This window comes from Corylus avellana, chromosome ca4, assembly GCF_901000735.1.
Source record: "Corylus avellana chromosome ca4, CavTom2PMs-1.0".
NCBI classification, from domain to species: Eukaryota; Viridiplantae; Streptophyta; class Magnoliopsida; order Fagales; family Betulaceae; genus Corylus; species Corylus avellana.
This window is the reverse complement of record NC_081544.1, coordinates 22825427-22877352: the sequence shown is the minus strand read 5'-3', so window position 1 is coordinate 22877352 and position 51926 is coordinate 22825427. Positions and strand designations below refer to the sequence as shown.

Genomic DNA, 51926 nt, shown 5'->3' with positions numbered 1-51926 from the left:
TGTTAAAACACAACTTCGCAACAAAATGAAGGATGATTTTCTTGCAAATAGTTTAGTTGTCTATATTGAAAGGAAAATTGCTGAGAACTTCGATTTAGATTCGATATTTGATGATTTTGTACTTCTAAAAGACTATAAAGTATAGTTCTAGGCACCTTTTTTTTCTTTTTTTTTTTTGTATTTCTGTCTTTTTGATATAGTGTCGATATGTTACATTTCTAATATATCAATTTGAGCACATATTTATGAATTTTTATAGATATTTTTTGTAATGCATATATTGTGTGAATTACCAAATTTTTAGGGTAGAGAAAATTTTTAGGATGCAAAAAAAATTTTAGCGGCACCCCCAATATAAAATGGCTGGCTCCGCCACTGCAAGTAAAAACTAGAAATGTTCAAGTTCATTCGAGTAGAAGTTGATTTGGATATTATGCCCAGACTGGTTTGCCAGATTTGTGACATTTGTCAATTATATGTCTCAACCCCAACTCTTCCTTTATGTCAATTACGTGGTTGATTAAAACTTTCAATAGAATAAATCTCCCAAATATTAATAGTATATATAATTAAGACTCCTCCAATAAAGAAAATGTTTAAGTTCCTAATTATCATTAAAAATCAATATTCTTTAATTAAAGTCTGTGCTATTAAGACTTATCCAGAAAAAAAAAAAAAAAAAATGATAGGACACATTTATAGGGCACCTAAAGCAGGAAAATAAGCCACCTATATTGAATAAATTGAGAATTAAATGCTCAAAAGAAGAAAAGTCTTAAAAGAGGGGACAAGGATCCCTCCATTTCTTTTCTTAAACTGTTCTTCATTGATGAATAACTGATCAACCTGGAGCAGTTGCTCATTGATTACAATACCATAGATATAAACTGAATGGATCTATATTTTTTTCCAGCAATTTTCCTTTTGAGAAAAAGAAATATAAATAAGATTATGATCCCAACTTCTACCTGCCATGACCACGACCTCAGCCTTCCTATATAAATCACACCACACTTTATTTGCAACAGTCCTATTCAACCGTTCTTTTGTAAAACCGCTATCCGTCCGTCCATTATTTCAGTTAAATTTTGGGCCATGAAAACCCAAATCACTTGGCTAACAATCCTCCAAAGCGCCTTTAAACTCGTCCATTTGACTATGAGGCCGTGTAGCATCAAAATTCTTTTCCGTTAAAGTCACCAACACAGCCATGGAAACCCTCCATTTCAAATCTTGGCCGGCATACATGATATGTAGTTCCAGTTTCATACAGACAGTTGAATTTATTGTAGCTAAAGGTGGAATCCTCATGCCCTCACCAATTGTTTATAATGAACTAGTCAAAGGAGAACTCAAATATAGTTTATAATAAATTGAAATAGACCCATCGGAAACTGTTATTCACTTAATCTCTCATAATAAATGTATTAAACAACATGGGTTGAAACTTGAAAGATTATCCTGATGATGCCAATAATGTATTAACACATTTATGGAGAAGAGGAGAATTTTTGAATGAGGCTTTCCATCTTATGATCATTTATTAATTTGTTTTTTGTTTGTTTCTTTTTCATTTTGAATTATGTGACTTTCAAAAATTGAAGGTTGGAGAAGATACTGGGATAACATAGTACTAGCATCAATTTTTAATGGTTTAATCATATGAGTTGAATGTTATTGATTTTTAATACTATCTATCTTTTTAAAAACTTCTTAAGCAATTTTAGAAAGAAAAAAAAAAATTCAACGTGAAAATCAAGTAAAAACTCTAAAAGAAACAACTGCAAGAATAATCTTACAAAATTATGTTAATACATAGAAAGGAAGAACAAGAACAAACATTAACAACAAATAAACAGAAAGGCTAATAAGTAGTTTCAAACTCATGAAGTACTCCTAGTAAAAACAACTTAGATGACTATAATATTACAAAATACAAAGAAGGGAATATTTGGCTTATTGCAAACTCTCCTGTAATTTGCTTAATTATGGCTTCACCTCCCTACTAGAGATCCAGCTGAAAGAAACGGCGGGTGCTTTTTTTGCCCTTGCTAGAGCTCTTTCCTCTACCTTCTTAATCTTTGAGCTAATCCACATACATAGTCCTGGGCTGCTCGTCCCTCCCCTGAAAGTCCAATTAGTTTTTCAACGTTCCATTTAGCCACCAAATGTTCCAATATATTTCCATAGTCCCTGGCCGTGTACACACCAATCCGAGAGGCAACATTTGCAAAGTGATCAAAAAGATTTTCATCGTAACCGTCGTACATTAAGTGGGCTGGCATTAATATTTTCCTCCTCATCATGTCGGCAAAGGCTATGACAGTTTCATTTGGATCAAGCTCGAAAAGCTTCCCAATTATTTTGGTATAAGCAGTTTCATGGCGCTTCTCATCTGCGGCAATTGTGCCACATATTTGGGCAAGCTTTTCGTCCCCGTGCTTCATGGCAAGCTTGGCTGTATTTCCATGGGAGATAAATGTTGCTCTTTCTTGAAACGATGCGTAGATAGTAAAAAAGTAGGGATTTGTCCTAGTGCCAACATCCTAAGACAAAAATATAGGACATTAACTTGTTGATCATTATAACTTTAAAGTTCTTTATCATATATATATGTAGTCTACAGAATAATAATTCAAAATTGGATTTTTTTTTTTTTTAATCATAATAGTAGGAGGACCATTTTAAGAAATGTATTGAGGAGATAATCACCTTAGAGTTTTTAAATGAGGCTTTGATATAAAATGTAAAGAAGTGTTAATTTTACCTCAAAAGAATGGGTTTATTTAGTTGTATTATATTAATTACTCATATTTGTTGTTATTATTGGACGTGAAATTCCATATTACACATAAAAATTTCAACATAATATTATGGTCTCGTTATAAGCTAGGGACAAGACTTGTGAGCAAGTTAAAAAATGTAGGTTAAAGAATTGTTGCATATCTCACCATTCCTGATCCAATTAGATATTGTGTTGTCTTCTCGACTTGTTTCATATCCACTCGTCCGGAAAGATAGAGGTATTTGTTGAGAAGATCACCATGCCTGTTTTCTTCTGCACTCCATCCCCTTGCCCATGTTGCCCAAGGTGTGTTATCGCTACCCGTTTCATCGTGAAAAACTTCCGTGCCATTGATAAGTGCTTGGTAAGTTGGAAGGGCTTCTTCCGTGATCATATCGCCAACTAGGACAACAAAGTAGTCGTCCGGAATGTCCTTTGTTCTCTCCCTGAGTTCATTGACTTGCTCAACGAATCCATATGAGGTAGGATTTGGCAAAAAGTCTTGTGGTTGCCAAGATTTTTCAACAGATTTTAGGAGAGTTAAGATGTCACTCTTGACCCACTCCTCCATGGATTTGAAGATTTCAACCTTTTCTGGTAGCATGGGATAGACTGCGTTAACATTACCATGACCTAAAGACATTGCTTTCCCTCTAGAAAAAAAAAAAAAAAAAAAAATCTTATTAGTATTGTTAGGTCGTTGGTCGCAACTAAAATATATAGTTAACAACTCAAATGCACGATGAGAGATTTTAAAGAATGGACTCACTTAGAGTTGGAGTACAGAGTGGAAGTCATAGAAAACATGGGAGATCTCTTAGCACTTGCAGGTAGAAGAGCAACTGAAGGAATGGATTGAAAGGCAAAGTAGTTGAGCGTTACAGCCATGCTTCTAACCTTAATTTGCTTTGTTGCTAAAACAGTGAGCACTGAAAAATAAAAAATAAAAATAAAAAAAAGGCCTCTTAGCATTAAATTTAAATGAAATTAGACAAAAATGTATGCCTACAAATTTTTTTTTTTTTTTTTGACATGTCCACATAATATTGAGAGGGAAATGGGAAGAATGATTCAAACTAGTGACCTCCGCTTCATGATGCGTGGTTCTCAACCAATTAAGTTACCTCTTGAACACTACAAATTCATCTATCTCTAGAAGCAATTCAATTAAAAAAAAAAAAAAAATTACAAAGATGATGATAAGCAAAACTAGAATTGCATATCCATCTTTATCCCAAACTATATATATATATATATATAGAAAAATTTATTTATAAAATTTAATTTTGCAAATATTTTCTCAAAAAATCTAATCATTCAAAACATTATATTGCAAGAATGAAAGTGTTACATCAAAGCATAAGCTTTTCTTACAATCAAGTGTACCTTGACTCTCTTGCTTGTGGAACTCGTTGATGATTTATTAATTTGGAGACATGCTCCCGTTGAAGCCCTTTTATAGGCTCTTTGTGGAACTGCATGCATATTAATTAGACCATCTCAAAGCCGGTCAGTCAAGATGGGCACACATTTTCCTGTTAATTAATGTAGTTGGGTGATAGGTTACAACCTAGCTTAAAGGCAAAATGTGTCGGAGAATTTTTTTTTTTTTTTTAATTTAATTTATGACATGTATTTTTTATTTTTAAAAATATATGTAAAAATCATACACAGTTAAAAAATGCATGTGATAATTGAAAATATATGTTAAAACACATGCATTTGGGACACTTGTGGATTAGAAAAAAAAAAAAAAAAAGAATCTATTCAATTTGAAACAAAACTTTATGCATTTACTTTTCTGAGATTTATATAGCAATTTTTGGGATGTTGAAGACAAATTCTTTTAAACTAGCTAGGAATTTTTTTTAAAAAAAAAAAAAAAAAAAAAACTAGCTTAATTATATGAAATATTTATTAGCGATGGCCAAAGTTGCCTCTTTTATACACTTATTAGTGACGACATTATTTGGCTAGTGATAATAAAACAACGTCGTTTTAGCAAAAATAACGTGGAGGTCATTGGTGCTACGCGTGAAAATTCCGCAACAAAAACCAAATTTCCTCTTCTATTATGAGCCAATATAATAAGAAGAAGTATATACTAATTCATGAAAAAAAACCAAACAACCAATTGATGAAAAAGAAGCAACAAAATCTGGAAATACATTAAAAGATGGAGGGCTTCAAGGAAGGAAGTGAAGCAAAAAATGATAATCTATTAAGACCGATAATTAATATAATTAATTACACATACAAACATCATTAAAAAGATGAAATTATTCTTCGCGTTCTTGATATGGTAAAGACAAAAGAGATATTTTTGTGAGCTGCCTAGCTTTCCCATATCTCACACGTACGCAAGAGATCTCCTTGGTCAGTACATCCCAGATTCTCAGCATAAAAGATTGACTAAATTGGTCATAACCGGCCACTTCATTAATTAATTAGTCCCCCAAATCCAAGCCCCAACTATATTGTGGACTAGCGGTATACGTTGTTTTCTTAATTTAATCCTTCCAAGGTCTATTCCAGAAAAATTAGAATAGAAAATCAAAATGTCATCTGAAATATAAAATACTACAAACTCGTAATTAGCAAATTGTAGCTCAACAATGCATAAAAAAAATTAATACAAAAATTTAACATAATTCTTTCTCACCTCTTTAGAAATATTTAAAATTAGATAGATAAAAAAAAAAAAAAAAAAAAAAAAAGGATATGAGTACTTTTAGAAAAGTAAATAATTAAAAAACAAAAACATAAATGTCTCTTTAATTTTGCTGACTTAGTTCAGGGAAAAAATGGTTTATGGTTCGTAATATTTATTGGTTAATGGCTTAATGGCTCAATACAGCAGTTGAGTTTGATTCCTGATTCAAAAGGTGGCCAGATCATTTATTTGGATCATTTTACCCTTCTCTTATAAGCAACTGATTCCTCTGCAGTTCATAAGGTCTGAATCGGGCGTTGTGAAAATCATACAACTATACAAGGACCTTCTCTTTATTGCTTACGGGGAACGTGATCATCTCAAGTTTATTTGAACTAAATAATATCTAGTTATTTATATTATAGAGATATTTTTATCTTTTTACATTTTGAAGGGACAAAAATACTCTTCGAATCTAGTTCAAATGAACTGGAGAGCATCATAATTTTACATCTCTTGAGAAGCCTGAATATCAAATGAAGCTTCATATGCATCAATGCATTGTACTCACCCTTTACGCCAAGTAGTATGCCATATTATTCACACTGGTTGAAAGGAATGTGTTATATTTAGATTAAATTTATGTTTTGAATTTGATTTTTTCTTTTTCTTTTTCTTTTTTTTTTTTTTTTTTGTATTAATGTATTTTGGATTAATTTATGACAAAATGATTAGTAAGTGTAATATGAATAATAATGTCCAACTATAGATAATGTCTCTTTATATTTTCTAAAAGTAGGAATTACAACTTTAAGGCTCAAAATGTTCATTACCACATATGCGGATAGTGGATAATAATTGTATGTAATAATCACGCAAATGTAAATAGTAATCTGACATGTATAAATGTTGTTCTAGTCTAATCAAATTTGTAATAGACTCCTACGTATGGTGTAACAATCGGATTTCATATTGAAAAGTTAGGTAACTCACATAAAGTGGGTGACTTATAAAGACACCTATAAATGCTAAGTGATACACACTTAGTAGGTAAAGATTCGTGCAGCGCAAATTAAAGATGGCTCTTAAGGCTAGTTGGTAAGATGCTAAGAAACTAGACACCTACCTATATAAATTAAAAAAACACCAATTTCTTGAACGTAGGTTTTTGTTGGCTAATTAATATCAGTGAATTCTTGAGAAGAGTTATGGAGTTGTCTATGCAAGTACTCGAGTTTTATTTATGTCCTAACATTGTACAATTTTGTTTATAAGGGGTAGTTCAATCGGCTGGAGACTATGTCTCATGAAGCATAAGTCACTAGATCGAATCATCATTCCCATTTCCCTCCTTTTTTGTGGACATGTCAAAAAAAAAAGTACAATTTTATGATTAATGCATACAAAATTTCTTATATATATATATATATATATATATATATATATATATATATATATATATATAAGTGTTATGCTTCTCCACCGAGGCAATCATATTAAGCATCTTGGTGTAAATTGTAGATATTTTTAAGAAATATGTAGAGTGAACAGAATGTATCGAAAGTGGAGGAAGAAAAGACAGGATTTTTCGAGTAGTTTAGGATTAGAGGCCTACCACAACCACAAATAATTGCCCATATGGCTACATTTTTTTTCATCTTCAATTTCTTTAGAATTCAAATGACTAGGGTTGTTAAACAAACAGAGAGCTTGCGAACAAGCTCGAACTCAACTCGGGCTCGATTAATTTAATAAATGAGCAAATCGTGAACTCAAAATTATACTTGATTATTAAACAATATGTAATCATATAAACTCAGTTCGACTCGGTTAATGATTGTGAATATGGATCGTATAAGCGCGATCCGACTAGTTAGCTTGTTCGTGTGTGTGTGTATATATATATATAGGTTACTTGAATATGTGTATATTATAAATATGTAAGGATAAATAGTAATATTCTATATAAATTTAAGATTGGTATACACAATACAAAAAAATACATAAAAGAAATATATGCACAATATAATCAATTATTCTTAAATTGGTTGGTTTTTTTTTTTTTAATTTATGATGAACTTATACTAAGATGGCAGAAGTATATCACTAAATTAGACTATAGTAAAACTAATATAATCTTACATGTATAAATGTTGTTCGTCTAATCAAATTCGTAATAGACTCCTACGTATGATGTAATAATCATGTTAAAGTAATGATTAAGTGATTAAATTTACCTCTTCTTATAAGCGTAAGCTTGTGGGATAACTGGTGGTTTAACATGGTATTAGTGCAGAGGTCCTGAGATCGAACATTAACTTCATCGATTCACCTCATTTAAATTAAATATTCCACGTGTTAGACCTCACCTATTAAAAGGGAGTTTTAGCCCACACGTGAGGGGGAGTATTAAAGTAATAATTAAGTGATTTAAATTTACCTCTTCCTATAAGCTTAAGCTTTTGGGATAACTGGTAGTTTAACAAATCTGATTTCATATTGAAAAGTTAGGTAACTCACATAAAGCGGGTGGCTTATAAAGACACTTATAAATGCTAAGTCATACACACTTAGTAGGTGAAGATTCATGCGGCGCAAATTAAAGATAGCTCTTAAGGCTAGTTGATAAGGTACTAAGAGACTAGACACCTACATATATTTATAAAAAAAAACACCAATTTCTTGAACACAGGCTTTTGTTGGCTAATTAATATCAGTAAATTCTTGAGAAGAGCTATGGAATTTTGTATACAAGTACTCGAGTTTTATTTATGTCTTAACATAGTACAATTTTGTTCTTAAGGGGTAGCTTAATCGTTTGGAGATCATGCCTCATGAAGCAGAAATCACTAAATCGAATCATCCTCCCTCATTTTCCTCCCCTTGTGTGAACATATAAAAAAAATTTTAAAAAAAAAAGGTACTACTTTATCATTAATGCATACAAAATTTCTTTTTGTTAATATATATTTTTTAACAAAAATATATATTAACAAATCTGATTTCATATTGAAAAGTTAGGTAACTCACATAAAGTGGGTGGCTTATAAAGACACTTATAAATGCTAAGTCATACACACTTAGTAGGTGAAGATTCATGCGGCGCAAATTAAAGATAGCTCTTAAGGCTAGTTGATAAGGTACTAAGAGACTAGACACCTACATATATTTATAAAAAAAAAACACCAATTTCTTGAACACAGGCTTTTGTTGGCTAATTAATATCAGTAAATTCTTGAGAAGAGCTATGGAATTTTGTATACAAGTACTCGAGTTTTATTTATGTCTTAACATAGTACAATTTTGTTCTTAAGGGGTAGCTTAATCGTTTGGAGATCATGCCTCATGAAGCAGAAATCACTAAATCGAATCATCCTCCCTCATTTTCCTCCCCTTGTGTGAACATATAAAAATTAAAAATTAAAAAATAAAATAAAATAAAATAAGGTACTACTTTATCATTAATGCATACAAAATTTCTTTTTGTTAATATATATTTTTTAAAAAAAAGTGTTATGCTCCTCCACTGAGGCAATCATATTAAGCATCTTGGTGTAAATTGTAGAAATTTTTGAGAAATATGTAAAGTGAACAGAATGTATCGAAAGTGGAGGAATAAAAGACACGAGGATTTTTTGAGTAGTTTGGGATTAGAGGCCTACCTCAACCACTAAGAATTTCCCATATGGCTACATTGTTTTCATCTTCAATGTCTTTAGAATTCAAATGACTAGGGTTGTTAAACAAACAGAGAGCTTGCGAACAAGCTCGAACTCAACTCAGATGAACTCGACTCGGCCTCGATTCGTTTAATAAATGAGCTCATCGTGAAATCAAAATTATACTTGATTATTAAACAATATGTACGCATATAAACTCAGCTCAACTTGGTTAATGTTTGTGTATATAGATCATATAAGCGCGACCCAACTAATTAGCTTGTTCGTGTGTGTGTGTGTATATATATATATATATGTCTGTGTGTGTGTGTGTGTGTGTGTGTGTTTTATTAGTTACAAAGTAACAAGTATGTTATATAAGTTACTTGAATATGTGTATATTATAAATATGTATGCATAAATAGTAATATTCTATATAAATATAAGATTGGTATATATATACTATATGTAGTGGCAGAGTCAGGATTTTGATTTAGAAATGTCAAGATTTTTTTCATTAGATTTCTTTCCTCTTTCCCCTTAAAAATTAATTTCCTTACCCCTCCAGCTTTTATAAAAAATAAATAATAATAAAAATAAAAATTGCCCCTTCATACTAAAGTTTCTAGTTCAGGCCTTAGTACTATCCACCAAAGTAAATATATTGATAAGACAAATATCAAACTGAAATGATAGTCTTATATTCTAATATAAACTAGCTTAGAGACTGCGCTATGTGCCGGGGTTTTTATTTTATTTTTATTTTTATAATTTACTCAAAAAGTCTTTAAAATATTATGAACAACAAATTTTATTTTCTTCTTTTAATTAACTAATTAGCTACCAAAAATGACAAACGTTCATATGATCTTTTTTTTTTTTTTTTTGAGAAAAACATAACATTTCATTCAATAATACCACGAACATAAAGCTCTTACATCACAGAGTAAAGCTCTAAAGCAACCATAGCATAAAGCTACAAGATTACCAGGTTTAGTACAAGATTCAAGACAAATCCGCTAACCCATGACTAAAATCAGATTAATACTAAATCTATGACATACAGACTCAACCAAATGCATGGATAGCAATTATTCCTCGACCCTGAGAGCGGAAAGATTTTCATGCCGAAACTCTTCCTCCTCGACCCGAAGGCCAGGATAATGATCACATCCACAACCCAAAGGTCTGGACCAAAACTAATTAACTCGAAGGCGACATAGATCGAGTGAGAAAGGAAAGAGCCTTATTACAAGCCGAACAAAACAGGGAAATTAAACAATATAGGGAAAAAAAAAAACACACACACACACACACCAAAACACAAATATATCTTAAATAAGCAACAAAACAGGGAAATAAAACAAGAAAAGAAACAGCACACTCCAATCACACACATGCCGAGAACCGAAAACCGAAGGGGCGTTGGAAGCTCATTGCGGTGGGGACGCGTCGAAAGGCCCAACAGTGGATGGTGGGCGGGGAATAGGCGCAAAGAAGACGGACAAAGCAGGACCTGAAAATAACTACAAACAAGAAGAAGAAAAAAAACGGAAAAAACAAGAAGGAACCACCAAAACAGAGAAAAAACAAGGAAAATGAGCACAAAGTGGGAAGACGGTAACCGGAAGGGAGCCGGACCCGTGCAGGCCAGAAACCTCCGCGTAAAGGGTGTGGGAGCTCGACGTGGTGGGGACGGAAGAAGGAAAACCCTAATAGCGGGCAGCGAAGCGGCGACATAGGTCGGCGGCAACCACAGACAAAATCCGAGGGGGTTTGAAGGAAAGCCCCCCACAAGCAGAACCCACAAAGAGCCAAAACAAGGCTAAGGAGCCCACTGCAGAAAATGAAGGTGCGGGAAGAAAAGCGGCAGGGAAGGGGCAAAAACAGAGAAAACAGAGGGGGAAAGGAGTGGAATGGAAGGGGAAGAGAGGAGGCACCGGGGCTAGGGCATCAGGTAAATAACTAGCACCGAAGCGAGGAGGACGAGGGGAGGAGGGAGGCAGCCAAACGGCCAACCCTCCTCCCCTGTGTGACTGAAGGGTTTCGCTTTTCTCTCTAACGGCTAGAGAGAAAAGAGACGAAACCCTCGGGCAAAAGTTTCCGGTCTATAACCTTCATAATATCATTTTAAATCATAGTTTTATTCAATAGCATAAACTCACATATCCAATAAATTTAAAAATTCATAAATTTTAGTTCTTATAAACTGAAACGTGTTAAATATTTATTCCCATATATATATAGTTTAAAACGAAATATAAATGAAAAAATTCAAATGAAAACCTAGATTAATCAATTATAGAAAATGATTGATTAATCATTATATTCCAACAATGATACCACTTCTCCTACACACTACAAAAAATCAAGGGTTTTGTGACGTGGCAACTGTTTATTAGTTTTTGCTACGTCACAAAATTATAACATGTTAAAATAATACACGTTACCATTATTATTGGTAACGTGTTATTTTTACCACGTCACCATATGGTGACATGGCAAAAATGCCACGTTACCATAAGATGACGTGCTAACTAGACACGTCATCTTATGGTAACGTGTCATTTAACACGTTACCATTTTTGCAACGTGTTTAAATGCCACGTTACCATATGGTGACGTGGCATTTTAACAAGTTATAAATCGCTTAAAATTTGTAATAAATTAAAAAATAAGATTTTTCATAAATTTGATGATGTAAAATTTTTTCAGGCACTCTTTGCATTAATTGCTAGATGAGAAGTATATTTTTTATACAAGAGTACACTTGTATAAAAAATAATTTTGTTGACATTAATATTGGGGCATTAGTTCATTCTATTAATGTCAACAAAATTATTTTGTTGACATTAATTCATTCTATTATGGTAAACTTTTGTGGTAAACTTTTGTTGACACTACACAATCTATTATGGTAAACTTTTGTCTTTCAGGATTTGAACTTTCTCCTCATAAACAATTGTTTTGAGAAATTTTTCTATTACACTGACAAAAATAAAGAAAGTTTTTTAAAATATATGAGCATGTTGATATCTGATTACAGTTGTATTTACTAATTTTGTAAAGAAAAGAATGTTAATAGTTTAATTTTTCATTTAAAAAAGAAAGAGATAAAAAAACAGTTGCAGGAATACTGGAGCACCCAAAAACAAAAATGAACAACAAAAATCAATTAAATTTACAAAAGAAAATGTGTAACTTATATTAAATAAAATTAAGAAAATTCAAATGAAAAATAATATATAAATTAGAATAGAAATTAACGACAAAAAAAAAAGGAAAACAGAAACACATGAAATGAAGAAAAAAAAAACGTAAACAAATGAAAAATACTAATAGAATAAAAAAGAACTATCTTTTTGGTATATTTTTCCCAATTCCAATGAAATCCACAAATATAAGAAAAGGTCTTGGCAAATAGATTTTTTTTTTTTTTTCCAACCATCCTTCACATATATAAAAGTAAAAGAAACTAATTTTAAGACATACAGGAACAAATTACTCAATGAACAACAATAATTATCAACCAAAAATAACAATAAGAAACTCTCTCACTATTATTTCCCGAATTCAATGTAAAATTTACAAAAGAAAAGTAATCATTTGAATAAAATATAATATATAAATTAGAAAAAAGGGGGAACAAAAACAAAAATAGAAGAACATAAGCACCGGAAATAAAGATAAAAAAAAAACGAAAAAAAAATGAAAATACTAATATAATTGAAAATAATTGTTCTAGCAAAAAGAAAACAAAAATTGTAGTATAATTTTTCATTGAGAAACAACGATTGAAAACTCTCTCTCTCTCTCTCTCTCTCTCTCTCTCTCGTCTTTTTCCTGAATTGATTGTGAAATTTACAAAGGAACATTGAGATATAAATAGAAAGTAAGAGAAAAAAAAAAAAGAAAATAAAGGGACAAAAAAAGGAAGAACATAAGCACCGAAAAAAAAAAGAAAGATAAAAAACGAATAAAATGAAAATACTAATATAATTGAAAATAATTGTTCTAGCAAAAAATAAAATAAAATAAAATAAAGAAAAGAACTGTATTATAATTTTTCATTGAGAAATAATGATTGGAAAATTGAAAATAATTATTCTAGCAAAAAATAATAATAATAAAGAAAAGAATTGTACTATCATGTTTTATTGAGAAACAACGATAGGAAACTCTCTCTCTCTCTACCTCTCTCTTGTCACTTTCCTGAATTGAGTTTAAAATTATCAAAGGAACATTGACATATAAATAGAAATTAAGAGAAGCGCCTACAGGATTGGAAGCTTAAGTTCTTATCCCAGGCGGGGAAAGAAATTTTAATAAAGGCCGTGATCCAAGCAATCCCCACCTTTTGTATGGGTGTTTTTCGACTACCGAAGCTTTTATGTAAGGAGATTAATTCTCTTATGGCGAGATTTTTTTGGGGCCACAAAAAAAATGAGACAAAAATCCATTGATTGAGTTGGAGCAAGATGGGGCTATCAAAGACTCAGGGAGGTATGGGCTTTCGGGACCTAGTTTGTTTTAACAAAGCCCTGTTGGCAAAACAAATATGGCGTCTATGGAAAGCACCAGAAAACCTTATTGCACAAATCATGAAGGCCAAGTATTATCCGAATAGCACGGTCCTTGACGCCCCTCTAGGGAACCGGCCTTCGTTCGCGTGGCGGAGTATCCAAGGGGCTAGTGATCTAGTCAAAGATGGCCTTGTGTGGAGAGTGGGAAATGGCAAATCAATCCACATATGGAAGGACAAATGGCTCCCTAGACCGCCTATGTATACGGTGTATTCTCCTCCTTTACTATTTGACCCGAATGCCACAGTCAGCCAGCTTATTGATGTGGACACAAATAGCTGGAATTTTGAATTATTGGAGTGACTGTTCTCTAGAGAAGAGACTAAGTCGATCCTCTCTCTAACTATAAGCTCCACCGACCAAGAAGATAAACTCATTTGGAGAGGAACGGCTAAGGGACTATTTTCTGTGCGTAGTGCTTATCATATTGAAAAGGAGAACGAAACAGCTATATAGGCAGGGGGATCTTCTCAAACCTGACATAGTGAGGTGTGGAGATCAATATGGAGGCAGAACATTTCAAATGCAGAGAAGCATTTTCTCTGGCGAGCCTGTCATGAGAGTTTGCCTACAAAAGCAAACCTCTGTAATCGGAAGGTGACTAGAGACCCTATTTGTCCTGTCTGTGAGCGGGAGGCGGAGACCACCTTCCATGTGCTGTGGCAGTGTCCTGCGGCCCAAGATACTTGGAGTGCGGGGTGCAGAAAATTCCAGAAGAGTTGTTTTGAAGGACCTTTCTTTCTTCCAGTGGTGGAAGGAATGTTGAGGGTTTGTGGCCAACAAGAATTTGCTCTGTTTGCTGGAATTGCCCGTCGTCTTTGGCTCAGGCGTAATGCGCTGATTCATGAAGGGGATTTCCTACATCCAAACATTCTCGTCCAGCAAGCAACCTAGGCAATGGACTCATATAGTTCAGCTCTTGAGAAGACAGTTATGCCGACCAACGTTGATGCCATTTCTTCTTCTTCCCACTGGCAAAATCCTCCTTCTGGGTGGGTAAAGGCCAATTGGGACGCCGGAGTCAATCAACGCACAGGCCGTGTGGGACTTGGTGTCGTCATTCGGGATCACCATGGGAAAATGTGGGTGGCGAGGAGTTTAACGCGATTGGGATTTATGGACCATAGAGCAGCAGAAACTTTAGCTGCTTCCATGGCAGTTAAGCTGGGTACTGAGATGGGGTTCAGAAAGATCCAGCTGGAGGGTGATGCGAAGGTGGAGGAGGTTGACACAAACAAGGATGGGATCGAATGGGGGGAGTTTTTATGAGTTAAGATCATGATTGATCACTACATACCCCTCTCACGTGGATGTATGCTGAAGTTCGATGGAAAGTTGACTTTGATTGGTTTTAAGTATGAACGAATGCCAAAGTTCTGCTTTCACGGTGGGGTAATCTACCATGGTGTAGAGGGTTGTCTGAAAAGAAGCATGATGCGAAACCAGGAGATTACTCAATTTGGCCCATGGATGAGAGCTAGCTCTCCTACCCAGAGAATGGAAAAGAACCATGAAAAGCATGTAGGCTACCCAGAATCCTCCAAGTACGCCCAACCTACATCAAAGGGATGGAAACATGATGATCATCCTGGTAGGGAGGTATGGCCGAAAAAGGAGAACTAGAGAGGCCGGCATGGAAGAACATGGCGGAGGGGTATTTCGGGGAAGCTCGCAATCACAGGCCAAAGAAGGAAAAGACGGGTTTTCAAGCATAAATCATGGGGAAAATTATGATACTTTCCCAACAGATCCTCAGCAAGAAAAGGATTGAGGATTCGTAGGAGTTATGAAGGACCATTTTGAAAAACAGTCAACCACAATTAATGAGATGCGCAATCAACCTATGGATGGTAAGAATCCCGTGGGAATAAAGGTGGGAGCGCAATTTGAAAATTCTCCAAATGGAAAGGTGCAGAAATCTCCAGCTAGATCATGGTATGTAGGGCAGGGTGTTAATAGGGAGTTTTTATCCTAACAGATGGTGGGCTCGGTTGGGAGTTTTAATAGCCCTGGGGGCCCATACTCAAGCCCAGTCTTAGCAGATGTTGAGAAGTCCATTAGGGGAGCCCAAGGGGGGAGCACAACAGTGAAAAGAAAGAACAGAGATGAGGATTCTTACCAGATTGGAGAAACAATTTACAGGCGGAAGAAAAAAGGAATTGAAGGTGATGATATATCATCAGTTTTGGGTAGCAAGGGGATTGATTTAATTATTGGTTCGAGGATGGCGGAGGCAGGTGTCCAACCCCATCGACCGCAATAATCATTATAAGTTGAAACTACCGAGGGCTTGGGAACCTTCAGACAATTCATGAACTTCACCGGATGGTGAAAGAAAAGAAACCCAATTTGGTTTTTATTATGGAAACCAAATTATGTAAGAATAAAATGGAAGTTATTCGGGCGAAACTTGGATTCAATAATATGTTTGTGGTTGAGTGTGTGGGGAAAAGTGGAGGCTTGGCATTGTTTTGGGAGGAGGGATGCAAAGTGGAGGTTCAAAATTATAGTCAGAGACATATAAACGCAATTGTTCATAACAGGGCATTGGAGGCTGACTGGAAATTTATTGGCTTCTACGGACATCCGGATGCTACAAAACGCCATGAGGCTTGGAGTCTTCTAAAAAGGTTGGCTCGGCTGGCCCCGGATCCTTGGGTTTGTATCGGAGACTTTAATGAAGTCTTGACTAAGACAGAAAAATTGTGTGGAAACATACGACAAAGCAATCTCATGCAAGCCTGCCAACAAACTCTTGAGGTATGTGATTTGTCTGATTTAGGTTTTGTTGGACCTAAATTTACCTGGAGTAATTGTCAGGAGGGTATTGCATTTATTAAAGAGCGCCTTGATCGGGGAGTAGCCAATCTTGCATGGAGAAGTTTAGTCCATAACGTTGAAGTAGCTGTGCAAGCCACAATATGCTTCGACCATGCACCTCTAGTTTTAACACTTTCTCGGCCTCATGGTTTAGTTGGGTGAAGACCAAGGTTTTTTTATGAGGCTAGTTGGGCTTTGGAAGAAGGCTACAAAGAGGTCATCAATTCGGCCTAGACATGATTCAACGCATGGTACAAGTTGGGACCACCTTGCTTCAAAACTGGAGGGATGTGTACAAGAATTGAAAAACTAGCAGAGGAAATCGAATGGCAGCGTGCCTGAATCTATATCCAAACTGCAAAGCAGGCTCCTACAACTCTAGGCCAGGGAGGATATGTCGGCCACACAGGAGATAAAAAAAATTCAGACAGAATTACAAGTGCTGCTAGAAAAAGAGGAACTGAACTGTGGTGGCGCCAACGAGTGAAGGAAGAATGGCTCAAAATGGGTGATCAAAACACAAAGTACTATCATGCTTGTGCAAATGCAAAATGGAGACGTAACCATGTGGGGATGATCACAGACGAAAGGAGGCAGAGATGGGAAAATTCAGCAGATGTGGAGGAAGCGTTTGTGGTTTATTTCACCAATCTGTTTACAAAAGGATCGGTCGGTGATCTAAACCCGTGTCTTCAACCCATTGAGTGCAGGGTGACCGATAGCATGAATTTGGAACTAATGAAAAATTTTACTGCAGGGGAGATTGAAATAGCATTGTTCCAAATGGCACCGCTCAAAGCAATGGGACCGAATGGGCTGAATGCATGTTTTTTTTAAAACAATTGGTCCACAATGGGGAAGGAGGTATGTCACATTATTCTTGATATTTTGAATGTCGGCGTGATTCCTCATGACTTAAATTTGACCCATGTAACACTTATCCCCAAATTAAAAAACCCTACAAGTGTCACAGCATTTCGACCTATAAGTTTATGCAATGTATTGTATAAACTTATCTCCAAGGTCTTAGCAAACTGGTTAAAGAATATTTTACCCTTTATTATTGCCCTTACACAAAGTGCATTTATTCACGGGCACCTCATTTCGGATAATGTACTTGCTGCCTATGAAACTCTACATACGATGCATACGGGGATGAGGGGGAAGAAAGGATTTATGGCGGTGAAGCTTGACATGAGCAAAGCGTATGATAGGGTGGAATGGAGTTTTCAAGAGGTGGTGATGAGACAGATGGGGTTTAATGACCCGTGGATTTCCTTTATTATGATGTGTGTTAAATCAATGAAGTACTCGATTATTGTAAATGGAATTCCTTGTGGATTGATCACCCCTTCTAAGGGCATCCGACAAGAAAATCCCATATCACCTTACCTTTTTCTAATGTGCGCAGAAGCTTTAAGTGCTATGATCACCCAGGCAAATAGGGAAGGGTCTTTATCGGGGGTCCCGACTTTGAAAAGAGGTCCGGAGATTAGCCACCTTTTTTTCGCAAATGATAGCTTGTTGTTTTACAAGTCAAATCTGTCCCAACGAAATCATTTGTCCTCCATTTTGCAAATATACGAGATGGCGTTGGAGCAGAAAATGAACACCAACAAGACGGCTATTTTCTTTAGTAGGAACACATCTACTGTTGACAAAAAACAAATACAAGGGCTTGCTGGGATCCCTCGAGGTCAACACAGTAGTATAGTGTGCAAATACGGAATCATTCCCACGAGGATTGCTGAATCTTGTTTAAAATCAATTCCAAAAGTAAACTAAAACAAAGATTGGATTGAGTTGATAATAGTAAAAAGGTATGGCTTTGATATCCACCACTAATTATATTAAGCTTATATATCAATATGCCAATGTTTTGATCAAGTTATGTCTATCTAATGTTTGTCAACCTAAGGGCATGGGTGTATACTCCTTAAGCTATAGATTTTTCTAAGCAACAAGTTAGGCATGGGTGTATACTCTAACTCTTTTCTTTCCTAAAGGATTTAGCATGGTATATACTAAGTTGTTCTTTAGAAAAGCATGTATTCTATGGAAATCGACAAACACATGAGGCATAGGGCATGGGTGTATACTCCCGGATCCCCATGTTGATTAACCCAAGAATCCGGTGTGGATATCTCTTGTTACTTATGTTAAACCCAGGACTCGGTCATCCAAATTGATTTAACTAACTAGTCCATACCACATGCATATGTTGATCAGGCACACACACATGAGGAATTCATGCAAGCAGGTATTAATTAAGTTAAATAGCACAACAAGATCATCACAAAGGCGCAAATATTGAAATATTAACAAAACATAACTAGGGCTTCAATCTAGCCCTCCTAAATAAATTAGCTACACATAGAGTTGATGTTAAACATCTTCATAAAAGAAAATAAAGGAAAAGAATAAACCCGAGACTTGAACTTGAAGAGCTCATATTCTTCTCCTTACAAAGCATACTTATTCTAGAGGCTTAAGGGTCTATTTATAGGCTTTAGAAGTCCTTGCCAAAGTAGTAAACCTAGGGATTTCGTAGGGTTTCAAAACCTATTACAATTGGGAGGTGGAAAACCCTAAAATGAAAAGAATGACAATCTGGCCGCCACTTGATATGTCTCCTACGCACGGGTGCGATCGATCACAACCGTGTGCGCTCGATCGCAGGTCTACGATCGATCCTCTTCTAGCATGCGCTCGATCGCTCCTAGCCTGAATTGTGCTTTGTCTTCTCGATTACTGCGCTTGATCGCAGGTACCCTGTGATCGATCGCAGTGTTAGAGAGCTCCCAATTTTTCATCTTCTCTCTTTTGAGCCCAAATCATCTAGATTTACTTCATTTTCTTCCAAAAGCCTACAAAAGTATGAAAAACACAAAAATGAATTAAAATGACCTAGTTAACCAAAACCAAAGGATTAAAACATGCAAGTTAAGAGCTAAAAATATGAATATTTTAGCACTTATCAGATCCCTGTAAATCAAAATTATGACACTTATCTAGGGCTGCCCACCCTTGTGGTAAGATCACGGACGAGAGCTTTTACAAGCATCAGGGAACGAGTGTGGAAGCGTCTCTAGGATTGGAAGCTTAAATTTTTGTCTCAGGCGGGGAAAGAGATTTTATTGAAGGCAGTGATCCAAGCTAAGCTTACCTATTGCATGAGCGTCTTCCGGCTTCCAAAGGTATTATGTTCGGAAATTAATCCCTTAATGATGAAGGTTTTTTTGGGGCCATAAGGAGAAAGAAAAACTAATTCATTGGATGAGCTGGAGTAAAATGAGTTTTTCAAAGGCTAATGGAGGTATGGGTTTTCGTGATCTAAGGAATTTTAAGAAAGCCCTCTTGGCTAAGCAAATTTGGCACTGTGGAAAACACGAGATGGCTTAATTGCGAAGACTATGAAAGCTATGTACTACCCAAATTGTTCGGTGCTTGATGCTTCTTATGGGAAAAAAACCTTCTTTTGTGTGGCATAGTATACAAAGCTCTAGTGATCTTGTCAGGGAGGGGTTGGTCTGGAGAGTTGGCAATGGGAAAACAATCCGCATTTGGAAGGATCGATGGCTCATTTCCCCGACCACCTATAGGGTGATTTCTTCTCCAAGGAAACTTGATTCTACATCAACTGTGAGCAAACTTATTGATGAGGACACGAAGTGGTGGAATTATGCAATGTTGGAACAAATTTTCTCTAAAGAGGAGATTATTTCTATTTAATCAATTCCGGTGAGTACTACGGATCAAGAGGATGCTCTTATATGGAGGGGGACGGCTAAGGGGTTTTTTCGGTAAGGAGTGTGTATCATATACAAAAGGACCGTAAGATGGTACACAAAGTGAAGGGATCCTCTCGGACTAGAAATAATACAATTTGGAGGAGCATTTGGCAACTCAATATACCAAATGCGGAGAGGCATTTTCTTTGGCGGGCTTGTCACAATTCCTTGCCCACTAGAGCGAATCTGTGCTCTCGCAAGGTTATAATGGACCCTAGCTGCCCGATATGCAAAAGAGAGCCTGAAACGGCTTTTCATACTTTGTGGCAATGTCCTTCGGCGATCGATGTCTGAAGTGTAGGGTGTATTAATTTCCAGAAGAGTTGTTTTGAGGGGCCTGATTTTCTACATGTAGTTGAAGGGATGTTTAGCAAGTGTGATGGAAGGGAATTTCTCCAATTCGTGGGCATAGCCAGACGCATATGGCTTCAGCGAAATGAAGTCATCCACGGTGGGTCTTTTCTAAACCCGTCTACCCTTGTTAAACAAGCTATTCAGGCGACAGAGATTTTTCAAACACTGGCGGAAAGCAGGAAGACTAACCGGGCACCCACTAGAGAACCCATGGCTACTGCATGGAAGGTGCCTCCCCATGGTTGGTTCAACGCCCGTTCCCTCCTTCTCTCACTTTGGAAGCGACGGAGGCTTTCCACGAACTCCAACGATGGTTTCTGAAAGCAATGTAGAATAAAATGTGAGAGTGCGTGTAAGAAGAAGAAGCTCAAATTCAAAAAATAGGTTACAATTTTAAAATTGTGAAACCATTTTACAAAAAGTTTGTATACATTGATGAATGTAATGGGCCTTCTTAGGCCTGCTCTGTTGGTTGTTATTTGGGCTTATAGCCCACACACGTTGCATAACAATAATAACGACACATTAAAACTAACACACAAAAAATTGACACTGTTTTGCAGAGAAGTTTTAGATCCGTTTCAGTAAAAGCATGAAAACGGACGTCATACATACACAACACTTGTACACAATCATTTGTTAGGGCTTTCCATTTATTATTACAGCAAGGCGGAGAGAGTGAAAGAAAGAAAAATGGACGGGGCAGGAGCGCCAGCTCAGCCGGCAGACGCCGAGATGACGGAGGCGCAGCCCGAGGCACAGCAGCATTCGGCGATGGGGGCGGAGAACATATCGGCGACGTTAAGTCACGGGGGGAAGTTTATTCAGTACAACATCTTCGGGAACATCTTCGAGGTCACTGCCAAGTACAAGCCCCCAATCATGCCCATCGGGAAAGGCGCATACGGCATCGTTTGGTCTCTCTCTCTCTCTCTCTCTCTCTCTCTCTCTCTCGCTTGTGAATTTCGCAGCTTTTTCTGATTTTGAGAATTTTTGTATCGGTTTATTTCTGTGTAGCTCCTCGTTGAACTCGGAGACGAACGAGCACGTGGCGATAAAGAAGATCGCGAATGCGTTCGACAACAAGATCGACGCCAAGAGGACTCTCCGGGAGATCAAACTGCTTCGCCACATGGATCATGAAAACGTCAGTGAGTGATTATATTTCTTCTTTAAATGCCATTTTTCGGTGAATTTCACCTTTTTGTTTGTTAATTCATTGAGTTATCGATTCTCTTTTACTGGATTGAAATGTGTTATTCTATACTTGAATTGGCGGATACTGATTAGGGCTTGAGTACTAGTTAATGAGAACAGCAATGTGTTGGTAGACACGTGTTGAAGATTAGGATAAGCTGAAGAGGAAACCCTAAAGAATGGTATCCGTGTGATTAATATGGAGGTAAATCAAACCACATTGAAAGTGAATGTTATTTTTAGGTAGCTTTCCGAATTCGAAATGATTTGTTTGTGTGCATTAATGTTTTTATCCTCTTATAATCCATCGTTCATCCGAGTAGAACTACAGTAAGTGCATCAGCAAGTACAAAGCACAGTCTTTGTCTTGGTTTCTTCCTTGTATACCTTCAGTGTAGTGAGGAATATCCCCCTTTTTTCCTTTTTTAGGCTATCTTTTAAAATATTTGATTCTATCAATCCAAAAATAAGACTCTAATAATGCAAAGTAGAGTCCTCAAATCAAGTTGAACATGATTAATGACACGGGATAATATTTGTCAGATATTCTTCGTTAGCATTTCTGATATGACAAGTTAGGATTACTTATGCTGTGACATTGCGTTGTGGGAAGCTTCTTGAGCAACAGCTCAATAAATGAGCTATAATCATTGTGGCCTAACCAGATGACTCTAACCCATTTCCACTGTTCTTGTTTTTCGATAGGAGTATGAGACCAGATGGTAAAAATTACTGCATGTTTGGTAAAGTCTTTAAGAAGTTGCGTTGTGTTTTGAAAACGTGAAAATTGAGAGAAGTATTTTTGCTAGAGGCTACATTTGAAAAGTACTACCTGTGGGGTTCACAGAAAATCAATTTGTTTGGTAAACTCTTTTTGTGTGTATTTCTTGTAAGTGTTTTCAAAAAAATTTAAAGAAACAAAACCAAACCCACTCTCCTCTGCTGGGGGTAGCCGCGCAGCAACCCCCCTTTCTTCCATGGTGCAGCCACCCTCTCTACTCTGTTGGGGTAGCTATGCGGCCACCTCTCTCTCTCTCTCTTTTATTTTTTTTTTATACATAACAAGCCAGCCTCCCCATCTGAAAAAAAATGATGAATGATAATTTATTAGAAAATGGAGAAAGTCTCATGCAGACGAAAAGTATACAAGAGAAGCAACCACCTTAATGGGGTCTAAAATCTAAAAGCTAATAAGATCTACAAGATTAGAGGAATAGAAATTAGAAACATAAGTTACAACCCAATCTAAGAGGGCACTCAAGGAGGATTTTAGTTGAGGCACATTAGACTCGCTTTCTTCAAAAAGACGATGATTTCTTTATCTCCAAATGTTCCACATTAGTAAAATATGAACCACCCTAAAAAAATTCGGATTCCAATGGACATAAGGGCCGAAATAGTCTATGTAATCTGACATTAATGCCTCTTTGTCCCGAGCTATTGAATAGAGTTCTGGAAATAGGGAATTGAAACTCACTTCTCCACACCACACATCCTGCCAAAAATGAAGGTGAGATCCATCCCCTACTCTATAGGAGACCAAGTTCGAGAAACGCCCTCTGCCATTTCTAATATTCCTCCAAAGACCCACCCCATATGGCACTCAAGTTTCCTCATAACACCAGCCCCCTCTCTGGATCTCATGCTTCTCCACAATCACGTCTCCAAAAGGAATTCTCTTCCTGAGTGAATCTCCAAAGCCTTTACCCAGCAAAGCTTTATTAAACAACATGGGATTTTTCACTCCCAACCCCCTACTAGGAGTTGGGGAGCAAACTGTCTTCCATTTCACTAGATGGATCTTATGCTCTCCATCAAAGCCATCCCAAAGGAAGTTCCTTTGAATGCGCTCCAATCTTCTAGCTATACCAACCTGTAAGTAGAAGAAGGACTAGAAGTACGTAGGTAAGCTGGCAAGCATGCTCTTGATAAGGGTAAGGCTCTACACCTGAAAAAATAAACATGTGTTTTTAAAATATTCCTATAAGGTGTGGGAAGTTTTCTAAAAAGGGTTGTCTTTTTGAAAGAATTTTGTGGTTTATTTTGAAAAGTGTGCTCGTTGTGAGAGCCTTATCTGAAACTCATTCAGTAATTATGTATAAAAAGTGCTTCAATATTTTTATAAGTAATTCAATCTTATTTGAAAGAGCAAATGGGCGCAACCCAAGTACATAGAGAGTATATAAGACAGACACCACTTAAGGGGAGGAGAAAGAACACAAATCCAAAAATTCCTGAAAATTAGAAAAGCAAAAACTACTATTAGCAGTCATCTACCCATAAAGGGATCTGAACATCATATCATTTAATTCTACCACTATTCTCACACATCTTCAAAGTTTCAGAAGTTGTGTTCTCTCCAAATGCACCACATTACACAAAACACAAAGGGGGCCATCCTACAGGCTTCTAATTTGTGGTAGCTACCAAATTGGCTTCTCCAACCCACCAATAACTCCACTATCCATTGGGACATTACCCACTCTACAAAAAAAAAAAAAGAAAAAAAGAAAAATTGAAGCCCACAAGACTGGCTACTTAGCAATGGAGCAACAGATGATCAATGGACTCCCCATTCTTCTTAAACATGCAACACCAATCCATTACTATGACTTGCCAAACGTGGCCTAAAATTTTGAACAAAATCCTCATTATGAATTTTGGGCGTTTTCTATTTTTTCTTAGGTGAACAGATATCATCATTTCATGTAGATGGAACTCATTTGAGTAAGGTCTGTATGACCATTTTGGTTGTTAGGACTGGTGAAACTTTCTCCGTATTTGTAGGCTTGCATACTGCCAATTTAAGTTTGCTAAAGTCTTGAGAAACGCTGACTACTGCATGATTACACTATCTTTGGGCAATTACATGCAAAAATTAATTAACTTTGACTTTTTACCAGTTTGGGAAGATTGTAACACAAAATGTAATAACATGATTCATTAGGTTTACCAAAGGTAATTGTATTTAGTAAGATGGTAGCAATTATGATAGCCTATTCCAAGTTTTTTTTCTGCCATATAATTACATGATGCCGACCATATTTTTTTGTCTTACCTATGCAAATGAGCTCTAGCTCAAATGGCACCTCCTCCCTTGTAAGGACAAGTTGGGGGTGAGGTCATGCCTTCAGGACATGTCGGGTGCATGTATTACTTACCAATTAATTTCTTTTAAAAAAATTGATTCTTGTTTTACCTGTTTAATAAATCATAGCAAGTTTACAATATGGTTGGTAATCATCTTTTTTGCTATTATTTTGGTCATGTCCATTTATTCTCATACGCCCTTCCCCCCAAACCCACCGAAGATGGGGGAAAAAGAACCTCCTGTAAGAGACATCTGAATATGGCTCTGCAAAAGTTCCTTTAATTAATATTGCTTAAATTTGTCTTGCAGGTTGTTGCAATCAGGGATATAATACCACCCCCACAGAGGGATACTTTTAATGATGTCTATATCGCATATGAGCTAATGGACACTGACCTGCACCAAATTATTCGCTCCAATCAAGCATTGTCTGAGGAGCATTGTCAGGTTCTATATCTAAGCATTTAGTTATGTTTAGGTTGCTACTGTGTCTGCTGTATGGATCACTATTTTGTTGCCTGTACTTGGGACACTGCACCCCCCCACCCCTTTTTCACTTAGTGGAATACTCCTTCACTCAAAGAAGCGTTTTTTCTAATATGGCTTGGGGATGGACTGCATTAAATTAGTTTATTAATTTGCTCCTTTAGGGTCATACTTCAAGCAAAAGGAGGGCCACCGTATCCTTTCTTACTTCCCTTAACATTTGCTTCACCTTCATTTCCTTTATTTTTTAATTTTTTTTCTCTTTGGTAAAAATGAATGATATTTTTCTTTATCAGTGTTGTCATTTTCTTCATTATATGTGACATCATTGCACATGAATTGAAAACCTGATGATGCAAAACGAAAGTGGTATCATTCTCAATGAAAAGATTGTTTATAACCTTCTTGAATTGTTCATTAATGAATTTATCAGCTAGCTGGTAAAAAGTCAAAAGAATCAAAGCATGGCCGCGAGGGATTAGAACGCACAACTTTAAATCTTTCTGATGCTGGACGCGACCGTGTCCATTTCTTGTGGTCTTAGATATGCTATGTGAAAACCCATTACTAAAGAACATTAGTACCAAAACAGAATGGTTCTGTTGACAAAAGCCTTATCTGATGATGAGCTTCGAAGGGACTAAAATCTCATCTTGAGTTAGGAGTGGAAAATTTCTTACAGTAACTTCTTGTGTCTGATTAGACCCACATGATACATTACCAATCAAAGTTGCTTGGAAATTTTTAGCACTTTTTTTTTTAATATAAGGACATTAATTCAACTCATGTAAACTGGAAGTGTACTAGAGAAAACACCCAGCAAATCAAGAACAAAAATCTGCATAGCTAGAGACACGGGGTAAGGCAGTAGCAGAGTTTGCACACAAAAAGCTGACCCCATTTTTAGCACATGTAATGGTTAGGTGTTGTCCTCATAGAGATTGGTTGTTAAGAAGGCTGTGGAACCTTAAATATTTCTTTGCCTGTGATAAAGGTGACTGAATTTTTTTTTTTTTTTTTTTAAAGATATCATTAATAGCATAACGCACTCAAGTACACAGAAAGTATACATGAAAAGCCACCTAACTCTAGTGATAAGGTGATTGAATGGTGCAATGCTGCATTAAATCAAGATGAGAAACATCATATGACATGTTTTCTATGCCCAGACTTAGGCTGGTTGTTTTTTCTATTCTTCTTCTTCTTAGTTTTTATTTTTTTATTTTTTTAAACTATGGCATTGGCATGTTCAACTTTAAAAGTTTCTTGCTTCTTTCTTTTCCTTTTGTGTCTTCCACTTTTTATTTTGATTTTCAAAGTTCACCATATCTATCAGCCACGGATTATAGTAACTGCTACTGTTCAATGTTTTATGCAGTATTTCCTGTATCAGATCCTCCGTGGACTGAAATACATACATTCTGCAAATGTGCTGCACAGGGACTTAAAACCCAGCAATCTTCTTTTAAATGCCAATTGTGACTTAAAAATATGTGATTTTGGACTAGCTCGTGTCACCTCCGAAACTGATTTTATGACAGAATATGTCGTCACAAGATGGTACCGTGCACCAGAGCTGTTATTGAACTCTTCAGATTACACTGCAGCTATTGATGTATGGTCAGTTGGTTGTATTTTCATGGAATTGATGGATCGAAAGCCCTTATTTCCTGGCAGAGATCACGTGCACCAGCTACGTTTGCTTATGGAGGTAATCCTATGTGCCTCATTTATAGTGTTATATTGTTAGTTTCTAGAAGAATTAGGATCATTAGAAATCTGGTAATTCCAACTACAATTTCTCTTATACTTGTTGCTTTTAATTCAAGAAGACCCGGTAATTTTCCTTAATCTTTTCTTAAGGCTTAAAAGTTTTATATAAATTGTACACTAAATTTGGCACTGACGAAATTGTGGTTGCATTTTTAGAGTCTTTGTACAGCATTCCTTTGATGGCATTCTTCCACCCCACCTTTTATTGAACCGCATACTTTTTCAAATGCATGTAATCATAAGTATGAAATGTTTACATCTTCATGTGCATATGAAAATGCATAATCCGATCTTCATGCTCTTACAAAACAAACATATGATCATGTGTCAGTACAATTAATGGCACTAAATCTTGCAGCTGATTGGCACCCCATCAGAGTCTGACTTCGGATTCTTAAATGAAAATGCTAAACGATATATTCGGCAACTCCCACTTCACCGTCGGCAGTCCTTCACTGAAAAGTTTCCACATGTTCATCCCGCAGCTATTGATCTTGTTGAAAAGATGTTAACATTTGATCCCAGACAGAGGATTACGGGTGAGTTTATGTTCCTAATGTTGTGTGCATAAAAATACAAGTCTCAACTCAAATCAACTAAGCCTTGCATTATGCTACTAGTCTAATTGTAAAAGTCATACCACATATTTTTACCTTTTTCTATGCTGTATTGGCTGGGATAACTTTTTTGTGTTTTCCAATTTTTTTATTCCTTAGCTCCATTTTTTGTTTTTGCCATTCCAAGTTGTTTGAAGGAACATCGTGTAAGCCATCAAGAACCTTTCGAATGACAGCTTTGATTCAAAAGAATTTTAAAAGGCCAATCACATATGTTAGAAGTCTTTTCATCATTTTTATTTTTAACTTAAGTCACACGAGAAGGAAAAATAATTTTTTTTGTTAATGTTAAATGAATTGTTAGAAACATTCAACTATAGGTTGTTAGTTTCTGTTTGGTCAATTCTTTGGGATCCATTGCCTCTACAAATGGAACAGACAAAAAGATAGAATTAGACCTATTCCCAAAATTGACCTTTTGGATGTTCCTCACCAATCGTGTTCCCTTCCATTGTGAGGCTGAGAACTGCTTCTAGTTCTCTTATCATAGTTTTATTTTATTTATTATAGTATATTAATTTTAAGTTCAAAATATTGCATAAATTTCTTTGTACGTGTATATAGATGTATTATCTAAGTATATTATGGACATGTTTGACCAAAAAAAAATGTTAATAGGTTTTTTGACATATTACATCAATATGCCAGTCTGTTGTGCATTTGATAATACCGTATTTGTTTAAATGTATGGATTGGCTTGACTTAGGCATCTCACTTTGTTTAGGCTAATTAAGGTTTTCTAAAGCTTTTTAACGTTTTTGGTTTGAGATATCTTAGTCTCTGTGGTGTTCTTACTTATGAAAGTGCTGCGGTATATGCCAATAAATCCATAACCGACTCATAAGGTTATGACGTTTTGTTGACTATATATAGGAGACATGCCTTCTGACCAACGGTGTTAATATTAGGAAAATCAAGGCCTGTGACAATAGTTGGTGAAATTTATGTGTAAAAAATTCAGCAATTCGAAAGGACTAGTTTTCTCAGGAATGCCCAATCTAACATCATTCCCATTTGTCTCATGACCCCAAATACCATGGTAAGCAACATTAAGGAGATATTAGATGCTGGTGGGTGACTCATTAAGGATATATCAGATGCTGCACATCATTGATGTATCTGCCACATTGTTGGACACGTCCCAAGGGATGCATCAAGATCCCTAATTATATATGATCCCACTTGGAAAATATCTTATTTTCCTTTGAAAATTTTAGGGAGACATCTGAAACAAAGACTCAAAGTTCAATTTCATTCCAAGTTCAACCATAGTTATTTTCAATAATCTTTTGATGCTGTATGCAAATCTTGCCATTCGGAATATTCATATTCATACAGGACTTGATCTTTTGCCATGGTTTTTGCGCTTTATAAGGGTTTTGCACATAAATCTGGCATGAGAACCTTGTCCATTGTGTCCATGGCACTATTTTTCTGAATGACTCATTAAATCCGTGGAAGTTTTGTGCTTGCCGCTGTAAGAGTGTTTGTTTAATCATTTATTTGCAAGGTTAAGAACTCTGACATGTAATTTTCTGTTTCCCGACAGTTGAAGACGCATTGGCTCATCCCTACTTAACATCACTGCACGATATCAGTGATGAGCCTGTTTGCACGACTCCCTTCAGCTTTGACTTTGAGCAGCATGCACTGACTGAGGAACAGATGAAGGAGTTGATCTACCGAGAGGCTCTTGCATTTAACCCCGAGTATCAACACCAGTAAGGAGTGAGTGATGCAGTGGGGATTTGATCAAAAAGTTTGGTCACTGGGTGATTGATTTCTTCATGTATATATGTTCCATTCCAAACTGGGTGGCTCTGGAGTTTATTTTTTAATGGGCAGAATTCAGGGACTGGAACAATTGTAATGATGTTTGTATCGGCTCTTTTCCACTTCATGGTTGAGAAATTTATTGGATCGAGCCAACTTCCGGTGTCTCTCGTTGGTTTTTTTGACCTTTTCCAAGAATATGTGCACATTTTCATTTCCAAACGTCACTTACCCAAATTTTGATTATGGTTTGCATCTTAGCTTATATTTTCGAATGAAGCTTTGACATGTTACAAGTTTACAATTACTGCAAATAGGGCTGTAATTGAAGCGAGTCTAAACGTTCATTTAATTTTATGTTGAACGCGAACCGAGTTCGAATTTATTACCGAGCAAGATAATTTGTTCAAGCTTGGCTCATTTATTTTTTGAGCAAACTTGAGCTTCTTTTAATGAGTTGCTCAGTTAATTTATTCATTCTTTATATAAAATAATTTTTTTTTTTTCTTTTTTTTGGGTAAATCCATACAAATGCTTAGTTAGTTAATTATAAACGTATGTTTTATAGTATATATATAGATTTATTATGCACACATGTTTATACATATACACACACATATCTATGTCAAGACTTACATTAACAATAATTCAAACTATATTTATTATATTAGTAAGAGAATTCCCCTTTACTTAAAATGTTTTAATTATGAAATTAAAATAATACTGTAAAAGTAATAAAAATGAAATTATATGAGTTTATACAAGCTTATGTGAGTAGAAGTCGAAAATATAACTCATTTAATAATCAAATCTAATTTTAAGCGACACATTTATTAAACAAACCAAATTCAAATAGAATTTATACAAGCGGATTGTCGAACAGAGTGGTTCATTTACAGCCCTAACCTAACTGCAACTGTCACAATAAGCTTCTGCTCTTCTTTATTCCTACGCACGTTTATCAGCAATATCTAAAGAGAGTTTTATGCTAAAATTGGAGTGGCGTAGTCAATTGCAACTTCTAAAAAATCAGGGAAGAATAAATATATAAACAAAAGCATGACAGTGACCGTGAGAGGGGGAAAATGATCCTCTCCAGTTCAAATGAACAGAAGAGTATCTAGTTAGTTATACATGAAGAGTATTTTTGTCTTTTCACTTTTTTAGAGGACAAAAATACATCTTCACTATAACTAACTGAATGTTCTCCTTTTGAACTAGAGAGATCCTAATTAGTGAGAGAGAGAGCCTTGAGCCCATGACTAAAATTTTCCTCCTCTTAAAGTTCTATAAAATTCTTTGCATGAACTCACGTTACAAAGTTCATTATACTGGATAACTCTAAACAAATTAATACATGAAATTTCTCTTTTTAAAAAGAGAAATATTATCAAAGAGAGCTCAACAAACCAGAAAGGGAAGAAACAAATCGTTCCATATTTGCTAAGAGCTAGTCAAGAAAGAACAAATTCATTTCCTATGGTAGGAACAGATTTTTTGCAAGTACACAACAAAATCTTCAACAAATGTAATTAGGTCTTTACACTCTCGAAGAATCTTGAAAGTGGCACAGGACCATCAGCCTCTTCATCATCACTGCTAGAGGGCTTGGTTCTTGACTTCTGCTTCTTTTCCTTCTTTGTTCTCCTAGACCTAGATTTAGATCTTCTTGATTCTCTCTCATCTTCATCACTACTGGATGAATCTGAGGATGAACTTGAGGAGATTGACCCAGAAGATCTCCTCCTTGAATGCTGCAATGGCAAATGAGAAAGGGTTCAGATATTCACAGTTTTAAACAAACTCTAACAATTGAGTTGCATGACTATGATCAAGTAATTCAGAGACAGGACACCTATAAAATAGCCTTGTGCAAATTTTAATAGCTCATTTTTGTATTCCAGCAAATCTACACATAAATTTTAAATTTTAAATTCTGGTTTTAACTTATGTGAACTCCATGCAAGTTCACATGGGTTTGAAGCCACACCACACAATTGAAGGCAAAATCATATTTTAAAAACTTTAATTTCATATAAATTGCTTGCTTCCAAGGTGAAACGAAGAAGCTTAGAACTATGATAGCTGCAGATCAGTTTTAACTATGATCACTAAAGATCAGTTTTGATTATTTTGTATCAATAAATAAAAGATGTATAGGTGAAGACATGCATCTCAGGAGTTTGGCAATGGGAAGCAACCCAGAGAGAGCATCATTAAAGCAACCAAAAAGAGAAGAGGAAAGGAAGAGAAAATGCATCTATCCACCGGTGCCTCTGATTTACGACAAATTCATCGGTTCTCTTCAATGCTCCCCTTCTCTCTAACCAAATTAGTTTCTCTCTCAAGAAGAGAAACGGGTGAGCAATGGGGGACTTGGGGAAATTCAATTTTAAGCCCACCAGAAACAGCATATGCATTTAAGTTCTAATGGAGGAACTCATCTCAATAAGGCATGTCATAACAGACATCCAGAACGACAGAAGTTATTATAAATGGACAAGTAAGATTCTAGTTCAATTTTCAAGCATCCCTGGAAATCTACTTATAGACTAACATTATGAATGGTCCAACAGGTGCAATCTTAACCGGATGTTATAAACAAAAGATAGTTCACTCATTATGGTAACTAATTCAGATAAGGGGGTGGTTACCCTGTGTTTACATTTTCATGGGAACAATGGTCAAGTAACATCAAATCTAGCATCACCTTCCTTATTTCATGTAAGAAATTTCTTTTCTAGAATGTACAAGTCTTGAATCTTTTTAACAATTTAAGGAATCATAGGCACCTTTCGCTTTCTGCTGCTCCGTTTCTTCAAATCTTTGTCCTTCTTATCTGCAGGGACACTATCACCTTCAGTGTTTTTTCGATGGGATGGTCAAAGTTCTTTCTGTAATTTATTGCACATACCTTTTTTGTGATTAGATTTACTACCGGAGTGGTTTTTTCCATGGCCAAGCTTGTGTGCCCTTTCAGCATCCAGCTGAGCTCTGTACTCCCTCATCATTCTATCTTTATCTGCTTCCAGTTCCCCTTTTCTCATTTCATCCTCCTAGTAGATCAAGAACACACCAAATGATAGAAACTCATTTCAGAATGGAACATAGTAAAAATGTGCAAGTTCAACAGTAGAAACATTAGCAGTTTAGCACATATATAGGAGGCATGCATGCAGAGAGTAAAACAATATATGAACATGATGATGTGCTCAGCATAATATACAACAAAATTCATTACTCAAGGGAAATTTAACTAAATTATGTGTGTTGATAATAACCAAACTATCAAGCATTTAAAGTTTTCAAGAAAGAAGCCTTCACATCAAGTAAATAGCATTCAACCCCCTTAAATGACCAGCCGTTTCCCTCCAACAAAATAAACCAGCCTCACATGAACATGATGAAGTGCTAAGCATTATACAAAAGTCATTACTCAAACGATGTTTAGCTAAATTATGTGAGAGTATGTGCATGTACGTGTGTGTCTGAGGGCGTGTTGATAATAGCCAAACTATAAAGCATTCAAAGTACTCAAGAAATAAGCCTTGAGATCAAGCAAAGAGCATTCAACCCCCTCAAATAACCATCTGTTCTCTCCAACAAAATGCGCCAAATCAAACATAAACCAGCCTCCCAAATTAAAATATGAACCGTAAAAAATTTGGATGATTTGTGACATCCACTTTACCAATTTCCCCAAGAAGACCGGAACACTGTGTTGCAATTTCTTCATTGATCTCATCATCCATTACCTCAGTTAAGGAAATAAAAACTCCTCCTTCTCACAAAGTTCGCAGACATCCCTGCTTGAGTCACTTTACGTTTTAAACTCATGGCTTGAACTCATTGCTTCTATGGCCAACATTTTACTGATTTTAGTTAATGCAAATTTTTTTGTTGGAATAGGTTCAACATAGAATGTGTGGTTTTCATCACATCATTTAGGGGAGATGCGAAATGTGTCACTCGTAATGGGACAAAGAAAACCATTACTTCACCTCTTTCTTGGACCCTTGGGAAGAACACAGTGACAAGTTCTTTTTCTTGTCTTGCCCAAAAAACATTCTTCATTCACATTGGAGAAAGCCTCTACGGTTTACACATAGGGCCAGCACATTGCAGCTTATATATTGTGACACTCTTGTTAAAGAATATATCAAATGATCCATACCCGCACCAACATGATATTTATCTTTAATTTTTTTCATAAGTAAATAATCATTTTTTATTTTTCAAATTTGGTACCTCAGCTATGATATTCACTCCTTGATTGCACTATAGCGGCAATGGAGACAAAGATTTCAAATATACTCATTCTATCATTCTTGGGCTGATAATTTCACATTAGTAAGAAAAGACTTTTCTTAAGCACATCCATGTATTTCTATTGTTCAAATGATGTTCTTGTTTACATTTCTTTCCTGAAAGGAAAAATAAAATATCACAAACTAAAAACCTTAGAAACAAAATGGTAAACCACAAAAATCATATTCCAAATTCACCATTTTGAATCCTCATATTTGTGAGAATCAGAATATTTACATGATAATGACAAGGCGCTTTATACTGTTTGGCCATTTCAACATGTATAGACAAACTACACCAAACAGTTATGTAGCAGTTCAGGCTTCTTAAAGTTCTAATAGATATGGCAAACTCCATGGTTCCATAAAATGCATAATTCATTGGCTAGGTGGCGAGAGGTATCACTTTACCTTCAACTTCACTTCATAATCAATATATAAATTCCATCATTAAAAGAACAGGACAAAATACAAAATAAATATTTTCTGCAAGTGTCCATATACATTTTTTTTTTAATAAGTAATCGATAAGAATCATTAAAAGCGTAAAGACACCCTTTAGTACACAGGAAATAGACAAGAGGGCGTGAGTGCATGTATATGAATACACATGTATATGAACAAGTGAATGCATGTGAGTATGTGTGATTTAACATAAAATACAAAGAAAGTGAGTTGCATGAACGTGGGACACAATAAAACACACTGAAGAAACAGATGAAAACACTTGCACACTCGCTATAAAGATTAGCAAATTAGCTATGTCCAACAGATTACCTTCTGCTTCTTTTTGTACTCTTCCCAGGTGATAGTGTGAGTAGTATTGAGACTGGCCAACCGGGCAGCATGCCACTCTGGTGAATGAAATGAACCATCCACCTGCGACTGTTCTCATCAGTTGCACTCCAGGAATATAAAACATCAAACAAACAACTACTATACTGGATTATCAGATCAAATTTTCTGATCTACAGAAAGACAAACATTGCTGAAGACCTCACTATCATTTAATCGAGAGAGCCATTCGAGTTAATTAATAAAATTCAAGAAATGTCCCACAAATCGACATGGTTTGGCATCAACAAGAAGCTCTTCTGTAAATCCTCTAGATTTATGGAATTGATAATCATGCATATAGAGTCAGAAAAAGATTTTCTGGTGGGACACAACAGCGAATCCAATCTTTCAACACACTGAATACTACTAGAGGTAAGGGTAATCTAGTTACGCCATATGTTTTATGCTACTTTAAGGCTATCAACCTCCACTAATATTCAACATGGATGCATTACAATGTAAAAAGAGTGATCAATCTTAAAATACACAGGTGAAAACCCCACTGCCTACAGAACGGTAAAAATCCAGGTCATTACAACAGTCGTATTATATTTGCTCTTCTTCTTTTTTATTTTTACTCTTTCAAACTTTTAGTGCAAGATGTTAGAGCTATCCTCATGCTTCTATCTTTATAAGAGGAGGACGGTGACCTAAAGAATTCAAATAAGTATTTTGATTCACCAATCAACACTTCTGGCTTTCACTCTATCAAATAAAATTAAGAACCATGAAATCATTAACTCTTCACAATTCAAACCGCAAACTTCAAAGCCCAGGAAATCTTATGCACCATCATCAATACTGTACGATTCCATAAAAGAACCCCAGATTTGCATAACAAACACTAAGCAATTAACCACAAGCATGAAATTCAAGTACTTGATAAATGACACAAATTAACAAACCGCTGTGACAAACAAAGGAAAGAATGAAATTTAAGAGTGATAAATTCAATAAGCAATGGTAGTATGGAAGGGTACAAACCATGCCGTCTTCAACCTCATCAGGCCCAGCAGAGCTAGAGCCCAGCCTGGCTCTCTGCATAGCTTTGTAAGCTTGATTTTTACCCATTTTAAGAGACACCCAGATGAGAAACCAAGCAATAAAATCAAAGAGATAAAGAACCCAGAAAGAAGAATGAGAGGAAATAGGTGAAAAATAGTTGATTATAGCGTTAACGGTCGAGGACCCATGTAGAGGAAGAGAAAATATAGGGCGTGTGAAGGACTAGCAGAAAGAAAAGATGTTGGTTTGGGGTTGAGGAAGGTTTTTTGCAAAGGGCTACGAAAAGGTGAGGCTGTGACGGAGAGGTTGTTTTGGGTTGGGTGAGATCGGTAGCACGTGGGCTCGAGCCGGTCCATGACGTGTCAGAGCGAGACATGTTCAGAGTGGAAGAAGTCAAAACGAATGGTCTAAATCATAAGACTGCATTAATTAAGCTTTTAAAATTAATTTATCAAACTAATTGCACGGATCAACGCAATCCATGCAGGTAATTGGAAGCTTATGGAGGGAATTTATTTTACCATTTAATTTATATTAAATTGTATAATAATTTACTAAATATTATTACACTTAACATGAAGCTTCAATGAATGCTCTTAATCATTTGGATGGTTTGATTATGCAATATATATATATATATATTAAAAAAAAAAAAAACATGAATTCTTTCCATATAGGTAGGATTTAGATTCCTTCGAATTTTCTTAAAATTTGAGATTCTCAAATTCATAAATGTCAGTCGTTCATCTTATCTAAGCGTCTAAAATAAGCCATGTTTCAGTATTTAATTAATGAGAAAATATAACTTATTAAATTTGAAAAATGAACCTCTCTATTTCAAATTCCCTCAATTTTCTCCCGTTAGTGCATACATGGCTTATTTTAGACGCTTAAATGAGATGAACAGCTGAAATTTATGAATTTTAGAATTTCAAATTTAAAGGGAATTCTAGAGACCTTAATTCATAAAGGTAAAGCTTAGTTGAGCCCAAACTAAAATGTGGGCTTAGAAATTTGGGTTGGTTAGCCCATGCGAGTGGGCTTTAGGTTAGCGCAGCCCAAACGTGTGAGGCTTGGATCATTAGGCACCATGCAAGCTTTCTCCAACTATTTTGAAGTTTTAAATCCACATTTTTAGGTGAATATGGTATGATTTATTAATTATTGTGACAAGAAGATGTATGGATTAAAGAGGCCAAGCCTCAGGTCTACATAAGCACAACTTCCTTTGATTTAGGGCACAAAAATGGGCCTAATATAGGCCTTGGGCAGGCTTTGAGACATAAAACAAGCATAGCAAGTGTTTGAATTTGTATGTGACAATCCCTCCAAGCCACCTTTTTATATATATATATATATATATAATTCGCACGGAAAAAGATTTTAAACACACGGTTGGAAGCAGCCCATTAAGCAATTAAGTGTTAAAAAGTTTTAATTTTCATTGGTCACTTTTGTTATTATCATTGACAAACCCTCAACTATGAGTGAGGTCCATCTTTATTTTAATTTTCGGACCCACCTTAATGTGGACTTAGAAGATTCAACATTTTATAAAATAATAATAATAATAATAATAATAATAATAAGATAATTGTTTGAGATAGCACTTGAATGAACACATGATAATCTGCTTTGCATCCCAGAGCAACTTTTGAAGAAAATGGCGCCATTATAATAGACCATAGCAAATCTCTGAAACACGAATGATATATAGTATACACAAAAGACATAAATTGATAATTAAAATAAAAATAATAATTAAAAAAAAAAAAAAGGGGCATAAATTGATAAATTCCGTATGCAGTGGGAAAAGAACACTCATTTTAATTAATGATTATGTTTGTTGACGTAATATAAAGGTAAAAATTATTTTGTGTTTATAGTATTTTGAGTTTGAGAAATGCACCTTTGTATTCTAGGCTTCTAGCGTTAATCTTGCGTACATTTTCATTGAATTGGCATGCTTTATCCACCAAACTCAGCGAAAATATACGCTAGAACGTAAATAAGCATTTTTTTCTTTGAGTTTTATAGGTTATTTCTTAATATTTTTCTTTTTAAGAACATTATAATTTGTTTTTTTAAAAGACAAAAATTTAACAAACATATAGCTAGGGGTTGCAATTCGTGTTTACATGTCATGTTCGGGTCGGGTCAAAGCATGTATATAAGAATACATAGGTCAATCATATCTTGGCCAATTTAATTCAATGGGTTAAACTCTTCAATCATAACCCTCGAATCTGGTATTAAGATCGAATCGGGTTTGCGAATCATGTCAAAAATTGTTTATCATTATGTCGCATATCAGGTTCAAGTCATGTCGAAGCATATGTATAATACTATATAAGTCAATCCTAACTCGACTCATTTAACTAAACAGGTTAAACTCCTCAACCGTAACTCTTTAATTTAGTGCTGAATTCATGTCAAATTCACAGATCATGTCAAAATTTATTAGCCTTACGTATAGCCATCAAGCGCTAAAATATTTCCCAGAATATACTTGTTCAAGAGATTCCAAACTGATATTTTCTGGGAGACTAATTATTTATCTTATAATAATTTGAATCAATGATTAACCAAATGATATAAGCAAGCAAGTGGAAGTCCTTGTCCAAAAGTGACAAAACTAGAACAACAAGACACATGCTTTTTGTACGGTTATAAAATCACTACAAAATAAAGTATACCAAAAAAAAAAAAAAAAAATTGGCCATTGAGTGCTAAAATATATATTTACACGGTCCAAATGTGTCGGTGCTTGTTATTTTATACGGACATACGGTCTACGATTAATGATTATGCTCTTCAAATGGGACAACAATGAGACAATTTCTTAACTTAGGATAAAACAGAAAATCTAATTAATATGACTTTTTTTTATTATTATTATAAGATTCTTGGTTAGTGATTTTTTTTTTTTTTTTTTTTTCATACTAAATTACAAGAACTGTGACCACCATATTTTATTTGTTTCATACTAAACTACAAGAACTGTCACCAACTGCGGTGGTCTAGTGGTAAAAGCTTCCAAGGTTAGGTAATCAAGGAATTAATAAGTCTTCTGCTTCATTCACGAGGCTAAGATTAGGCTATAACTCAATCGATTTGAGAGAATACTTGTGAATGATAGGCCTGGCTAGACTCTTTTTGTCAATGATAATAACTTCCCTTTACAAATCTAGATGTCTAGATTCCATCCACGAACCCACTCAATTTATCATTTTTTGTGTTTTGTTACTAGTGGGTTTACACTAGTTGCATTCATTTAAGCATTCATTTAAACGTAATGCTATTTAGTAGACTGTTACTTAAAAAAGAAAAAGAAAAATTCGTATACTGATTTTTACTGCCACGTCATCAAATTGTATGGCAATCATATAACCATCTACTAAAAAAATTACTTTTGATCATTTAATGAAATGTACTTTAAAATTAGCTAAAATAGTGGGGATGAGATGTGGGTATTACCTACTCAAGTCCTATCTATGAAAGCGTTAGCTATCAATTTTGCTTACTTATGAGCTGCCATGTTTGTTGTACGCTTCACATGTTGACACCTCCAGCTTGGTATAGTTTGTAACACCATCCTTATATCCTCAATTATGTGTCCAAACTTACTCCAATTCCTCGCAAATGAATTAACTCCTTGCACAATAGCCTGCACATCTCCTTCTAAGATAATACACGACAGACCCAATTCCTAACAAAACTTCACCACATGCAATGTTGACATGGCAATCTAATCCATTGTTATAATTTTATTTTATTTTAAATAAAGATTGATCTAATGATTGATTGGGACTATATATTATGCAAACATTGTGAGATAATTATAAGAAAAAATATATAATTTCTAGCATTACTCATTTAATATTGAGCAGTGATTCTTAATATTAGTCATGCTATACGTTTATGCATTAAAGATTTAAAGAGATATTAACAACAAGAGTTTGAAGAAAATTTTGCCTCTCCTATTATCCTCTCAAGGAGTTTCTTGTATATATATTCATCATTATAATGAATCTAACTATACATGTATCATAAAATATTACTATAGATGTGGAGATTTATATAACATCAATCTAGTGGTGAGCTCAAATTTGTTCATCTCTATTTGATGTTTGAATTTTCTCTTATCTTGGCTGTGAATAGTCATCAAGAGTGATATACTTGTATCCAAACCCGAGCTGAAATGACCAATTTGGACCAAGCAATTAAGCATAAACTATACATTCCCATGGGTTAGGCAGATTGACTATCCAGAGGATCAAAGAGAAAAGAAAAATACATAAATACATCGCACGAGATAATTGTTTTGCCACATCATCTTAATTGTCTCAATATTCCGAACAATGAATCAAGAAACACTAATCGATCTTAATACAGTGAACAAACACATAACACTAATTGACGCCTAATAACAACTACAAGAGACAGAATTCAAAGTCATCACCTTGCCAAGGTCATACCACACTAATGGGCGACACTTGGCAAGGGACGCACCTCACTAAACGATGTTAACCAAAATGTCAAGCCTAGCCAAGGTCCTATCCTATCACGGGACGGGACAAGATCTAACCAAACCCATGCAAGGGGAAGAAAAACTTCATATAGGCAAGGGATGAAGGCAATATATTCATTCTGAACACCCTACTATCTTACATTCTATTTCTTTCTCTTGACAAAATGTTTTTACTAACTGAAACATCGAAAGTATTCTTCAGAGGCACCCCCAAAAAGTCTCCAGCTTACATTTAATCTCTCTCTCACCAGCATTTTTTGTTATAATGATGATGTAAGGATGATCACACCATAACAAATGTGGTTATCCTCGAACCATACAATTCTCATTAATAAGTTTCATATATATAAAGTGGTGGTCAGAACAAAAATCATTCATTCTAACTTCTCTATCTTTGTCTTTCTCTTTGTCCTCCATCAGATTTCCACCTTAATTGGAGAATACTTCCATAACTTTTGAGAATTTTAATTCTCAAATGGCCATGCTTGTGCGTGAGCACGAGTTAAAACTTAATTATATATATGATTGATTAAATGTTCTTCCTTTTGGCATGTTTTCTGCTTGGCCTATGTGAATATTGATTAAACGTACTATAATTTATTATTCGACAAATATCATGTGTTTGCTTCCCTTTTTTTCTTGTCTTTTTCTTTTTGTTCTTTTGGTGGAGTGTGACATGAGTTCGATGGGGCTGCAGTTATAGTCGGTGGAATTGTATTTCTGGTCTGATTGGTGTCGGGATGACATTGTTTGTGGCGCCAAAAGAAATGCTATGTTTCATTCTTCTAACCATCTTTCTCTTTCTTTCTTTCTTTTTTTTTTCTTTAAATAAATTCGAACTTATTATTGGATTTGTAGGTCGACATCTGGCTCCTATATATTTAATAATATATTTTTAAAAGATATGTATAGAGATGATTGGGAAATGGTTAGGAGAATGAAGCCTATCATTTCTCGTGCCGCTAATGCTAAAGTTTGCACGGTTTTTCTGTTGGCGTATGCCTTAAACCATTCCAAAAGCTTAAACCGTTAAATATTTAATTTAAATAGAGTGATTTAACGGAGTCAAAGTTCAATCTCAAAACCTTTAACTCTAATACTATGTTAAATTACTAATTAGCCTAAAATGTTAAACTGATAGAAAGAGATAAATTTAATTATTTAATCATTACTTAATACATATCAAATGTTATTTTTCAAGTGTTTAACAGGAATCTGAGTCTCTTAACTCTTGTAACAAAATTCGTTGTCAAATAAAATTTTCACTATAATTTTATTAACATTATGGAGTCTTTAAATAAACACTTATTACTATAAGATAGGTAACACACAACTAATGATACATCTGAATTTAAAATAATGATGGAAAAACGCATCCCAATACAAAAAAAATATATATATTTTAAAAGAAACAAACAAAGTGTAACCAAATAGAGAGGTGAAAAACAAAAAAAAAAACATGTGAAATAGCTGAATTGGAGTCAACCTTGGCGACACCATGTCGAGTTTAATGTGTTAGGCCACAACCCACAAGAGCCAACATTGTTTTTTGGGTCATCAGTCTTCAATTGTGGCTATTTGTTTCTTTTTGAGTACTGTCGCAGTGTTTTTTTCTCCAAAAACCCAACAGCATATTCTTTTATCTCCAGCCTATCAATTTATAAATGAACGTGTGTGAGGATTGGCAATTTTAACAAGAACACGACACGAAGTTACAAAGTTAAGGTTTATCTTAAACGGGTAAATTAACTTAAAAAACTTCATGAATCATGCGTATAGGGACAGAGACAAGACATAAAAGACTAAAAAAATGTTAGTGCACTGTAACTAGTTAATCAGTAATTAAGGAATCTATTAGCTAGGTCTAACATAAAACATTGGAGTCATTGAACCATCATCACTCATCTGTGGAAAAATCATTACTTCTTTTTATGCATATAAGCTTTTTCCAATAGAAAAAAAAAAACATTAATTACTTTTTCGGTTGAATATGCAAGCCTCATGCCTGCTTTTGAAAGTCATTATATTATATGCAAACACCAAAGTGGTGTCAATAATGTAAGTGCATGCATGCTTTCTAACCGATTACGACAGAAAAATTATGTGGTGACCCTGTTCCTCCCAAAATCCAGGCTTTTGCTGCTCTTGAAATCATATCTAATTGGCAAGAGTGAATCTCCATCACTTAATGTAATTGGTGCTCAAATATTGTATTGGTGGCTACTTGCATTGTGTTTAGTCTTTTAAACTACTATTCAAACAGACAAATCTGATTAAATAACTACATTGATCTCTTTGCATGTGAAAAACAGAAAAAGACTCCCGCCTATGAATGCTACTCAGCATTTTCAAATATTCATCTTTTAACATCCTTGTTTACGTTGAATATTATGGCATTTTGGTTGAATGTTGCCCTCTAGCTTTACCAATTATTCTTGTAGAAATATATAATGGAATATTGAAGTGAGAGAGAGAGAGTGGAAAGCATTAAAAGAAAGAGACTAATAAAGACGGTTAATATAGCATTTTGACTATATTTATAAAGAGGCTAAAGAGGGGTGAATAAGAAAAGCTAGACTAAATAAGAAAGGGAGTAAAGGCCTAATACCGAGAAGGTTGTAAAATATTTTAACATCTATTCTCGCTCAAACTCAAGGTATATAGTATTCAAAGGGTAGCTCAATCAGCTGTAGACAATGCCTCATGAAGCGGAGATCACTAATTCGAATCCTCCCTCTTTCGACCCTTCTCTTGTGTGGACATGTCCCAAAAAAAAAAAACTATATAAACTTGAGTTTGGAAAAGAAAGGGAATTGCATTTTTTTTTTTTGGTTGCTAAAACTAAATATTTATTTAGAGATTAAAGAGTAGTGAACAAAACAACCTAAACTAAATAAGAAAGGAAATACATGCCTAATATAAAGAATATTATAAAATATTCTAACAATTATGACTTATATATATGATTTTGACGACCAAAAAAAAGAAAATACTCAAAAAATGAGTAGGTTAATCAGATGAGGGTTACTAGTTCAAATTCCCTATATGCGAACATGCAAAAAAAAAATAATAATAATAATAAATAAATAAAAACGAATATTGTATTCTACGAGTGGTATGTTATTTACTCAAAGAGCAAAGGTTTGCAAGGACTAATCTCTAATTTATTTATATATTCAACAATCAAAGTAACAAAATCCTCCTTTTCGTATTTGGATCAAGCCAATCAAAAAGGAGTGGCGGAACAACCATCCCTCTCCTCTGGTGAGGGTAGCCATGCAGCCGCTTTATTTTATTTATTTTTAAGTAAGAATCCAACCTCACCTCTAAAAAAAAATAAAAGTTTGTGTTTTTGTTTTCAACATAAGTATGTCTAGTGTTTATTTTTTTAAAAGAGATTATCAAATAATTTTCTTAAGTAAACCCTAAGAGCACTAGCAGCAAATTTTCTGTAGCCCATTTCCTTCCTTGTGTTTAGAAAAAATCTCAACAAAAAAAAAATCATAAAAAAAACTCACATCAGAAGTCCTAAATATAACCGACATCAAAGTGTTGAGAGACACTGTAAATGCTCAATACATTATTAAGTTATAAAAAATTGATTCTACCTAAAAAAGTTCTCAACTTTTGGTCACGACAAACAAATATTCAAACTAAAACATAAAAAAATAATATATTTATCAAAGATAAGCCTATACATAATCTAAAAAAGATATCATAGAATTTCAAATTTATGTAATGGAAAAGAAAAGTTGTCTTCTTGATTGCTCATTTGGACCCACCTGTTCATCGAATCTTGAATGAAGATAAATCTAGCAATCCACCGCTATCATTTCCATTGCTTTATCACTAAAATCCCATTAAAAGAATACCTTTCTCAATATCTTTTCTTGCCAAAAAAGTAAGAACAAAATCTCTCCCTTTTTTTTTTTGTACGGTCTATGTATTGCATTGGCGAGTGGAGATCAGTTGAGACGAGTGCGAGTAGGGAGAGAATTGGGTTTTACTGTTCGAGATTTATTCCCATTCTGCGATGGCACGAGCCCCTAGAATCTGACAGGTGGCGTGTTCTCAGGCTTCTCAGATATGCGTGAATCACGGATTACTGCCATTCTCGTCCCTTTCATCTATTAACCTTTGTTTGGTCAATTCTCACCGACGCAATAACGTCGTCGTATGGAAGCCTGCTTGGCTATAAAAAAATGTTTATTTTTTTTGTTCAAGGTAAATAAAATTAACGGCATATTTAAAATTGTGTTGTAAGAATCTAAAAGTACTTTTAATACTCAAAAAATTTATTTAAAAAAAAATACTCATTTGATAAAAAAATTAAAAGTGCTTTAAAAATTTAAAAGGCCTAAAAATAATCAAAATGCACTTTTAACAAAATTTTAAAATATAACTTTTACTAAAAAAATGTTTTTGACTTAAAAGTTATATTTCTTAAACGCAATCTTAAACAAGCTCTTAGAATATCATTCAAAGCATAAGAATAGATGTTTTTTATGATGGTGTTATTTCCATTAGATTTTTTTATTTATTTACACCAAAAAAATTACTCAAATTTCTCTTAAAGAAAAATTTACCGTGAAGATTCTCTTCAATAAAGAAAAATTAACTGAAATTCTCCTTCAATCTCACAATTTTTACTCTTAGGGCCTGTTTGAGAGTGCGATTTCAATAAATGCAATTTTAAAAATTGCGTTTTTAAAATTGTACAGGCATTTGGTAAAACATGCTAAAAAGTTTTTTTTTTTTATCAATTGAGTGTTTGGATAACATTAGCATATAATTGTGGTTTCATGACCAAATTACCAAGAAGGATGAACAAGACAGAGAGGATGAAGAAAAAAAAAAAAGAGAAAATAAAGGTTTTAATATATTTTAGGTGGGTATTCTTGGTATTTTTTTCATTCCCGTTCTAAAAAAGGTAACTATTGAGCCAAATATCTTTTTAATAGAAATCATGATTTTGTTTTAAATTCACATTTTTTTCAAATAAGCACCTTCTAATCAGCTTATGGAAATCGCAGATTTTTTTGCGTTTTTAAAATCGCAATCTCAAACACCATAAAGTTGCGATTTGGTTTAAAATCGCAGATTATTTTTTTAAAAACGTACTCTCAAACGCACCCTTACTTTTTACACAAAAAAATAACAATAAATGTTTTTTTGGGAGGTATATAATGCAATCTTAATGATTATCAGGAGGATTGCTCTTGTTTTTGGCTGTGACATAAGAGAAATAAGAGAAATGATAAAAATTACTCTTATTTTTTACACTCATTTTCTTATAATGAATGATTGAATTTATCATTGAATTGTGTAACCTATATGTGACTCCAATTACAAAATAAATAAGAATCATAGGAAACCGTCAATAAATCCAATTATACAATTTAAGGATTATTTTAGTTTTACAAGTCTCTTGAAAAAAATAAGAATCATATGGCCATGTTTGGCAACAAAGTGGATTTGAGGAAGTAGACCGGAACTGTAGCAAATTTGATTGATGTGAGAAAAAAAAGTAAGAATATTTTGTATAAAAAAGTGAAAAAATTTTATTATGTAGTGATTTTTTTATTTGAATAGTAATAAAAAGTTATTGATGTGATATAAAAAGTAAGAATATTGGGATTGATTTTGAGAATAATTTTTTAAAATTTTGGGTCCGGTCCATTCCACTTCCAGTCCAGTCCTTTAGCAAACAGTGCCATACATTGGCGTGTGTGGTCTGTATTTATCATTCAATTGGATCTAATGCAGTTGTGCCAGTTTGATATTTCTCGAAGAGAAATCATAAAAATTATTCTCCTAATCATCTCCGTATAGTGAACGAGTGAATCAATCATCTACAATACCCCTTAAAATTTATTTTCAAAAAAATGTTTGTAATACTACAATTTTCACCATAAAGTTAATTTTTTATTTTTTTTTTTGACATGTCTACACAAGAGAATGAGAAGATGAGGATTCGAATTAGTGACCTCAAATTCATGAAACGTAATTTACAGCAGATTGAATTACCCATCAAAGACGTAAAGTTAATTTATAATCAATAAAAAAGTTAAAAATTTTCTTTAATTATTTCATCAATCTAACTCACTCTTAATTGCCTCCTGAAAGTCGTTCATAGAAATTCAATAACATTGGCATGAACAGGTCCCATATGAAACGACACAACATTCGATGTATAATAATTTGTACACTGCTTCAACATTGAGTAGACGTGCCTTTTTAACTCTTGCAGAAGGGGCAGGGCAGAACCCAGAGAGCAAACTCTTCCAACCCCCACGTTTTTTTGGGTTTTTCTATTTATTTTTGCTGAAAAACGTTTTTCTTTTTGGATGTTGAGGGCAAGAACCCAAGCCAAATGCTAAAATACGCACTGGATTATGTCATGCTGCAAATAGGCTTATCACTATTACCCAACACAACAAAGGGTTGACACGTTTGTGTCATTCTTAAAATTACTGTATCACTTTTAAAATTATTATTGGATTTACGATCGATTATTATTAAATTTTGATTAAATTGTAATTTTAAAAATATTTTATTTTTTGAGAGACACGAGCGATTTTTATAATTACTCGGATTGACACATAACGATATTTCCTTCTAATTGAATTGCAATCTCTTTTCTTCAAAAAAAAAAAAAATGCAATCTTTTTTGCAGTCTTTGTATCGAACTATAACAGTGCATCTGCGGCTTTAGCCTCCTTTAGGTAGTTGTTGTTTTCAAGTGGGGGCTCAAATAAGTTCACCTAAATTTGTGTCCATTTTGCTTTGTAACTGTCTTGCGCGGCCCCTATAAAGGACCGAATCACCCGTTTGACTCATTTCTTACTCTTTGTAATTTTTTTGTATTGTTTTAATTTGTTTTGAGTTTGTTTTTTAGGAGCCCACCCTTTTTTTAGTTTTAGGATCACCCACTCTCTCTTTATTTCAGATCAGAAGGGGGAGTGATCTTTCCTCGTAACCATTTTCCTTATTCAATTAGAAAAAAAAAATTGCAAAAAATTGCAAAAATTGATTTCAATCCAGTTTATGAAACTGTCACGTGTCCTTTAATATGTAAAAAATACATTTATTTTTTAGTGAATATATATATATATATATATATATATATATATATATATATATAAGAGGAAATTTATAAACCTGTTTTAAAGTATAATTAGGGGTGGATATCAGATTTGTCGGTTATAAGTTTTTGTGTTAAGATTTTATCAATTTTCTTGTAACTACAGAATCAATAAAGAATATGTTTTATAAATGACAAGAAAAAGTAAATTCATGGAACATAGATCAAAATAACAACCACAAATCAACTAGACAAACACAATAAAAAAAGTTACCAGATAAAATTTAAAATTCACTTGAAAAATCGGTTAAGTTGGTTAACCAACAATTTGTTTTTACCGCTTATCGAACCGAATCGATGTCAAAACAGTATTTTTATTTCGCTTACCGACTGCCGAAAGTCATTTGTCGGTCAGTGATGATTCGGTGGCGGTCAGTAAGTAGTCGGTAGGCTTTCGCTTACCGACTGTTGAAAGTCGTTTGTTGGTCCGTGACAATTTGGTGGCGGTCAATAAGTAATCAATAGGCGATAAACAGTTAATCTGCCATTTGCCCACTCCTAAGTATGATTCCTTCCATTATTATCCCATTAGTAATCTCCTCCAAAACTTGGTGCATAGAACACACCCAAGTATTCCTCAGTGGGACCCAGGTATTATCCCATTATATATATATATGAATGAATAATGAAGACTTAATAATGACTATTAAACTTGACAACATCGTTCAACTACTCTTAGATTATGTTGTAAGTTTAGGGGAGAGAAAGGGAACACACATAAATGATAGCAATATTGGTTGTCACGATTCATTTGGTCCCACCCAAGTAGTTCAATACCACCCAAATTTCATAAGGAATTGTTGTTTTCAAAAGGTTCTTGCTTGAAGGTTTGGAAAATACCTTACATGTGAAATTTTTGGATATTAAAGTGGTTGATGGTCAGACTGACGAAAGAATTTCTACAAAATAGACAGGAACAGTGATTGGTAAACTCCAGCCCATGAGAGATCAAGGGAGTCTTTAATGCTTAAGTAAGTGATGAGAAGATACGATATACCATATACGTACTTGGGGATGTGTCCCTTTTCTAATGTGAGAGCCTCTTTGATAATGGGCCAATATGGTAGCATTGGTGTCGCTGGTCCTTGTTAGGTGTGTTGTTTCCTTGTTGGTTTATGACTAGCCATTGGTGATCGATGAGTTTCCATGTGGAGAAGATTCTAGGAGCTATCAGGGAGTTTTCTTGTGAGGATGATTATGTAATTTGATGGTGAGTTATAGATTACTCATTACCCTAGATATTAGCCTTGTGGCCGACGGCAGTTGCCTTGATTATCTATCATGTAAAGGCTGCTTAGGTGAATGAGACTTATGGTAATAGTTTTTATTTTGAGAATGAAAAATAAAAATCTTAACAAACGTAGTCCTAAAGCCTTTTAGGGCTGATTGATATTTATTTCTATTTTTTTTTTAATCTTCGTAAATCTTTCATCCAAAATAATTTTATCAAGTTTTTTTTTTTAAAAAAAAGAATTTCGATTGGTTCAACACTAGTTTATTCTTTTCAAGTGGCTTTCTAATTTTCAATTATAGTTGATATAAAAGTAATTTTGTAAACAAATTTCGCTTTGAAATTTTCAATATTGATCCAACATTAATTCATGCAACTTACCAACATGTGATAGAACAAGCTTCACAATCTTTATTTATTTATTTTTTTAAATCTAAAATTTCAAAGATAGACAAACAAAATAGACAAAAGTAGGGGTGTCAAAAATAACCGGGAAACCGGAACCGGGACCGGAAAACCGGGAAACCGGAAACCGGAAAACCGGGACCCGGTTTCGGTTCCGGTTTCAAAAAAAAAAAAAAACCGGGACCCCGATTCCGGTCCCGGTTTTTGGCACCCGGTCAAAACCGGGAAAACTGGAACCGGGTATTAAATAAAATAAAATATATATATATTTTAATTCTTTTACTCTTAGTATTACGCAATACTCAGTATATATATAAAACAATACTTTTATTGTTTTAATGTTTTCTTTATGTATCTAATTTAAAATTATGTTTAGGGTATTTTAAAAAATTTGAATTTTTATTTTTAAGGCTTATATAGGCAAAAACATTGATTATTTAGGATTTTTATGCTTTTTTAGGTTTATTTTTTAATTATTTGAAACAATCACAATAAAGCCTCTTTAATTTAGACAAAAAGATTAATAGTTTTTTTTTTTAAATGAGCTAACTTATGAAAAAAATAATGGGCTTATTTTAGGCCCAATACCTAAAATAAGCCCCAAACACTAATTATTTTCAAAAACCGGATACCGGACCGGGTAAAACCGGAACCGGCCGGGAACCGGGACCCCGGTTAACCGGGGTCCCGGTTCCGGTTCCGGTTTCCCAAAACCAAGAACCGGGGTACCCCGGTTCCGGTTCCGGTTTTGGCCAAAAACCGGGAAACCGGACCGGGTTGACACCCCTAGACAAAAGGAACATATCATACTTTTCTTCTAAACTAATCAATAATAAAACTTTGTTTCTGTTTTTATTTTTAAAGAATGCCTGGTTTGATAACAATATAACTTTTTTAAAAATTATTAACAAACAAATGGTAAATTTTACTGAAAAAAAAAAAGCATTTTGTTCTTGCAGTCCAAATAATCCCTTACCATTATCTTTATATTGCACAAAAAAATAGTTTTCAAAATTATTTTCATAGATTTTTCAATTAAATCAGTATCAAACAATATTTCCCTTTTTCACAGTTTTTTTTTTTTTTTTGGATCTTAGCTAAAAGGGTAGAAAGTGGCGACTAACTCTGATTACTTTATTTGGGCGTTACCATAGTAACACCTACCTGCTAATAATTACTTAAGTAGGGCGTAGACGGCGAGAATTGCATGTGTTCCCTCAAAACCAATTGAACCATAACTTAGCCCAATTTCACTAGAACATCAGTAAATTTTTAAGACGACTAATACTGATCAGGCTTATGTAAGTGATTATTCATGATGAAGATTAAAATTCACACTCTAATACATGTTTAAATCTCATAATTTTTTTTTAAAAAAACCACTAAACCACCGACATTGATATATATATTTTTTTCTTTGAAGCTATGCAAATGGAACTTTAAGATCAAATGAAAGAATATATAAACAGTTTAACGACAAGAAAGTTGTTCATCTTTAGATTCCCAGTTTATGAAAAAAAAAATCACATCAATACAAAAAAAAACATAGGAGGAAAGAAAAAAGAAGAAGTCATAGATCTAATTACAGACAAGATAGCTAGCATTGCATTCTTCTAAGTTCTAAGCGCGTGGCAGTAAAGTGGAAAGTGAAAAGTGAAAACCAATTTTGCATGATCTTAATTCAAACGTAATAAAGGCCTTCTTTTGTCAATTAGGATACAATTTCCACGCGCGTCATAGGAGTCTGGTCATAAGACTTCTCCCCCACCGCCCCTTAAATAAAGCCTTCCTTTCACACGACAAACCAAAATGCCCACTTTTCAATCAGTAAGGGTATGAGAGAAAGTTTCCCTCCTGTGTTTGCTTTCACTTTCACCTCCCCCATTGTCGACAGCTCATCTCACACTTTCAAATTTTTAAAATTACATTAACAAGTGTAGAAATAAGAATGTTGAAAGTATGTAATGGATTTGTGATGATAAAGAAAGATTCTGAGAGGAGGAGAACGAAGTGCAAATCCCAATAATGAACACTACGTCTGTGTCTCTGTCTGTCAGAGATTTTTAACCTGTTCTACACATCTATTCAAGATTTAACTACATACCCATTATTCGCATCTTTCCCGTGGGCAACAAGGATCGAAAAGTCCACAAATGGTTGAAGCCTGGTTTTTACTAGCCATCATCATGATTCATCAGCTTGTGTATTTTTTTCAGAGGTGAAACAGAGGAAGTACTGTAGCGGCCTTTTACGGAGTTGCTCTGCTGAAGTCTGAACTACCATTCTCTTTGCTCCCTCTCTCTCTTTCTTTCTCTCTCACAAAACTCACGAGTCACAACAACCACCATGTAGATTGTAGAACCTCCTTTTTATCTCTGAGTTACACGGCATTCTCTTCCCTCCACCTTAGACTACTCTTTCCGGGTTTGGTCTGAGCAATCTTCAATGACCCATCTACGGTCCTGTCACTCTTTCAGTCTCTCTGCACCATCGCCCATCAAGAACCAGACTTTTTAACTCTGTAATGGAGAAAGCAGAGTCTTGAACTGTGTTTGTCAAAAGTAGACATCAAGAAACAAGCTTTGAACTACCATCCAAAACAGAGTCTTTTACTCTTATCCCTCTGTTTCTGTATGGAACCTACCCATTAAAGCGCAGTTCTTCTTCTTCTTCTTCTTCTTCTTCTCCCTCTCCCTGCTCTCTCACATAATCAAAGCAGTCCCCACCAGCAACACTACATTCCTTCCCTGCCTTTAACTTCAAGGGACAACAATGCCCACCACCAGCACCCTCCTCCTCCTCCTCCTCCTTACCCTCCTCTCCACCACCACCACTATCTCCTCCACCTTCCCTTCCAAGAAGCGCCACCACCACCGCCACCTCC

The 51926-nt window shown here is 34.8% G+C and overlaps 5 protein-coding genes across 5 annotated transcripts; 3 read left to right on the top strand and 2 right to left on the bottom strand.

Annotated features, from left to right (window-relative positions):
- Positions 1–1976: 1976 nt before the first annotated feature.
- On the bottom strand, positions 1977–4191 carry LOC132177385 (stearoyl-[acyl-carrier-protein] 9-desaturase, chloroplastic-like). The gene is made up of 4 exons (XM_059589671.1): positions 4172–4191; positions 3555–3714; positions 2952–3438; positions 1977–2546 (listed from the first exon to the last, which is right to left on the bottom strand). Exons 2-4 carry the CDS (start codon positions 3671–3673, stop codon positions 2067–2069), a joined length of 1086 nt encoding a protein of 361 aa, XP_059445654.1. The 5' UTR covers positions 3674–3714; positions 4172–4191; the 3' UTR covers positions 1977–2066.
- Positions 4192–13575: 9384 nt separating this feature from the next.
- On the top strand, positions 13576–14574 carry LOC132178237 (uncharacterized). The gene is made up of 2 exons (XM_059590687.1): positions 13576–13926; positions 14194–14574. The coding sequence occupies exons 1-2, from the start codon at positions 13576–13578 to the stop codon at positions 14572–14574; spliced, it is 732 nt and encodes a 243-aa protein (XP_059446670.1).
- A 3-nt stretch (positions 14575–14577) lies between these two features.
- LOC132178236 (uncharacterized) lies at positions 14578–14949 on the top strand. The gene has a single exon (XM_059590686.1). The coding sequence runs from the start codon at positions 14578–14580 to the stop codon at positions 14947–14949; it is 372 nt and encodes a 123-aa protein (XP_059446669.1).
- Positions 14950–21254: 6305 nt separating this feature from the next.
- LOC132179549 (mitogen-activated protein kinase homolog D5) lies at positions 21255–29749 on the top strand. Its single transcript, XM_059592288.1, has 6 exons — positions 21255–21562; positions 21663–21792; positions 25243–25380; positions 26798–27130; positions 27551–27731; positions 29359–29749. The coding sequence occupies exons 1-6, from the start codon at positions 21339–21341 to the stop codon at positions 29532–29534; spliced, it is 1182 nt and encodes a 393-aa protein (XP_059448271.1). The 5' UTR covers positions 21255–21338; the 3' UTR covers positions 29535–29749.
- Positions 29750–30896: 1147 nt separating this feature from the next.
- Positions 30897–35998, bottom strand: LOC132179551 (uncharacterized). The gene is made up of 5 exons (XM_059592289.1): positions 35711–35998; positions 34667–34768; positions 32497–32638; positions 32375–32421; positions 30897–31336 (listed from the first exon to the last, which is right to left on the bottom strand). The coding sequence occupies exons 1-5, from the start codon at positions 35795–35797 to the stop codon at positions 31115–31117; spliced, it is 600 nt and encodes a 199-aa protein (XP_059448272.1). The 5' UTR covers positions 35798–35998; the 3' UTR covers positions 30897–31114.
- Positions 35999–51926: the final 15928 nt, after the last annotated feature.

What these genes read in the sequence shown, in the direction of transcription:
- LOC132177385 (XM_059589671.1), bottom strand. Translation starts at nt 3,673, where the DNA reads ATGGCTGTAACGCTCAACTACTTTGCCTTTCAATCCATTCCTTCAGTT. An exon ending in ACTCTGTACTCCAACTCTAA is followed by an intron (nt 3,439 to 3,554) that starts GTGAGTCCATTC and finishes TTTTTTTTCTAG; the next exon opens with AGGGAAAGCAATGTCTTTAG. An exon ending in ATCTAATTGGATCAGGAATG is followed by an intron (nt 2,547 to 2,951) that starts GTGAGATATGCA and finishes TTTTTGTCTTAG; the next exon opens with GATGTTGGCACTAGGACAAA.
- LOC132178237 (XM_059590687.1), top strand. Translation starts at nt 13,576, where the DNA reads ATGGGGCTATCAAAGACTCAGGGAGGTATGGGCTTTCGGGACCTAGTT. An exon ending in TATTTGACCCGAATGCCACA is followed by an intron (nt 13,927 to 14,193) that starts GTCAGCCAGCTT and finishes ATATGGAGGCAG; the next exon opens with AACATTTCAAATGCAGAGAA.
- LOC132178236 (XM_059590686.1), top strand. Translation starts at nt 14,578, where the DNA reads ATGGACTCATATAGTTCAGCTCTTGAGAAGACAGTTATGCCGACCAAC.
- LOC132179549 (XM_059592288.1), top strand. Translation starts at nt 21,339, where the DNA reads ATGGACGGGGCAGGAGCGCCAGCTCAGCCGGCAGACGCCGAGATGACG. An exon ending in GGCGCATACGGCATCGTTTG is followed by an intron (nt 21,563 to 21,662) that starts GTCTCTCTCTCT and finishes ATTTCTGTGTAG; the next exon opens with CTCCTCGTTGAACTCGGAGA. An exon ending in TCCCAGACAGAGGATTACGG is followed by an intron (nt 27,732 to 29,358) that starts GTGAGTTTATGT and finishes GTTTCCCGACAG; the next exon opens with TTGAAGACGCATTGGCTCAT.
- LOC132179551 (XM_059592289.1), bottom strand. Translation starts at nt 35,797, where the DNA reads ATGGGTAAAAATCAAGCTTACAAAGCTATGCAGAGAGCCAGGCTGGGC. An exon ending in AGTACAAAAAGAAGCAGAAG is followed by an intron (nt 32,639 to 34,666) that starts GTAATCTGTTGG and finishes TTGATCTACTAG; the next exon opens with GAGGATGAAATGAGAAAAGG. An exon ending in TAAATCTAATCACAAAAAAG is followed by an intron (nt 32,422 to 32,496) that starts GTATGTGCAATA and finishes GTGTCCCTGCAG; the next exon opens with ATAAGAAGGACAAAGATTTG.